This window comes from Netta rufina (assembly GCF_964035555.1).
Source record: "Netta rufina genome assembly, chromosome: 11".
Taxonomy (NCBI): Eukaryota; Metazoa; Chordata; class Aves; order Anseriformes; family Anatidae; genus Netta; species Netta rufina.
Genome location: NC_140134.1, coordinates 20,740,994 through 20,811,684, shown reverse-complemented (window position 1 = coordinate 20,811,684; position 70,691 = coordinate 20,740,994). Strand labels below are relative to the sequence as shown.

Below are 70,691 nucleotides of genomic sequence, written 5' to 3'. Positions count from 1 at the left end.
TCTCGCTGCTCTGCTGGGAGAGGGCTCAGGCAGAGCAGCGCTCGCAGACACCCACCAGCAGCGGATGAGAGCAAAACTCTTCCAGCAGCCTTCCCTGCTAATCAGAAGCAGCCCTATCTGGCTTCAAGACTCAAAACCAGTCCCCAGCATTGCCTAGCTGGGAGAGCGAAACCCTCCAGCAGGTTTAAAGTTAATTTTTTTTGTCTTTCCTATCAGGCTGGATCTAATTAGGAAAGGAACAGCATCACCAGAAAGGCTAAAATTAAACTGTCCCTTCAATTAGCGGAGTGTAGCTGGCAGGAAAGCAGGACCTCATGGCTGGGGGTTGCTGTCTGTGGCTTTGGCTTTGCTCTCCAGGAGCACCAGGCGCTCCCCTGCCTTCAGACCCTGCTGGGCCTTTGGATGCTAATTGAGTGAAATCAGATTTTCAGCAACAAAACGACTTTCTGAAAAATGCATGAGCAGGGACGGGCTGCCCTAAAACTAGAGCTGCTCTTAATCTAAGAGGTGCAGAGGGAAGGCAGCTGGTGCCCCATGAGCATGGGCTTCCAGCAGGTTTGAAGGAGGGAAAAGGGCTAGCCTGGACCCATATCAACCCCTTCTGCCTCACCCCACAAAGCAGCCATGCTGTCAGGCTAAAATCCAGCAAGATTTCACCTGAATGCACCACAACCACTGCGAGACAATTAACAGGTTTAATTACAGACCTGGGACGAGCTCCTGGGGTTGGGCTGTCACTGCCAGCTCCCCAGTGCACCACTGCATCCAGCCAGCTCAGCTGAGTCCACCTCTCACATGCATATGCTCACGAAGATCAAAAGGCTTGGAGATGCTGCTCAGGATCAGGAAAGCAGCTATTCTGATGCAAATAGAGCCAGCCCCATCACCCAGAGCTCAAGAGCAAGGTTCAACCAGAAATGCAGCTTTACAGGCTGAGATCCCTTGCGACAGCCAGTCTTTCCTGCTTCTAACACAGCCCGGAATTGCTCTGAAAGAGCTTTTCTGAAAATACTGCAGAAGACCTGGTTTTGCACTTCACGAATCCACACACCAATGTGCCCACCTCCCCCAGAGGCCATAAGGCAAGAGGAGGGACAGCCACTGACCCCATCCCCAGCACAAGTCACCTCCAGGTATCTCCTGCCTTGTGACAAGGATATCACAAGAGCCACACAGGTCAAAAGTCAGAGTGTCACCCTCCTTTTACAGTCCCTTGCAAAGAGGCAACATGCCTGGAGCCAGAAGTAGGATTGGGAACCACGAACCCCTCGTTCCCAGTTACTCAGCTGGGATGTGCCTGACTCCAGGTTTTCCACTGGAAATAAGCATTTGCAATAAAGCCTCTGCTCAGTGCTCCAAAATGAGGAGTATCTCAATTTTTCAGTGAAAAAAAAATATTCTCCCAAAGGGCTGCGAGACTTATAAAAACGTACCCAAACAATGGTAAGAGAAGAGGTCATTCCTGCGCTCCGTTAATGGGGTGTTAAATTATCCCAATTACATGTGTTGCAATATCACATATTTAGCTCTGTAACAAGCACTAAAATCTTGGCATTGCTTTTGGCCAAAGGCAATTGCTTATCAAACACGGAACGCGGTGCCAAAGAAAAATGATAACTATTTCCTAACGCATTAGAGGAATTCTGCCCTGGATGCAGGGCTTCATTAGCCAGACACAAACGCGTTGTGATCGCGTGGTTTTAATCTCTGTGGGTCTGAGCCAGCGCTGCAGAGCTCGCCGAGGCAGGGAGCTCTGCACAAAGAGCTGGAGAGGGGCTCCCGTGGAAAATGAGATGAGCGGAGCACAGCCAAAGACGCATGCATGGATGCATGGTCGTTCACTTGCATTGCTGTTTATTATTCAGAAAGCTTTCCTGTGATGCTCAGCGAGCTGCAGAGTGACTTAGCAGCACAGAAAGGGGTTGTGAGCATTCCTCACTCTATGGGAAGGGTTTAGGAAGAGCAGCAGCTGAATTGGCAACAGCAGGCTGGGCACCCCCAAACCCTGGCCAGACCCTAGGAGAGCTCAGCAATCCTGCAGCACTGAGCACAGCCCCACACCAAGCACCTTCCCCACCTGTAGGAGATGGAATAACATTTACCAGCTCCCCAAGCGATAACCAGATCTTTGCTGGGTATGTGACACATCCCTGATTTCTTCTCCCTCTTCGGGGAGCCAGCGCCACAAGAGGGGGATTGCTCCTAGTCACATATTGAGGTTACCGGCCTCTTTCAGCCCGGTTTGGAAATCCTGCAGCGACAGCTACAGCCTCCCCCGGCGCTCCAGCAGCTCCGCGGCCAAGCCCTGCTGGAACCTGGATGAGAAGAGCCTGCACAACAGGGAAAAATAACAGGGGGAGGCAGAAAGCTAGCTGAACTTTCTTTAACCCCAGAAAGAGTGCAAAGGGATTTCTTATTTTCTTCCCTCTGGTTTGTCCATCCCTAATTAGTATCTCAGAAAGCCATGTCGGTATTTCGTAACCCTGCTAGGACGGCCAGGCTCAGCCAGGACTGCTTGGTGTTGCAGAAATTTATGCTTTACGCTCTATCCTCCTCGCAGCACTTCTCCCAGGCCAGACCACAGGGTTCTCCGGGGACCATGCTGCCAGACATGAAAGCACAGCTTGGTCCAGAGAATCCTAAAAAGGCGACTGCGGGGGGATCTGCTGGGAGCTGGAGCATCCTGACCCACAGCCAGCACCATGGTGGTGCTGGATCACGCTGACACGGAGGTGTAAGGGCTTCACCATCCACAGGTCACTCCATAAAGGACAAAGCACGCAGCCAGCAGCTCCCAGAGCTGGGGGCAGCCCTCCAAAAATTTCATCCCTTTAAACCCAAAGGTGAAGAGCTGAGCCTGGGAGGTTGCAGCACCTGAGCTGCAGCCCCTGTAGGTGCAGAGGGCTGAGCAGGAAGGATGCAGCCTGCTCCCTGATGGTACCAAACAGTGACCAGAGGTGGGTCTGGGGGAACACAAGTACTTCTGTCAGGAAGCATTGGAGAGCAGGATTTATACCCTGTGGATATTCACAGGTATGTCCCAGGAGCGCTATGGCAGGGAACCATGGACACAGCCTGAAAAGTTCTGGAAAGATTGAGGCAAGTTTAGTTGCATGCAGGCTCTGAGAATTATTTACTGGAAATGGGTACGTGTTAGGGTTATTCACGACGGTCAATTTAAACCCCAAATGTAAGAAACTCTAGACTTACCATTAAATATTCACAAAGGCAGATCTAAGAGCTACGCTAACACAGGCCAGACAAAACCAGAGCTAAATGTTACGCAAACAAGAGAGTTAAATGAAATGCTGTGACTTACTAACAAGTTAAATAGGAGATCGCTGTTCTCTTGGATTGAAGTGTTTGAAAATGTTTCTGCATGAGCAATCTGCTCATGGCAAATCTCAGGAAGAGGAGTCAATTCACAAATTCCTCCCACTCCCGCATTACCAAGACCTGACCAGGACATGCCTTTGTGGATGGCAGGAGATTTTTAGACCAGATGTTGTCAATCAGCATAGCTCCACTGGGTTCATCTTCAGAGCAACTACACGGCTCTACAACCTATAGCATCTGGCTCGTGGGGACTTCCTACTGAACAGAGGGCCATAAGAGGTGTCCTTATTTATAATATATATCACGCACCCACCATGGCAGGGTGCTTGGATGACTCCTCCTAGAGAAACGCAGTCATTAACAGCTAGAGGAGGGGTCTCCATGGGAGGGATTTGCTCCAAAGAAGACACATCCTTCCTGATAATGTGTTCCAGTTTCCTTTTTCCCCCCCATCAACATCTGGGGTGTATTTATAGGTAGCCAATTTAGCTCAGAGATCCCACATATGGCACTGCAGCATCGCTGCATGCACTCGATAAGAGCGGGGAGAAACTCTTCTGGAAACGGGTGGGAAACAACCCCCAGCTCCTTATAAAAGTTGAAGAAGTCACTAACACATGCAGAAACAACAGGAAAAAAGGAATATAACTTAGAATAAAGTGGTGCAACAGCTCTGGAAAAAAAAAAAGTGAAAATTATCCAGTTTGTATAAGATATTCCGAAAGCCAGTGTCAGTCCATCATGTTTTGTATTAAACCCAGATGTATATCATCTTCTCATCAAAGAGAAGTGGCTGTAGTTGTTACAGTCGGCCAGCTGGTTTTAAGCTCCCCTTTTCCCCATAGTGTAATATATCCCAGGCTCATTGGAGCTCACGTCCCATGGAATATCTTTGCAATTTGTAACCAGTGCACAATACGGCTCAGCTGTAATTTCATAAATCACCCCGGAGCCTCCGTTTAATAATAAATCTTCTGATAGCTCCGGATTGCAAGGGACCAAGCAAAGGACTGAAAGAGGATTTTTGCCTTTCAAAGAGGGAAAAATAGATGCAAAGACATTTGCAAAATCCACAAGGGGTCAGTGTCTTGGCAGAAATCCTCCTCCAGCACTGACGAGCACAAGCATGGTTTCAGCTCCAGGATGTTTTTAATACTCCAGGACAAGGGTAGGCTTCATGGGGGCAGGGGGTCGCGTTGGATGTTTCTCTCCCTCCCACTCCTTTTAACGAGGAAAAGAGACAAGCAGCAGTTCTGCTTTTCTGCACTTCCCTGCTCACTTCAGCACAAGAGGCCCCTTAGGAGGGGAGCAGCCGGCCAGAGGCTGTCACCACACCTGGGGACATCAGCCTGGTTATCAGTCAGGATGGGGCAGCACCAGGTCAGGATTGACCCAGATCCACCCAAATTGCAGCCCCGGTTCGAGCAGACCATAGGGCCTGCAGGGCTTGCATAAATGTACCCCCTGCAGCATTGCACAGAGCTTGAAATAAATACCAGCCTCTTGAAGTCTTCCCCTCACTGAGAGTCACCTGAGGGAGACATTGCCAACAGCAGATCTAGAGAAAGAAGGAACAAAGCTTCCCAGCCCATCTCAACACCATAATCCCAGAGGTGCTTTGATATACAGAGTAAGAACAACCTCTCTAACATCCTCACTCATGTTCATTTGCAACCATGTAAGTAGGGTGAGCTTTGAAAGTTTCTGCTACTTCCCCCTATGCTATTTTTCTGCCTGCATAGACTTCTGTGATCATTTTGCAGATGTTTTCCATTGACTCCAGGACCACTGCTCTAAGGGGGTGACACCCAGAAGCTTTACCAACCTTTGCTCTGGTTCCCTCTCTGAGGCATATATATTACTGAAGCCAGCTCAGACACACAGAGGGGTTTTTACAGGACAGCACAGCTGTAGGACGATTTCCCATGGTCTACACAATCTGATCAGCAGCTCTGATCTCCCACCACCCCCATACTCATCCTGAAGGAAACACATTTCACAACATCCCATTAAAAGACAGACTCATGGCTCTCTCCTACATTGATAATCCACAGTTTATGAATGTTAAACTGAGGCACTTGTAATCCTTCTGACAATTTCAGAGTTGGCCTGGTTTTAGAGTGAATTGCTTCTTAGACAACTCCAAAATCAGCACATGGCCCCTTTTCATCTTGCTCGATACCAGCTCATGTACGCTTTTCCCTGGGATGTTTACTAATGCAAGAATTCAAGGACACGGCTATCAAGCCTTGCTAGAAAGGAAAATAAATATTGAGGTCAGTTCCCATCAGGGCACCACACACTTGGAGTCACCTCAGATGTTGTAGTCTCGCTGCCCAAATTACTCCACACACGCTGTGATTTAATAGGTTGCTTACACCGACAGCAGCACAAATCCTGCGTATTTAAGGCCTGCCCACTAAACCCAGTGCAGGGAACAGGCTCGCTGTGGTTGGATTAAGTCAAATTTCAAGGATTGGTAAAACTGGGAAAAAGTCAGTCCCCTGATGTGTTCCCACGGATGGAGGGCTGCCCTCCTGCAGGGAAATTCTCCCTCTGGAGGTTTATGTACAGGTCCCACTGGTGCAGCCCTTGCACTTTGTGCTGCACAACTACAGGGGGTGAGTGCAGGGAGAGGGCACCCACACGGACATGACACCTCGGTCCCCAAATTCCAGGAAAGGAGAATGCTCTCAGGCCCTGGGGGAATTAAGCACAGCTCCAGCAGTGGCTTGTGCCACGTGGAGGACCTGGGTACAAACAGGTCACAGTGTGAAGTTATAACAAGTTACTTCTAAAGCAGGGTTAGCAGGCACTGACTGCCCATAACAGAAACATTTTATTAAATGCATGGCATCCTCTAGAAATAACACTTGCTTTCTGCCATCTCAGTTAACCTGCTTCTTGGGATTTGCAATGACTTCATCTGCAAAACAGGAGGAACTCTAAGGGGCCACTCACAACGCACAGGTCATTCCCAGAGACAAGGGGGAAGAAAATGCAAAAAGCAGAACACTAAAAAAAAATCCCCGTCTGTCTTTTAGGTCAACTGATCATTGTTTTGATTTCGACTCCACAGCCAAGCAAAAAAATTGTGAGAACGCTTTTTGATGAGAAAGTGCTGATCTAATGGAACTGCAGCAATTTGCAAGGCTGCATCTTTGTGCTAAGCTGGAGGTGAGAAACCACAAAATGGGGCATCCTTCAAACTAATCAGCTTCTAAGTTTCTTCGTGATTTTTAAAGCAGGAAATACAAGAAATGCAGTGTTACAAGATGAAGGAATTCTTGGCTCACAAGAGCATTCTGGATGTCTTTTCTCTGGAGAAGCTCTTTGGATGCCTCCGTCCTTCCTCCAGCTCCCCACAAAGCCCTCTAGATGCAGGTCTGGTGGTGCCAGCAGCTTGCTGATCCCACTCATCAGCTCATCACCACACACACCTTGGAGCCTGGGGTCAATCAACCAACAACCAGCACCCCAATCCCAGAAAACAGGTGGATTTTCCTCCTGCTGCTCCCTTCCTCTTGCATTGTCCCAGTGTTCCTAGTGTTCCTGACAAGAAGTCTCACCACCACACCATGGTGATAATTCAAGCACCTGAAAACCTTTCTATATCCCCTTGCTGAGCCCCAAACCATGACAGCAGACTCCAAGCAAAGATTTTTGCAAGGAGCCAGCTCCTTGGCTTGCCCAGAGGCTCCAGGAAGGCACCTGAGCAGTGCCACTGGGACTACGAGGACCCCCGAGGAGGCAGAGCTCTCAGAAGCAACCTAGGACACTAATATCTCCTTCCAGCCACCACCTGGGGCAGAGCACAGGTCCTAGGATTGCTCTGCAAACACTTCACTGAGCAGACAATGGTAAAAATTAGCCCTCGTGAAGCACCAGAAGCAATGACAGCAGGGGAATCCTGTGCAGTTCACTGCGTGCATCAGGAAGGCAGTTCGGTGGGGACTTTCCTCCTGGGACACATTTTGAGCAAAGCAGAAGAGCCTTTTTGACCATCTATGTGCAACTGCTCCTTGAAAAGCTGGAAGTGAAACAGCCGAAAAATCAGATGAGCAGAAGGAGCACGAGGGATACTTCAGAAAGGGGCACGGAGCCCCCGGGGTCAGAATACTGGAGGCATTCCCACAGGATTCAGGGGATCTGTGAAGCATCTGTAGGAAGAAAACCAGATTTTGAAGTTTCCCATGCCAAGGACCCAGCCCCAAAAGTGGTGCTTTGCAGGGAGCCTCCTGTTACACAGCATTGAGGAGGGGGAAGATCTGGGGGTGGCCCTCAGCTCCAAGGGGCAGCTGGATGAGTAGCAGCAGGTCACCACATCTAAACCACTGTATGCTCCAGTTTCCAATTTTATTTGGGAGACTTTGAAAAATTAATTGGTATAAAGGGAGCTGAGCTTCAGAAAGAGATCACAGGAATCCAAAACAGGGACTGTTCAAATTAAACTGTTCAAAACCTTATTCCCCTTAAAGACCCATGCCAGGGACCACTCCCCAGTGGTGTTTTCACCTCCACCAGATTGAGGACTGAAATCCTGTTTGAAGGCAGCTGGGCCCCAACCATGGACCATGGTGTCAGCAGGGTGGGCAGCTCTTGAGGCACCACACCTTCTGTTTCCTCAGGCAGACAGAAGGTTAAGATCCTACAGAGGGAGGACATAGACCACACGTAGCCTGAAGATGACCCAGTAAGATCCTGTAGGACTCAGATTTTTTAACAGGAAGAATATCAAAGAAGTTTCAGCCAAAACCTCCAGCGCGTTTCAACTTTTTCTCTTGGTCTTTCAAGGCCAAAGAGCAACTCCACATAAAAGCAGACCCCTTCCCTGTGAGAACTGCCAGTACGTGAGCTTAAAGACTACACAGACCCCTCAAGAGGTGAGCAGAGAAAATGGCCATTGCAAGGTCCCACCTGTGCCTCCCTCCAGCCAAACAGCACAAAGTGAGCTTCTCCTTGAGATCCAGCACCAGGCAGGTCCAGAAACTCGCATGCTTGGGATGTTTAAGAAATGATTACCATAGACTCAAAGCTATTTTTCTATTTTGAAAGAGCTGATGTGACAGAGCTGAAGCCCTTACACCACCAGCTCCCTTGGACTGATGTGCCTACTCAATCCCCACCATGCAATCCGGACCATCGGCTGGCTCACAAAGTCCTCAGAAGAAAGAAAAACACACTGAATTCCCCAGCATTTGAATCACTCAACCTTTTGCCAAGAATGGGCCTCCCTCATTACAGTTTCATAATTCTTCGGCCCTTTCAGACTCGCTCAGACACCGTTTGGGTAATAATTAACCATTGCGAGCGCTCGGTGCCTGCTCAGTTAAGATCTGCGTGTTCAAGCTTGGCAGACAAGACCTTCAAAACTAAATGCACTGTGAAGCTTATTTCCGTCAAGTATGTTGTTGTGGAATAAGGGGAAGGAAAGCAATGTCCAGAGGGTAGTGGGGGTTTTCTTCTTACCTTGCCCTCAAGCATCCTTTGGGAGCAGGAACACCCCAGCCACCATGAATTTCCCCAGGAATTGGTTGGGGCTGAAGGTTTGCATCCCAACACCAAGCTCAGCAGCATGTCAGATACCCCTGCTGGGTATCGAGGTCAGGGTTTCAGTAGGAGACCATGACCCTTCTCAGACCAGGGCTGAGATGGAGCAGCATTGAGCTTAAAAATAAATAAATAAAAATACAGTTCAGGCTGGAAGATCCTAGAAGCCACAGATACTGGGTGAGCAAGCCATGGACAAGGTGTAGTCAGAACCAGGTCGAGAAGTTTCCTTCCAAAGCATGCAGCCAGACTGCAAAGGAAGCTTTGGGGACCAAGGAAATGCCCAAACCTCCCAGATCATAATCACATCACACAGCAGCACTGGGCTCCTCCGGGAAGCAGGCAACAGGTCAGAGATGTTTATTTGGAAAAAAATAATCTGTAAAAGCGGCCATTCTAGGACTCTTCTAGAGAAGGGATAATCCCATTACCTGCCTGTGTCATGGGCCCACATCCACCCTTCACAGCACCTCTGGGGGATGCAGACAGCCCCACCACACATGGCACAGGGCTGTCACCTAACCTCACACCTTGTGGCACCAGCATGAGATGAGGAACCCCTCAGCAAGCACTTGATGGCAGATACAGAGCAATGGTGAAACCACTGGACCCAGGAATCCCTTCCCAGGGCTGAGAACAGGATGGGGAGATGCTACCAGCCCATGGGCTCTTGCAGCTGGCACTGACACCCCTGAGCACCAGTTCCCACTGCCAGGGCTAACACCCTCCCCCAGATGCAATCATGCCAAACAATCCCTTAAACACATCCAGATGTGATTTGGGAGGCTAAATAATAGTTCTTGATCTTATGACAATAGTGCCCAGAAGGACTTGGAAAACTCTGACAAAAAGCTTTGAAGCTTTGTGCAATGTGCCCAGGACAGTTTATTCCAAGAATTCCACAGTGACAGCTAGAAGTGCTCCCTAAATCCCCACCCGACTGAGCTAACAGCCTGAGCATCCTTCCCATACCCAGAGGTGCTACTGGACCATCCATGCCCTCAACTGAACACAAAAAAAAAACAGAACCAGAGATGAGCAGCCATCCCATACTTGTGTTTTACCAGGATTTAAAGTACAGAGACCGGAAACACACTGAAAAGACCTGCTAGTACATCCAGCTTTTGGCATCCTTTGTTTGTGAGCCATAGGAAACACTACACAGGACTGCTGCCATATAAAACACCATGAACCTAAAGCTTACACAGGTTTTGCACCATGCATTCAGGATTACACACGGCTGGATGCTCCTCTGCTGTTTATCTCAGCCTCACTGGTCTAGAAGTTGCACTGATGTTACCCAAGGAAGACTTCACTTAGGACATTTCCTCTATTTCCTGGTCCAGGCTGAAAATACCATGGAAATATTATTCACAGAAAATATCGGTAGCTCTAATCCCAGCCCAACAGTGAACGGAAAGCAGGAGGCAGGAAAACCAGCAAGCAGCATTTCCCAAAGCTAAGGCATGGCTGATTGGGTTTATTTTTTAACAAAGATTTTAAGGAAACATGGGAGCGAGCCACCCTGCCTGCCCATCCCCGCAGTTTTTGAACCCTTTACTCAATTTCAACAAAATCCACGCAAGGATGAGCAAGCACAGGCTTCTCATGGGGTCTGGCATTGCTGCCTCACACGCACCGAGCTGTCCCTACGCAGGGAAAGCTGTAGCAGAAACTAAATGCTTAAATAAGAACCGACAAGATCCCAGCCTTAAAACCAGAGCCTGCATCTCCTCAGACAGGCAGGAAAACCTAATCCCCAGCACCATGGCAGCTGGAGCACCTCAAGCCACCTCCTCCTCAAGAAACACCTTCATTTCCCCCAAATCTTTGCCTCTGCAAAGGGGTCAACATCCTCCACCCCCCGAGAGCTCCCTGGTGCGCACGCTGCTTTTCATCCCCCTTCCCCGGGCCCTGTCTCCAGCTCTGTGCCCCAAACCAGGGCTGGCTGTGAGAGTCACGTTTTCCCCAGAAATTCCGGGAAACAGGCTCCTGCTTTTAACGAGGAGAAGGTTTTTCTGCTGACTTCCATAGCCAAGCTAATAAAAACGGAAAGCAATAAGAAATTCCAGCAGAAGGGAGGCACGGGGGGGGGATAGGAAAGGGAAGATACCACTCCGCTCATTTGAACCTCTCCTAAATAGGAGAAGATAATTAGCCACATATATCCCAGAAAGAATAGCAACAGTATAAGCAGTTATTGGGAATGCACACTTTAAGAGCATTTGCCAAAAATGCCTGCTTTTATTAAAAAGGAATGGTTTCACAAAGGCCCAACTGTAAGAAAGGTTGTAATTTGCCCAAATAAAACTTAATTTGATCCATGAAATAGCTGTGGTTTATTGTGTAATATATGTGCTATGTGTTTTAATTTAATAGAATCCAATATAATTGTAAGCCAGTGAAGTTTCAGAGCAATTTTGGGTTGTTCCCACAGTGTATATAGTACAGATGCTACTTTGTCCATCGCACCAGCGCTTTCATAAATCAGGAATATAGAGGGGATTACCCACAAAGCAGCAAGCAATGCTTCATCGCACACCAAACGGAACATAAGGCCTTTGAGGGAAGCACAAGGAGTTATTGACAGGAAATAACCCCGGATGCTCCGCAGTCACCCACAGCATCTCGGGCTCTCCTTGACCTGATGTCAGGGCTGTACCTGTTGCAGGCCCGTATTTTTGCCCTCTAGAAGGGCCGTGGTTGAGGCCAGGCATCCGGAGGCAGGAGGGAGAGCAGCAGCCCTGACCACACGACTGCTTCAGCCTCCGTCCTGGTGCCACCAAATGCTTTGGGCAGCAGGTAAAGCTCATCCCCTGCCCCACTGCCAACAACAAGCACAGCTACAGCAGAGGAGCAAACAAAGCCCAAGCCTATTGGGGCCACCGGGGTTTTGGAAGCGTGGGTACGCATCCAAGTCCTTCAGCAACTCTGTTAAAAATATTGGTTTTCAACCCAAACCAAGACCCAGAGCAGTTTAATTCCTTACAGTGACCATGAAGTCAAACAGCATCACCTGGAGCTCATTCCTCTGCATCAACAGCAATTTTTTTCCCCTTGACTGCCCATGCTATAGGGGAATAGTCAGCTTTTAATCGTGCATTGAACACATCCCCCATGTTTCTACTGAGGGATAAAGCCCTGAGAAGGAAGATTACGGTCTAAAGGTTAACAGCCTGTAGAACAGTGGCAAAAACTGCTACAATAGGATTTTAGCCTTTCTTTCCAGTAAGAGCTGAGCATGGTTCCTTTTAGCATTCATTTCTTTCCCATTCTGGCAAGCAAAAGATATTTCACAGTCTTAATAGCACTGAAAGTCAAGGGCAGAGAAGATGAACATCTTCAGGACCTACCAGCAGCAACTGGCTGCTTCCCATCAGCCCAGTGCACAGACAGCTTTAAAGCATGATGTTGCTCAAATTAAGAGGATCTTGTCAAATAAACACACTCCACACACTAAAGCCCACAAGGACTCAGGCCCAATTCTGGGAGAATTATGCTTTTGGGTGCTCTTGGCAATAGGATGTTACCAGGCAGCATTAACACTCCTGGCTGGAGCTGCACCCCACAAACAACCATGGATTCCTCTGTTAGCGCTCTGATGAAGGTGCCCAGCGAGGTTTGCAGCCCAGACACCCCATTAAGACACCTCCCTGTCCCACCACCCCTGGGGACAATCCCTGCAGCAGCCAGCATGACCCAGACCGCTCCTTCCAGGCTCTCCTGCAGGATCAGGCTCTGCACGGACAAGGAAATTGTAGGGCTGAGGGAGCTCCACCAGCCCTGGCATTAAACCCACACCACCCCCAGCCTGCAAGGGCCAACCAAGGCACGCTCTCACCCACCTTTTTCACGGAGAAGCATCAAGTGGTGCAAGCACCTCCGAGCTCTGACACCGAGATGCTGCTGCTCAACGCTGCTTTTCAGCAAACCTCCAGCTCTCCAGCCCAAACTCCAAGCTCACAATGCTGCAAAAGGGAAAAGCGGGGGTTGGTGAGGGGTTTATTACCCCTCCTACAGGGGCTGGGGCTGACGAACAAACACCAGCAGCTGGGGGAGCACAGCTGGGACCCGTTGGGTCCGTAGCAGCGCCCAACGATGCCCAGCTGCTCCTGCAAACCCTGGCAGGGAGAAAAGTTCTTGCAGATAAATGCCTGCTCCTGCCCACCTGGCTTTCTTGGGGGGATTTAAAGTTAGCAGTGGGGGTTGTTGGTTGTAAATGGGAAGGCTTTTAGCAGACAGTGCTGCTTGGAAAGTCCTACAGCTTCTTTAAAGGAGCCAAAGTTCGAACGATTACAGTAAAGCATTAAAGGGGAGAAAAGGGACAGCGAGGAATACTTGATGTCTTATTTCATTGCCTCTCCATAAAATCCTTTTCATTCCCTTTAAAGCCTCGCTGTCAACTGAAATAAAACTCTAGATTTATGCCCGGGGAAGCGCATGAGTAATAAAAAAAGAAAAATGAAGCACCGTCAGTGGGTTGCACAACGGAAACCCCGACCTTAACCCTCCAAGTTTCAGCACAGGGAAAAGCAAAAACCGAGGCAATCCAGGAGCTCGGTGCCACCACGGCAGTGCAAGGAGCAAAGCAAACAGCACCAGGGCATCCTCCCTTGTCCTTCATTGTCCTTCCCTGAGGACGTGTTAGAGGTGGGTGCACTGATTTGGCACTGCCTGGGGCTACGCTGCCACCTCCGCTCGTGTGAGGGTGGAGGAGGAGAGGGCACAAGGGACAGGGCCCCAAAAGATGGTTAAGGATGTCCCACAAAATGACATCCTGACAGGGATGGGTGCTGCAGGGGTGTGAGGCCATCTGGGTGGTGAGGGGGCAGCCAGGAAAGAGGAGGCTGGAAAAGGAAACCGGCAGCAAACATGGAGAAGCAAATCAGCTCTTGGCTGGCTCTTCTGAATTGAAACGAAGGCAGTGTTTGCAAAACCCTCTTTTTGTCAAAAAAAAAAAAATAAATCTTAAAATAAAAATGATCTTTTAACCAAGTGCATGGAAGTGATGCAGCGAGTGATGTAGGTGGTATGGCACAACACACCAAATCTAAGCCAAACGGGATAAAAAAAACCCCGCAAAGCTCTTGAAAGCTGGCTTTAAACGATAGTGACATGTTTTGACACCATCCCCTGACAACAATGGCTGTAACACAAACAAAAATTAATGATGTCATATTAGTACCGATGCTGCGTGAACTCAACCAATGTGGTCCCAATTAAATATCATTTCAAGTATGGTTATAATTTGAAAAATGAGCTGCAGAAATGTCATTGCGACATTCCCTGCTCGCGTCTCTCCCCAACATCCACACCAGGTCTGCGCCTTTCCTGGTGCAGTGAGGTCCCCACCTGCCCCATACCTGCTCATAGCTGCTGTAGAACCCCCCAGGTATTATCAGGAGGGATTTTTAATAGTAAGTCAGTCCCGTTTTAGTCCCTGTCTGGGTTTGGAGCCATTAAGTTCTTGTTGCTTGCTTTTCTCCGCAAATGTGAGGGCTACAAAACCATCCCCTTAACATTGAAAGCTGAGGAGCTCCTTAAAGTCACCAGACTCCAGAGGCAGGGACTTCACAAAAAGCCAACTTACACAGATTTGTAATAAACTCCAAGACTTGGCCACACCAGTCACTGGCAATAAATAACACAGCAAATAACTTTACTGGCAAAGCGAAGCCAAACACCACCCAACCTGCCCGTGCAGGCGCATGGTGCTACAGCAATGAGAGGAACAAAACTGATGGAGAAGTCAGCAAAATTGATTTTATCCAATTTCCAGAATGTACCTATGCCGGGACAAGCTCATTGATCCAGGACTTCTGGCTGCAGCTGCTCCTTTTTAGGAACGATTTGGTATTGCGTTATTGCCTGGCAGAATGGGAGAGCCACGGGACGAACCTGCACAAGCCTCGTTCAACTCACTTCCACCTTATTTCAGGTTTCCAAAATTCAGGCCATGTTACGTTGCCTCCAGCAGAGGAGCCACCCAACTACGAGTTATCCAACAGCACCGTTTGTTTCTCAACCATCAAACGCATCCGGGAGGTACCCGAGGCAGTGCAAGGTCAGTAATGCCAACTGGTCCTACTGGACAATGCAAACTGGTCTTACTGGGTCCTACTGGCCTTTAGGGCCGTGCTCTGTTCTGCTCTTCCCACCAGCACTGCTACCCACTGATTTGCACAAACGGGAACAGGAACATGCATCATCCCCACGTCCCCATCACGCTGTGTGTTACCAGAGAGCAGTGAGCCCTGACCAAGGACAGCTAACAGGAAATTTCCCTCTCACCTTTTGTTTGCTCCCCGCTCTCATGCTGTCCCCATTTCCCCTCCTCTTAGACACTGCTGCAGCCGGCCAGCAACTGACCATTTTTCTAAGGGGCCTGGCTGGGATGGGAGACAGCAGTCACCCCTCTGGACATCCCTCCTGACTGCAGAGCCTGAGCAGATGCTGCTCTGAACTTCAGTCAGGGGGAAAAAAAAAAAAAAAAAGACCAAAAAAAAAAAAAAAGACAATTAAAAAACCCCCCTATAATGCGAATACTTTATTATCAATGAGTGACTGGTATTAGCTTTTTGTCTGGGTATTAATAATATTTTCAAAAAAACCATACATCAAAATTAGGGCTTTCTCCTATTTTTGCTGTATAATTTTTTTTAAAAAAATCTGTATTGAAAGAATTATATAAGCCAAAGTGCATTTTCTGTTTTTTGTCCATATACACATTGCACCATACATAAATAATTACATTGTAAAAATGACTCCATAATTACAAGTATAATATATATTTTCATATAATATATAAAACTTTATATTAAATCTAGGTAGGTGATATTTGGGATAGTCTGTGTCTTTTTTTTTTTTTTTTTTTTTTCATTTTCCTTTCGTCAGAGGCTGACTGTTATCGATTGTTACTGAGCAAAATCTCCAGCCAACACGGACACGACGTGATGAACTGTCTCGAGTAACAGGGCCCCCAGCCCTTGGCGAAGCTGATCCGCACGCTGTTGGGGTCGTAGGGCCCGTCCGCGTAATCCAGCTCAGCGGTGTGCTGCAAGAGGCAGGACTTCTCGTAGTCAAACACCTTGATGGAATAGCCCGGCATCACCTTGCGCACGATCAAAGTCCTACAGTTGGGGATGTCCAGTGTCGGGGAGTTGACAAAGATGGGATGCTCGCTGCGATTGTAAGCCCACACACCGTCCGGTTCCTTGCTAAGTAAAATCCCGTAACCGATTTTACTTCGAGTCCTTCTCACAGTCTCGCTCCTGTTTTCCAGGTTTAGCTGTCCGAGGCAGAAGCCGTTTCCTTGAGGTAGGTCATAAAATATACTGACAGACTGTTCGTACACTGTGTAGAGGCGGCCGACGCGCGTCCGGTGCTCCCAGTAGGCCACGTTGCACCAATGGCTCCTTTTCACGGCATCGGGCGACGTGCTGGCATCTGTGGGGGAAAGCAGAGCAAGAGTCAGGTTTGCTGTGATTGCCTGGGAGAAGACGAGCACTGAGGGCAAACGAATGGCTTTCCCCACCCACCAGCTCTGTTCCTGTGGAAACAAAACTTGGCTTCGACCCAAAGCTCATCTTTAACCCAAAGCTCATCTTCAACCCCAAGCTCATCTTCAACCCCAAGCTCATCTTTCAACCCAACACTCGTCTTCAACCCAACGCTCGTCTTCAACCCAAAGCTTGTTCTCAACCAAGTCTGTCAAATGGCCCCAGGAAAGAAGGCTCAAGCAAGGGCTGGTGCCCCAGTAGGCCACCCTCCATCTCCCACGGAGCCCAACACCCCTTTCTCTCTCCGATTTAAGGCTCAGCTCTGCGTCCGGCAGCCAGGACCCCATGAACTCAAGACATGACCACTTCCAGCAGCCAGATCCCACTGGGACGCTGTACCCCGATACCCCCACCACGGCTTGGCCACCCTTGGATTTTGGCAGCTCCCCAAGCTCCTCCAGCACTGCTGTGGTGCTGCACCCCCACATCCAAAGGCAAACTTGGGTCGAGCTGAAACGCCGAGGATGCCCACGAACTGCTCGGGTGAGGAGCTCTGCTTCGTAATATTCTTCAACAGCAGTGCTGATGTTCCCATGGGGGAACACGAAATCTGAGCAGGCACTTCATGCCAAGGGGGGAGTAGTTTCCCCGAACTATACATGTCCTCCTATAAAGCCATTGGAGTTCTCTCCAGAACAATAAGAAACGCCTTTTCTTTCTAGGAATTACATTCGGGGAAAATGGGAGGGATGCGGACTGCCAGAAATCTGCTCAAAGCTCACTGGAGTTTTTATGATGCCCCCAGAAGGAACATGGGAACCTCAGCCCTACAAGGGCCCCGGAGGGGGCAAATTAACCTCTTGCTAGACATCAGCCCTGCTCCTACCTCCAGTTAAAAGCAAACCGCTCCGGGATTTCAAGCCAGGAGCTCTGCCCTGCTCTGCGGCCGGCATTAAGCTCCCTGACAATATATCACGCGCCCGCGGCCTGCTGACCCCTCCGCCTCCGTGCCATCAAGTCTGATTAACTCGCACGCGGGGTGATGCCATTATTTTGCTTCAGAGACCCCATTGACGCACCGGATTTCAAGCACAGCCCCACAGCCCCGTTTCTTTTCAGGCTCAAATTCCCCCGGAGGGGAATGGGCTCCCCTCCCCATTAACGATCTTTGAATTAAGCGGCTTTGTTAAGACTTTAACTTGAGTTGTAACTGTGCAAATTTAAGGGGAAGGGAGATGGGGGTAATCGGGCAAGCAGGGAGGAGGCAGAGCCGGCGGGATGCCCTTGGCCACGGGCAGTGCTCATCGTCCCCTCCACGTGGTCCAAACCCCCACCAAAACCCCAGATCAGACCCTTTTCCCCCCCATATCTGTTCAAATAATTTATTGGACCCCACACAGATGCCAACGGCCCCATTTTGGTTTGATGTGTGCTGTATCCAGAAGTGGGAAGTTTCTGGTGACCTACCATGGAGGAGCACAACAACAGCTTTGTGCCTCCTAAGACTGGAGCTGATGTCCTGGGCCTCAAAGCCATGGGAAAACGCAGGCCCTGCAGCGTGTGACCCTATAGATGTGGCAATGGCCAGGCTAAACGGGGACACGCTTCAGCTGGGGCTGCTTTTGTCTTCAAACCCCACAGCAAGAGCAGCAGAAAGCCAGGAGAGATGTTGACCAAGCAGCTGCTCTGCGGCCACCGGCCCGTTCCTGGATGGAGCAATTACAAAGAGCCACAGGTCTCCAAAGTGCATTTTGTGCTCCTCTTTGAGCTCCAAGTGCCTCTTTTTGCTCCTTATTTGGGACAGCCCCTGACATGGGCTCTATTTAGACTAAAATCAGCAAACAGAAAGGTTTTTCCCCTTTTTCTTGCTCTTTAGCTGATAACCTGCACTTGCTTTTCCATCTCAAATGACCTCTCATCCCTGAATGCCCAGGAACTGAAGAAACAACCCAATGCACTCCAAAAGGCTGAAGTGCCTGATTGCAGAAACTGTTAACCAACGTGGCATTAACACAAATCTGACCCAAACGCAGTCTGATTGAATCAACCATTCCTGGAGCGAGACTGTCCTCAGCCACATCTGTACAAACCCCGAAATCAAGAGCTTGGCATCAACGAAAATCTTTTGGCCTTCTCCACTAACAACCCTTGGCCTACCACCATGCAGACATCAGAGCGTTTCGCTCTTTGAAAGGCGAGAGATTCCAGATTTTAGGAGATACAATATCACATAGCTCATAAACGATGGAAATACCAAGAAAGGAAAGCCGAGCACCCGAGTTTCACTGCAGGTACACCCCAATTGTCACAACCACCTCTCCCCTGGGACAGCAGACAGCCGAGATGCCCCCAGCACCTTTCCAAAACCCTTCACAAATGCTTAATTTTGCTCCTGTCCCATCCAAGTGCTGCTGGGGGCCACACACGAGCTTGGAGCTTCTCATCTGCCGGGCCCAAAAGTTGGCAGCAGTCATCTGCATGTTTCATCCCTCAACATCCACCAAGTATTTGGGTAGGTAGGTTTGTTACCTCAATTTTTAGAAACTACCACTCAACCCCCAAATTTCCCTTCCTTTAAGAATGGGATAACTTCAAACCTCAGGAGGAAAGCAGCACATGGACCGGTGTGGGTGTCACCACCCTCAGCACCGTGTCTGCTTCCCATTTTGGGGTAAAGACATCAACAACCTACGCATGGGCTGAAAATCAGATTTTTTTTTTCCACCTCATGCTTTGCTGCATCTAGAATCCAAGACGCCTTATGGAAGGTCCGTGGGCACACTAAGACACCTCGAGGAGACACCTGGAGGCTCAGCACCGAGCCTCTGACCCCGAGCCTCCCGCAGGACCCTTCCCGTGCCCCGGCCACGTGGGCTCCTGTGCCTTCTTTTATCTCCCAGCGCTTTCAAACAACCCATGGAAAGATGAACTCATCTTGCAGCCCTGACATAAAGCAAGCACTTCAGCAAGCCCCTAATACAAGGGGGCCTGTGCTGTGTCTTATCCGCTGCCAAGTATTAGTTTCGCCTCCAGCTATTAGCCGCTACCACTCAGCAGACAGCAGGGGCGGCCGGCAGAAAAGCAATTTAAATAAATATTCCATTTTTCCTCCTTTTTTTTCCATGCTGCCCTTTACGCACAGACAACAACACCCACTTTTTTTTTTTTATATACTTTTTTTTTTCCCCTTCTTCTCCTGGAACAGAGGCGTGCTTGTTGCCTTTCTTTTTGAAGAAAAGGAAAATATTTGAGCGCAGCCGTGCCCCCCTCGATGGTATACGCCGCATTTTTAACAACTATCATTGTAGGCAGCTCCAACTTCTAACAGCCACATTTCGGGCTGGCGTCAGGGCTATCTCCTCCATCAGAGCCACCTCCATCGATCAGATGTACGCGCTGAAACCCTGGCCCTTGTTTACTCGGGGGCTCGTTCCTCCCAGTCACCATTTCCTCTGCCGCTGCAGCGCCTTGCAGCAGGCACATCCAAAAGGAAATTCAAACAATTTGAGATTAAAAAAAAAAAAAAAAAAAAACAAGATAGGAAGCGAGATGGAGAATCAAAACCAGAACTTGACGGGAAAATGGTCTTGCACGGCTCGGGCAAGTGGGAGCCGGGTAGGAGAATAAATGCAAAGAGCACACGCTGTAAGCGCTCGCTCCCTGCGGAGCGTGGAGGTAAAGAAAATAACGGGAGGTTTCACGTGATTTGGGATTTGACAGCACTTTATGCCAGCAGAGTTCAAAGCAGTTCATTAGAAGGGGAAAAAGAGAGATGCTTTTTCCAAGCCAGTCCCTGCCTGCTGCTTGGTGTCACACGTAGAGGCAGGATGGGATGGAGGACCCTCGCTGCGGGTCCCCCTACAAAATCAGATCTGGTGATGATGGGGCCCCAGAAATGGTGTGAAAAGGGAGTAGTGCCCCCATTTCTCCCCAAATATCATCCTGTTTTGGCAGCTGCCAGCCCGCAGGAGTGCTCGGTGAGTATTTGAAACAGGATTCTCCATCGCTGTGGTGGAGCCACATGCCCCTCCCAAGTTGCTCCTAACACTCCCATGGCCACTGAGCTCCATCACATCTGTTACTCAAAGGCCAAGCTCTTCCCATTCAGTTTTCCTCCTCCGTAGCCCCAATCTGAGCCTTTTTTCTGCCCTGTGCCGCAGCCCAGGAGCCTGTTTCCTGCACCCAGGGACAGCCACACAGGGACACCAGGAGCGGGCTCCAGATAAAGAGCCCGGCACAAAGAACACACACATTTGCCCCAAAGCTTTTAACAGTTCACCGGGGAACCATCAGCTCAAATCCCTGATTAATGCCCTCAGAAACGAGCTCCGGGGGCAAGGAAGAGGTTAAAACTTTCCACGGCAGAAATGGAATTTTTATGGCCCTGCAAACTAAAAAAAAATAAAAAAATAATAATTGTCAATCTGCCCCAGCAAAGCTCACAACCATTTTCGTTAAGCCAATATACTTAAAATACCTCAGCCTTACAAGTTTCAGCTGGAATGTGCCACTCAGCCCCCTCCGAGAGCCCGCACGCTGCGGCCAGCACCGGAGCAGGATGCGGGCACCGGGGACGTGCCACCCAGCCCCGTCTGCCCTCGCTGGGAGCAGGGGGGGTCCTGAGGGACCTGAGGGACTTTGAGGGGCTGCAGCCACTCTACCAGCTCCAGCACTGGCCCAGGAGTAGTTCACTTTTTGGTCTCCCTGCTGAAGCACGAAGGTCGTGCTGCGGTGGGACCCAGGCTAGGCCGAGGAGAAGGGAGCTGCAGGGAGCGGAGGTTGGACAGCCCCAGGCTTCTTCCTCGGCCTTCTCCTCATGTCTGTGCCTTCCCCGTGCTACAAAGCATCCAGCTCCATGCCAGGCCGAGGCACACGGCTCTGCTCGCCTTGGGCCTGCAGTACAAAGCAGGATTTCACACTGCGACCGGCCTGGTGGCACCACCACATGGCCCATGGGTCCCAGCTCCTCCATCCCCTGCACATGCTCCTGGCACCTTCCTCCTCCTCCTCTTTTTCTTCCACCTTCTCCTCTTCTTCCTCCTCCTCCTCTTCCTTCTCCTCTTCTTCCTCCTCTTCTTCTTCCTCCTCCTCCTCCAGCCCTTACCTCGGACCAAGGCTCTGCCGCTCCCCAGCCTCCTCCATGAGCCGATTTAATTCGTTAACCCAGTAGATGATTAACTCAGAAGAACACTTGCGCTGGGTTAATTAATTGAATTAGTTCAAAAAATAGGGTCTGGCGGGCAACAGAGCCGGTGGAAGAGGCGCGTGGAGAGGCCTGGGGGGAAAGGGGGACATTTCCATGGCAGCCCGAGAAACAAAAGCAACACAGGACAGCGGCCAACGCCAAGAACGAGGACGAAAACAATTTTCTGTGCATAGAAGGAACCACTCCGTAAAATCATCAGCTGGTGCTGATTTCTGATATCCTTCAAAGACAAACACAGGCCGGGTTTCATTCTGCCCTGAAATTCGTAAGCCAGCATCAGCTGGGTTATTTTCAAGCTGAACTCGAGGGGGTTGTTTCCGCTGTACCTCCTCTAGCCATTAAATATGCAGCCCAGACGGTTGGGTAAGGGATTTTAGGACATTTTTTTTCATCTCCCCTGCATGGTTTCCAAAGGTCTTTTCAGCCAAGGGTGAAAAAAGCCCCAAAAGTAAGAAAACTGGAAGAGCATCACTCAGGTATTTTCACTGCTGTTTTTATGCCTTCCTTCCGAGGCCGATGTTTTTGGAGATTTGGGTGATATTTTTTGTAGTCCAACAGTCTCGGTGTAACCTCGGCTTCTCTTGCAGGCGTTGTGCAAGGAACCGCGCTGTGCCTGGCACGTCGGAGCGAGCACAACAATGTAAATACATCTTCAAAAGCAGCCCAGAACGTAATCACCTGCAGTCGCTGCCAATTATGAAAGCACCAGACCTGTCATCAGCCGTAATTTGGCTGAGGTTTCTCCGCTCCTGGAAGCCAGCCCTGGGCACGTCCGAGCCCTGCGAAATCCCGGCTTTGGGGACTGCGCTAACCGATGTGCCATAAAATCGGGGAGTTTTGCTGAAAATCTCCCCAGCGGTGCCTAGCAGGGGTTAGCTTTGTTTGCTGGGCACGGCGCACAAAATACACTAATACCTGGGGAAAGGCCTCATTCCCTGAGTCCATCTGCAGGGAAAGAGTGCAAGACAGCGAGAGGCTGCTGCAAAGAAATGGGAAGACAAAAATACCCTTTTTTTTTTTTTTAATTTTTAGGTCGAGCACTCTTAAGTTTTCAGCTCCTCCAAGTGACCCTGTAAGCAAAATGTGGCAAATCCCATGGGAGCTGCTGAGCTCTGCTCTTGTTTGAAGCTGTCTGTGCCGCTGGCTTTGGAGCTGGCCATGTTGGAGCAGCTCTGGGTGTTCCTTGAGATCCCTGGGGATGCTCTTGGGAAGGAAAATTGTCTGCTCCATGGCCAGAGCTGAAAACACTGCCACAACTCGGAGCATCCCCAGAAGAAACATACTGGAAAAGGGCTTGTAAATAACAACAGTTTTTGATTGAGGAGCAGTTGCAGCAGAGAGCTTCCAAGTGTTTTCAAAGCAAAAACTAATTACTAGGTTCCTCTGAAGAGAAATGGGAATAATTCTCCTCCGCGTCCGGATCCAAGCCCTGCCTGGTGCCCACCAGCACTAAGCTGAGGGTTTTCTGCCCAGGGGGGCTGTGATGCTGAGGTTACGGAGCTGTTTTGGGAAGCCAGACACTGACGTGGTGAGAACGTCGCAGAGACAGTGGCAGAAATGCCTCTGAGGATGCTCAAACCTCCCCGCTCCCCACGCTCGCTAAAATTACAGAAGCATCCACGGCAGCAGGACCACTCAGGACACCACACGCACACCCCTCCACCGACCATGGAAAGAAAACAGCGGATTTTTTTTTTTAAAGGCCCTTTTTAACTCCACTTATTGCACAATTCAGAGCTCTGAGCTCCTCCAAACAGCAGGCGCAGACACCCAGGCATGCAGCAGAAGCCGCGCCACCTCCCCAAGCCCCATCTCCTGCCACCCTGAGCCCCAAATTCCAGCTTGGCTCCATCCTGCCCACCACAAATCAGCCGTGTCCAGGAGATGGAAGCTCAGCACTTCCCAGCAGGGCCCTACCCCTGGCACAAATCCTGCTCCTCCAGCAGTGCTGGGGACTTGGGGCTGCAGCTCTCGCACGGGACCACCAAGCCAGCTGAGAGTGCACCAGCTTCCCCATGTTTTTCTGCATTTTCTAACCAGAAAGTGAGTGGAGATGCTTCCCTGAGAGGAGAATCCAAGCCACACCACCTCAACCACCACCGCCAGCTGTATTTTAAGAGCCTGGGACCACGCTGCAGCCTGAGCCACCTCCTCCAGTGTGTGCACAGGCGCAGCCTCCACCTGCTCTCCTCTCTATCGCTGTGACGCCTGCAAACAAGCAGAGGGGATCTGGAGGGGGCAGGCGACGTGAGAAGAGGGAAAAAAAAACCCAAGGCCACCCTGATCTGGCCGGCTTGAGGCCGCTGTGCAGCCCTGAGCAGCATCTTTGCGACGCTGGGCGCTGCAGACAGATGGCTGTCGGCTGGATGCCAACCCAACGGCGAGTGTCAAGGACTGCGAGAGCTGCAGGAGCTATCACCAACCTGGAAAACAAGCTGCCACGGAGGAGTGCTGGGCTGGGGAGGCTCCCTGGGGGCGATGAGCAAGAGCCTGTCAAGTGTTTTTCTCCAAGGGGGCTGGGAACGAGAAGCTTTGCTCCTCTCTGGCCGCCTGGGTGCGGAGTCCGGCCCTGCACAGCTCCCAGATCCCAGCCTGGGAGCTCTGGGAGAACCAAAACCTTGGATTTTCCCCCCAAACCTTCCCTGATACCCATACTGGCTGCAAGCCCCAGATCCCAACCTGTTCTCAGTCCCCAAAAGGGCTCTGGCTGTCACCTCCCTGCAGGCTTACCAATTCTCCCCAAGCCACCTTGATAAATATATTTATTTTCCAATGCCCTTACATATACAGGAACCAGGCAGGGGCTCCAGGCTCTGTTCTCAATGCCCTAAGCCCAGGACCCTTCTCCAACCAGACCTCACCCCCAGCCCTGCTGCCTGGCCGAGCCCCGGGGCTGCAGCATCGCGGCTGCGCCCGCCTGCGTTCGCCCCAAGTCCTCTCACGGTGGCTTTGCAGAAATTCAGCAGAAATTTACAGACCTTGGGTTTGCAAGGAAACAATCCCGGCTGTGTGCAAGCCACACTGCAGGGCTAAATCTCTATGGGAAGGTCCCAGGGGTGTTACCTGGTGGAGAGCAGTGAAATGCTCTGGGATAGAGGTGGGGTGCTGGGGACGGCTCCTGCCCTCCGGCACCCGCTCGCTCCCGCACGTCTGCACGGCCGCGGCCGGGGCCGAACGTGCAGAGGGCTGCGTGCATGCGTGTGCACCCACACACGCCAGATTTTCCGATAGCTGCTTCATGTATTTATGTGTAAACATCTTCTGGGGCTATTCCAGCCCTTCCCTGCAGCGAGCGGCTTGCTCCACCACCGATTGCTCGTGGCCAACGTCCACGGGCTCTTACTCCTGCTCCGAGCAAAGACTAAACAATGACTTCAGCATCTCCGGATCCAAGCCCCGTAGCCGGTCCCTCATCCTCACCAGCCAAGCAGGGAGGATGCCACGCTGGCCATTTCTGCCTCCTGGGAGGAATGGTGCCACCGCCACGGCCGTGACTGCTGAGCCTCCTATTCTGCAAGGGATAAACGGGAGGGACGAGGGAAAGCAGCGTTTTTGTAACCCCCAGGATGTTTGCAGGCCCCCACGGGACAGCAACGTGGGGTCTCCACGAGTCCCCAAAAGCATCTCCTGAGGATCTCTGAGAGGACAAAGCTCCTCGCCGCGTGTGTGCGCAGGGCGAGTGGAGGTGACTCACGCTCCTCACCCTCCCTGGCCACGGAGCGTTTGTTTTCATTTCTGAAAACCACAGTTTCTTTTAAAAAAAAAAAAAAAAAAAAAAGGAAAATACCAAAATACGCACAGCTCAGTGGGATGCATCGCGTCCTGCTGCACTGACACGAATCCCAGCCACCCCCATCCCCCTGCTTCCCTCTGTGGAAGGGGCTGGATGTGTTACAGCGGGGCCGGGGCTCCAGGGCTCCCATTTCCAGTAACAATCAGCATAATTCAGCCAACAGCACCGGGTGTACCAGCGGGTGTTGGCAAAGAAGGGCCCAGTTGGGGTTAAAAACCCTCCCACCCTCCTTGAACAAGCAATCCTCATTCTTGGGGGCAGCTGAAATTTAAGGCTAAAAATGATCTTTTCCAGGGTGGGTTTGTGCCAGGCTCCTGGCTGCAGCTCCTCCGGGGCCATCCCCGAGATGCTTCGTGCGTCGAGGGGCAGGAGGGAGGCAGAGCAGGTTGGGCTCTTTGTAAAGCAAAGGCAGGGAGATTACCGGAGCACGTGAGCGCTTCGTTACGGCTAACGAGCTCAAGACCGCGTGCCCCAACTCAGCCAAGCGCTAACGGAGAAACGCCGAATTCCTCCTCCCTCCAGGGAAACCCAGCTCAAAAAATAAAGGGAGGCGTATTTGGGGAAATACATGAAAAACACAGCCTGCCAACCACCGGGGAGAGCCTCGTTTCTCTTTCTGTTCTCCTACAGCTCATCCATACAGCAGATACACACAGATGAATATTTTTGTACCCTCTGCTCAAAACCACCTGAAAAATAATAGCGTGCAAGAGCAGTCCGAGATTTTGCAGAAATGCATGCACGGAGCAGCAGAGAGCTTCCAACTCTCGACGCTTTCCTCCTCTGGATTCCTTTTGCTCATTTATTGCAACATTTTGAGCGGTTCTGATGGGGAGGAGCAGCCGCGAGCGACATGGAAAGCCTCAGCCTTCAACCTCAGCCTTTGCACGGGACAAACAAACCACGCTATCGACGTTACAAACTCTGTCGTGTTACTGCACCAGAATCCTGAAATTGTTAAAAATAGGAAAGAAACTGCACAGTTCACATATTTTATAAAGCTGGGTTAAATCAACATCTGCAAAAAATATCCCCGTTAAACGAAATAGCAGGATTTCATTAAGTAAATTGCAAGTTGGCAAAAATTCTGAAAGAAAGGGAAAAAGCCACAGCCAGCCCTGTAATTTAAACCTTATTTTAACTGTGACAGCATGACTGCAAGAGGCTGCATTTCCCAACGAAAAAAAAATAATAAAATCAAGTCGAAAAACAAAGCCCCTGCTCCCCAGCACCGCCCTGGCGCACCGGTGCCTGCAGTCACCGCAGCGTCACCGAGACGGTCCCCAGTGAGATAGGGACAGGCTCCAAAATCACGGTTCTGCCCCAAAATCATGGTTCTTGCACTGCTGCAGCACCCCAGCAGCCAGAGGCTGATGGGTGATGGATTTTTGGGGGCCAGCAGCTGAGGAAGGGCTGGTGGCACCCATCCCATCCTGGGTACCAGCGGGGCGGGGTGTGGGTGCAGGCAGGGTGCAGGCAGGGCATCGCCTGCCCTCCCAGCCGCTTTTCCAAACCTCCCGAGCTTTTCCTTTCCTGCCCGGGCTGACTCACGCGGGCTGGGCTGTGCGGAGGTTGCAGAGCTCTTCCCACAGCCCTGGCCAAAATTCCCTGCAGGGGATTTTGGCCCTGCGGGATCCCAGCCCCGCGGGGACACCCCAGGGAGCACTGCCTCTCCCAACCAACGTCCCTCAGGGTCACCTCGCCTCGGTTACCCCAGCACAGCCCCAGGCACTTTGGGTCCCAGCACTGGGTCCCAAATTGACAACCCGTCGTTCAATTTCCCACCCTAAAGCCGCCCCGTCCGAGGAAGTCACCAGCGAGACCCGGCGCCCGCTGCGTGCTAAATCCCTTCGCTTTGGAAGGAACAGCTCACGGGGTTCAAAACCTCAAAACAAAACCTAAAAACAACGGGCCCGACGTGCAGACTTGGAGCAGCAGAGGAGGACTCTCACAGAAGGAGCAATTCTTTGCTTGCAACGCTTTGGCTCTGCTGTTTTTCCTGGCACCGCGAGGCAGGAGTTATTTTCGAGGGCTGTTTGCTGCACGCGGAGCCGAGAAAACAGCGACCTGATTTCCTTTCGGATCTAAACATCCGTTTGCCGTGCAAGCAGGAGGAAAAAAATAAAACGTGCATCTCGGGAAGCGCACAGGGACGTGCTGGTGGGGAGCCCCGAGAGGGGCTGCTGGCACCAGGGCCCCGTGTGAGCCAGACAATGCTGCACGCTGAAGAGGAGCAGCAGTGCTGGAGCCTTGCAAAATCTGATTTGATGGCAAAAGAAAGTTTTCCACCCCGGGGCAAGGGCAAGGCAAAGCAGGCAGAGCTGTGGCTGCTACCAGAGCCTGCCCTGGGGCACGGCACAGCATTTTTGGAGCCGGCCAGGAGTGGTGAGGGATGCAGGGCTGGACGCACCGGGGATGCTCACGTTGCCCCAAAACCACCGCACCGCGACTGCGCCCTCGATGCCAGAAAAAGCTCCGTGGTCCAAGAGCCCTCTGCAAACCACGATATCAAATCCCAAACCCCTTGATGCTCAGCATCCCGGGGTCACAGCTCTCCCTGCCAAACGGGAACTGGCACGTGTGGGTCCCCACGCACCCCCCGTTCCCTGGGGACAGCCACCCTTGGGTGGCACCGCCGGGACGTGCGCTGCCCTCGCCCACCGTCCCCTCCCAGCCAGGGCCGGGGCCAGCTCGCCTTCATGCCTCTAAATTTCCTGGCGTTTGAGGACACAAGCCAGGCCATTAACATTATTTATAGGTTCCTGTGTATGAATTTCCATTTGTTTGTCTGCTTCAAAACAGTTAGGTGAAAAAAAAAAAAAAAAAAAAAGAAATTCCTGGAGGTCAGACAATTAAAAAAAAAAAAAAAAGACCTCGTTCATGGTCTGCTGGGCCCAAAGGAGCAGCAGCTCCTTCAGAGACATAACAGAGTTTCCTTAAATGCTTATTGTGTAAATATTTAAGCTACTTTAGAAAATTTCTGCAGTGTACTTAGGAAGCGTAAATCTCCACGTCGGAGCACGGCAGGCCATCGGTGCGGCACACGCAGGGACGTTTTTAGGAACACAAATGGAGACGTTTCCAAAGCTAAGCCCAGACCCAATGGGCCAGAAGTGACAGTGGGGAGGCTGAAATGTGGCACAGAGCTCCCAGAGCTCAACGATGGGCTCCATCCTGCCACGTGCTCATGTGCTGGTGCTTTCTTGCACTGGAACAAATGGGAAATAACTACGAAGCTGATCCCCTTCCTTCACCCCAAAATGGAAGGTGTGTGTGCACCAAGCCATAGCAGCAAGTATAATTCCGGTGTCATTGTTTTAAAAAAAATCAATTTAAAGTTGCCACCCAGTGGGCCACACTCTGGACAGAAGCCCTGAGATTCTTCCCTTGGAAATGCAAGCCCTGGATTTTGCATCATACGGCCAACGCTGACGTACATCCAAAATCAGCCTCTGCTAAGCACCCACTTCAAGAATTAAGTGATTTTCTTTCAGAATTAAGTGATTAACCGATTTTCTTCTGAGTGCCATGTGCCAGGGCTGACCCAAACCTGGATTTCTTCGGCTGCCTTCTGCACCCCTGCACCCCAACACGGAGATGTGTTTCCCCTAGGTGGATTTTGGCTTGTGATGGGGAAAAAACATCGTGCTGACAGCTGCATCTGTACCCAGGGCACTTTCCATATGGAAAGCTGCGCAGTTTTATGAGGCTTGCTCGGACACGGGGCCTTCTAGCTCCCATTCTTCAAATAAATGCACATCTCCCTAAGTAAAGCAGGGAACAACTTGTTCAGCAGTTTTCCCCGGAACTGCTCCCTCGCTGTAATTTAGGTGTGTTTGAGGCAACGACAACAAATGGGAACGGGGGACTCGGAGTTTATTCCCTTCGCGAGGCACGGCTTTGTGTTGTGCATGATGAAGTGCAAGGAAAGCCCAGGAAAAAAAAAAACTTGGATGGAAGTTCAAACACTGATGTTTTAAAGATGAAAGCGTGCTTTTCGATTAAATGTTTAAATAAAGTTTTCTCCTACTAAATCATTTAAACATTTTCACATTCCTCACGTTTCTAGAAGTGCCGCTCGCTTCTATTTATTGCCATAACCCAGTGCCCTCCGCAAGCGGCCGCTGCTCTTTGAGGCGACCCCTTTTTCCAAAGCACCAATTCTTTCAGGAAAGCACCACAACACCCAGCCCGCACCGAGCAGCCTCTCACCAACCTATTTTCCTTTTTTCCCCCTTTTTTAAAACCAATTCTTCCCCGATGCATGTGGGGGAAGCCAGGTTCTGCCCCAAATACTGACCAGAAATGCCAAGCAACTCCCCTGACTTCTCTGAGGTTGGATTTAGACAGCTTTAACTCAGAGCTGAGACTGCCCCCGGCACTCAAATTGTCTTTTTCAGAGTATACCGGGCTGTTCGGGCTGCCACCAGCTACAAAGCAAGCCTGGATCATACAAACTGCCATCAGTGGCACAAAACAGCTCCAACACACTTCAAATTCCTGGGTAATTCCTTCTTCTAACGCTGTGGTTGCACCCAGGTCCAGCTGCCCAAGTTTTGCCCATTCCCTGCTTCTCAGTGACCGTGGCTCACAAACACCTCAACACCCACAGGCGATGGCAAAGTTGGGTCGGGGCCCAGCGCCTTCCCCAGCCTGTGCTGTGAAACCTCAGTGACAGAGCAACTAGGAGAGACCCAGGATGAACGGGGAAAAGCCTGCTGTGAGTAAACCTGGAGCAGAAATCCTCTGAAAGGTTTTCTTGGAGGACAACGCAGCAGCAGTGGATGAATGGGAACGTGAAGTTCCTTTAGGGCAGAGCTTGATCGACGTAGTGCAGCCTCCAAGGACAGAAGGCTAAGCAACCCCATGTGCTGCTAGCAGCCCTCCTGTCCTCACCTCCTTGTAAATCCATCCTTCAAGCCCCAGATCCCAACCCCAAGGGGACATTTGTCTCCGCGAGCCCCAAGCCCTGCTCAATGCCAGGTCCCCGGGTGGCTGCGCCCCACTCGCGAGCTGTTCAGTTAGCAAAACTCCCTGCTGATTTGGCATCTCTCATCTCAAAGGCCCTAAAACCCCAACCAAACCCCGCTCCCCTTTCTGCACATCTCCAGCTACTGACGCTGCTCGCCACCAGCTGAGCGAGCCAAGTGGCCGCGCGTTGTGTAACGGGGCTGGAAAAGCAATCAGGAGGGGCCGGGGAGGGCTGGAAGGGGCGGCAGCCCGGGAAAAGGCTGTAAGAAATTCAGCTTTTACTCTGATAACAACAAACACTGTTTTCTGCCCTTGACATCATGCTCCCAACTGCTATGAAACAATGGCCCCCGTCCAGAACCGTGCCATTCATTTCAGGGAGCGCAGGGCCCAGCCAGCACAGCACGTTTCCATCCCTTAAAAATAGTTTGGGTTTCCTGTGTGTGAGTACCTAAATCCCCTCCGCTGGCGTGGCGGGCACAAGGACACATCCCAGCACCCTCCTTCTCCCTGTAGCCTGCAGTGAGAGCTTATAAAAGTGGCTCAGACATGGATTTATGCATTGACCTAATATTAGATTGGATTAATCTCAGTACGAGGACTGCCACCCGGGCAGCCCTGAAGTGGCCCAAAAATCATCACCCCATGACCTACAACCTGTCACTCAGGTACTTTGTCTCTCCATGGATAATGGGTCGTGCTCCTGGGTTACTCTGGGTGTAAAATCAAGCTGGAAAGGGACTGTGAGCATAAACACATCAGTGGATCCTTCCACCTGCAGACACGGAATGAATCTGGTCCCAGATCAATGCGCTCACCTGGGTGCTGAAGAAAAGCTCGTTTTTCTCTGCTAAGCCACAAACCAGCCCAGGTAGGCATGCTCACCCCTCCCTCACGCCGTTTCCTTGATGGCTTCCAAACCCCAAGCTCGGCTCTTCCTTCCTGCAGGTTTTAACCCAGCCGAGGGCCGAGGCTTTTCCAGGCGAGGCAGCGAGTATCAGCACACAAAACACCGAGCACAGGCAGCCTTTGAAGCAGAGCCCTTCAAAGACAGACGCATACCGACTCCACCGAGGCTTTTTACACAAACAAATGCAGTACGGCGAGAGCAAAACTGATTTGCAAAGATCTTTAATGCTCCAAGTCTCGAATGACCGACCCTTTCGAGCACGGCTGGATTCAGGCCAGCTCCCGAGGCCCACAGCAGTGACTCTACGTGGAGAAGAGCAGGGGTGCTTCAAAATACGTGGCCGTGATCATCTGGGCATAAAACACAGCTTCGTTTTTCTGTTTCGGCAGCGAAGAGGCTGCCCGGAGAGCTCTTACTCCAAGCCCAGCGATGCGTGAGTGACGTTTTTTTAAACACACTTTTGCTGACATTTCCCTTTCATTAAAATAGCTCAACAATGGGGGGAAAAGCAACTCGCCGCGCACATAGGATCTTTACCTTACTTTGTACTCGCAGAGGAATTTCCTTGATCTCCTCCGGAGTGGAAGTTTCCACGGATCCCCGGCTCACGTCACAGCCGTTTGCCTCTTTTTACAGAGGACGGCCGTAAAATCTTCCGAGCCCGGGTGTAAATCAGCTTGGCTAAGAGAAGACGGGTGGGATGCATACCCCAGGCCCTGGGGGTGCAAGGAGTTGTGCCCCCAAACCCCGGAGCTGGGCACGGAGCTGCCCTGCAGTGGAGGAGGCCGGGGTGCAAGCAGATGGTGCTGGGGAGGCCCAGCACCGCCTCGCCTGGACACCAGAGCAACACTGTCCCCCCCCGAGGGATAATATCTCTGGTTCAGAATGGTTTGGGTCATAAAGGGTTTTTAAAGACCATCCAGGGACACCTCCTGCCAGTCCAGGCTGTCCCCAGGCCCATCCTGCCCGGCCTGGAGCTGCTTGTTGCCAAAGCTACCTGGTCCTGCAGACAGAGCCCTCCAGTGCTCAGGTCTGCCAGAAGATGAGGCAAATGCATCAGCTGGGCTTGGAAAGCCAGCACCCAGCGCACTACAACTCACCCCTCGTCCCAGGATCACCCATCCCACAAGGCCAAGAGCTCCCGAAGGCCGTGGCACCACAGGGATCCTCTGGTGGGCTCATTCCTAACACATTAACCAACCACCACCGATGGTTACAGACTGCAGCAGGTCAAGAAGTTACCTATCACTGCCATTTGGACCAACCAGCCCATTCCCTTCCCTGCAGGCAGCATTTCAGTAGGTTCCCTGTAGGAAAACCGACCCAACGGGGCAGAAAACACGACACGAGCAGACACATCCAGGGCACCAGCACCAAAACCCAGGCTCCTTGCCCCATGTAAGGCTTTTGCCGTGTGCCACTGAGCTACCCAACACGTTGGCATCCTCCTGCCTCGGCACAGCCACCTGCCCCAGCTCTCCTCTGCTTGCCCTGGATTTGGGGAGCTGACTGAAAGCGCTGTGGATCCGGCACCCAGCCACCAGCGTCCCCACTTACACCGCAGAAACCCAGCAGAAACCCACGTGAGATGATGGAGGAGAAAGCCCCCAGCCAGCTTCTGCAAACTCCGGAGCTGGAGCTGTCACCCTTGCCCAACTCAGGCCCCAACCATAAAACAAGCTCCACAATAGCGTTATTTATTTTTTTTAAGTCACAAATTATTTCCAGCAGCAGGAGGGTGGAAGGATGCAGTGTGCTGGACCCTGCTCGCCGGCACTGAGCCAGTCTCATAAATGGTTGGCAGCCGGCAGAGCAGCAAACCCATTTCTATTGAAATGAGCTTGTTACTACTAATTTTTACTGGCTTCCCAATTGATTCATAAAGTTTTGTTGGTTTCTTTTTTTTTCTTTTTTTTTTTTTTTGGTGGGTTGGTTTTTCTTTGCAGATCTCAGAAAGCACTTCCTGAGACACTTGGGGGAAAACAAGCCCAGGACTCCCCACGAAGGGCTGCCCCCTGTGTTCGTGCCCCTCCAAGCCCTGGCATCCCCCTTCCAGGCCTTCATAAAACCTTTCTATAAGGGGTCCTCCAGCTTTCAATGGGCTTCAATCAAAACCTCATGGATTCAGCTGCACCATTATCAGCCCTGGGGCAGAAATAGCCCGAGACCTGGGTGGAGGCTGCAGACACACACGTCTTCTAGGGCTGGTTTGGGTGCACAACGTTTAACTCTCAGTTTTTGCATCTGCTCGCTCCGTGCACAGCTGGGTGCACCAAGCTGTTGCACTAAATAAACCGAACGGGTTGAAATTTAGAGCAGGAGTTTTTTTGTAATTACCAGCAATTTTTAGCTGAGAGACCTGGGTCAACTTCATCCATGGACCTTTCCTCAAAGCACGAAGAGAGCTCCTCCTTTTCTTGGACAAGCAGGGACAGCCAAAGCCATACTCCCATGAGGCCAACACCAGCAGGACCACACCACTTTCACTCCACCAGGAATCCCAACGCAACCCAACCCAATCCAACCCAACCCAATTCAATACAACCCAACACAACTCAACACCATAAAATGCAACCCAGCAGAATTCAACACAACGCAACACCTGGACACGAGCTGAAAACACCATCAGCCACTTAAGCCCAAGAGGAGGACACTACAGGAGCCAGCCCATTCAACTGCCTGTGGGATATTTCAAAATGCCTTTTAATGCTTTAGTACGACACTCCCCATGTGCTATGCTTACTGCTTTGACTTAATTAGTGGGAAGACCCTTCCCCATCCATTGGTTTCTATTTTGCAAGCATCAGCCTTGCAAAAAAAACGTTAGCACAAGGCAAAACACAGTGCAATTCTCTGGTTCCCTTTTTGCAAAAAAGTTATGCTGTGATTCCCATTCACTTTAAAACAGAAAAAGAAAGCACACAGCGATCTCATTTTCACATGCTGCTCACTTCAAGGCTTAAAGAGCAAAAGGGCACAAGCTGCAGCGCACGAGGAAGATGTGACCGCGCTCGCCCGGCCGCCGCGGGGACACAACGGCATTTGTTCAGAAGGGGCTGAGAGCAGAGCCAGGAGCGTTTACAGCCACCACGGTCAATGTTTGCTTTCTCTGCTGCCCGGGCACGCCGGGGACAGGCAGGCAGGGAGTGCAGTGCCTTGTGGTGGGGGAAGATGGATCAACTGTGCCATTCTTCCAGCGCACAGCCCGGCGCGGCAGCTCACAAGCAGCCGTTGTCTGCGCCGGGCACTCTCCTCTCCACCAGAACCAGCCACGTTTTGTAAAGGCCTGGGGAAAAAACAAGGAAATGAAGGAAAAGCGACGTGCTCTGAGCAGCACATCTGCAGCTCCGCACCCTCCAGAGATAGGGTGAGCATAGAGGAGATGGCACAGCGCTGTCGGCACCCACCGAGCAGATGCCCCAAGTGTTGCAGCTCTTTTCAGGTGGCTGCCAGGCTGGTTTTCAAACCAGGGAATGCATTTTGTTCTTTATTATATCCATATTTTTTTCCCTTTCTTGAATAGACAACAGCGGTTTGCATCACTATGTGTGAAAGAGTAAAGCAGCTGGCTTTTTTTTATTCCTTTAAAAAAGTCTTTAACATTCTTTGGCTCTTTGAGTGGAAAAATCTTAGCAAACGAGACCTTAATAAATGGAAAGAGCTGAAAAATAGCCTTTCTGCTGGCACAGTTCGCTCCTTCTAATGGAATATATAGATAAAACTGACACATCTGGGTCTTGAACCTTCCTCAGCGCTGCTGCGAGGAATCCTTCCCAGGTATCCCCGGCACGGTGCTTGCTGGATCCAGCACCGATTCCTAAAATTGATTCCTAAAATCCTCCGGCCTCTGAAGCCCAGCTGAGGCAGGGAAGGGCAGCCTGATCCTCCCACCTAGGACAAGGACCATCCCCAAACCCCAAAACCTCATCACAGGTGGCGGAAGGGGAGGGAAGCCACCGGCACAGCTCTACAAAACCCAAGCGTGGAGACTGCCCATCTGCCATCAGTCCAGCTGGGACAGCAAATGTGAGACAGGGTACATGCATACATGGCACTTTGGGGAGAGAACGGGGGTTTTGGTGCAGGGTTTGCTCCGGGAATCACGCTCTGAGAGGGAAGGGAAGGAAAAAGAGAAGGGAACAGCTCCCGGTGGAGCTGGCACAGCCCCTGCAGGTGCCAGAAGCCACATTTGGAGGCTTCCCTCCAAATGGAGGCTAACAAAGAAAAGCCACTGGGAAAAACTCAGCATCCTCTGGATGCCTCTTGCTTTCCCAGGGCAGAGGGAAGAGCCTGGCCCCACTTGCAACAGTGAGGCTGCTACAGGACTGAAGGTGATGGAGGGGAGCAGCAGGGATGCTGCAGGGCTGGATCACATCAACCCTGCTGCACAGGGCCCTCTGACTGCCAGGAAAGGCCTCCTGCTCCCCCAGGAATGAAAAACTGCTGAAATGAATCAATGCATACACAGATACGGAAATAATCTCCCCTGCCTCCCTCCTTGTATCACTGGGAAATTGGGAAATTTAGCAGGTTATAACCCGGAACATAAAGCACCGCCCGCATGGAGAAGCATCACAGTGAGGCTGCTCCCAGAGCAAGTCTGTACCCGAAAGGAGAGGCAAGAACGGGTTTTGTGGCGTGGAGGAATTCAGGTCTGGTCATCTTGGCTGAAAACAGGCGGGTGAGCAAGGGCAGCACCCTGAGAGCCCGATACCCCCAGCATGGGGCATCTTCTCCAGGCAGCGGCTTCGCCCCGCGGCGCGATGCGAGCAGGAACAGCCGCGTGCCTAATCCCCAGCACTTCGGGAGGACAAAGAGCCGAGTCTCCTTCGCCAGCAGATTTACCCTGTGGTTCCAGGGACGCGAGGCACTTCAAAGCCGGCAGCAGCCCGGCCAGAGGCAGTAAAGGGATGTACTTTTCAGCTGCTGAGCGGCGAAGTGAAATCCACACAAATAAGCAGTGTTCCAGAGAGGCAGGTTTAACCATCAGCCGCTCCGAGGGACGGGAGATGTTTTTCCTGAAGTCTTTTTTTTTTTTTTTTTTTTTTTCCAGTTTGTCTTGGGGTTTGTTTTTTTTTTCTCTTTCTTACTAAAACACGTCTCGAGCTCCCGCACCGCACACCCCGCTTGGATTTGAGCATCCTCCAGAGGTAAAATGCTGAGTTAGGGACTGGCGTCCAGGAAAGGAGGTGCCTTTGATGAATAGCAAATCGACGGACTTCAATCGTTTCGGTAAGCGCCACAGATTTAATAAGTTATTTCCGTGGAAAACCTTAGTAACTCGGGTATGAATCAAGCCTATAAACACCTCTCACTCATCAAAGTGCCACCAAAAAAAAAAGAAAAAAAATCTATTACTGTAACTCTGAATGCTAGCCTCTCTCTACAGGTCGCTCCAAGAAGCCAAAATTCCCCTTCAAAACATTCACCGTTTTCAAAGGTCAGCAATACACTGTGTCCAGTATTCAGCAAATCCATTTAAGAAGTAAAACACGCACAGAGAGGGAGTTCAAACAAAGCCGTGCCATCAGATGTGCACTGCTTGAAAGACACAACCGGAGTTACATCAAAAGGACTTTTACTACCTAGAAAGCCGTATCCAACTCCTAATAGGGTGCAAGAATGTAGTGTTTTGGCTACAAAGATTAAACTAATTTACTTTTAAGTAACTTGCTTACTTCCTGATGTTTCTTTTTTTTCTTTTTTTTTTTTTTTTTTTTCCTCCAAGTGTGATGCTGAGGTGCTTGGAGAAGTGAGGGATGTGATTGCTCTGTGATTCAAGGCCAAACACCATAACTACTCAATGAACCACAGACAAAAACATATTTTATCTGGGTGTTGTACTTACTCCAAGAACTTCTACGCCGAAAACATCTCGGCTAGCTGCTGAAAGCCAGCGTGGATCCAGGTAAGGAAGGAAGAGGAAAGGCGACTGACTCCTCTACAACACATGCTGCAAAATGCAGCGTCCCCAGCACAACGCTGCTCCCCAAACTCTGCTGCTCCCCAAACGCTGCTCGTGCTGTCCCCACACTGCTCCCCAAAGGCTTTTCATGCTGTCCCCTTGCCCAGCAGTCCCTGCTGCAGAGGGACAGCACCTCTGGGGCTCCGTCCTCCAGGCACCCACCGGGTGCCCCATCCCCAGCCCTGCCATCGCTTCCCTCTGGAACAGGGCGCTGCTCCCCGAGCACCCCAGGCACACACACACACTGCCTTTACAGCATCCTACCGGCTCCACCACGGCCATTTCTCACGTCCCGAGGAGCTCTGTGTACACACACAAATGCAGAGGCATCGTCTGCAAAGCTGCTTTAATCCCTGCAGCAGGCACGGGGCCAAATATCGATGAGCCCAACCTCCTGCCGCTGGCTGTGCAAGTCGCAGGCTTGTGTTGCTGTAGACAAATGATCCCAGGGCTCTGGCAGCCAGCTCCCATTTTTTCTGTCCTTCTGGAGCAGGGACAGCTCTGATTGTCCACATTTTTCTAAGTGCTGCCTGTTAAAGCAGGACCGATGGAAGAGGAAGGATCTCTTATAGGTGGAGGAACGCAGGTGGTGGGTGGTGACGGGGTCGATTCCAGTTCCACTGCCCCGCTGAGCCTGGATGCATCGCTGACACTTCTCCATTTTCCATCCCAGACGACACCTTTCCTCCTGGAGGACAGCATTTTTGGAGGCTGGTGATGTCCTCTCACAACACAGCAGCTGCAAACCCTGAGAACAGCCTTTCCTCCTTTCTATGGATGCCCGCAGAGCCAACTGCCCTCTCCTCGCGCACAAACCTCTCTTCGCATCTCCAGCACATTCCCCAGCAGCCCCTCACCCTTTCTGAAATTCATTTCCCCTCCCCACACTACTAACCTGACCCAGCTCAGAAATCAATTCCAAAACCCAAAAGGCTTGTGTTGCGAGCCCAAAACCCGCAGGATATTTTTACAAACAGGTGGCACTCGCCTTAGAAACCCTTCCACAGCTGCGCAGCCGCCGCCAGAACTTCATCCTCGTGCCGATGGGTTCAGCACCACCTCCCTGCTGCTCCACACAGGGCGTTGGGTGTGCAAGGTGAGACGAAGGTGCACGGGCAGCAAAGTGTGGGCGAGCTCCTGCAGACCCCAAAACGCACCACGGGGCCGGGGACCTGACCTGAGCCACCCACTGCACCGGAGGGAGCTCCGCATGCGGGAACGTCCCTGCAGCCTGGGTCTAAAGGGCTTTTTCCATGCATCAATCTTGCCCCAGAGGGTGTTTGCTGAGTCCTGATGCTCCAGATGAGTTCAGCTGCAGGTCGGTGAGGTCTCTGTGCTGCCCCACCTCCGGGCACCGCTCCTCATTGCCCTCCTGCCCCGCAGGAACCAATGTCTCCATGCCAGGAGCTGCCACCGGAGCCACCGCTGTGGCAAGCCCCAAGGTAATAAATCCAACAAGGACCCTCATGTAGATCTGCAGGCTCTGGAGGACTCATCACCAGCCCAGACGGTTTGAGGACACTTGCTGCACACCTCTGTCTCTAAAAGGGGTGAGTGCTGCAAGCCGGGGGTGCCATCCCCGAGGACTTCCCCACCTTCCCTGGGGGTTCACTCGGCGATTCGGGGCTGCCTTTGATGTCGGGGCCAGGCAGGGCTGGAGGCTTCGCTCCCACAGCGAGGTTTGGTGGTGTGAAGTCCTCGGGAAGGGGAGGGAAAGGAAAGGAAGGGAAAAGGGATGCTATACGGCTGCGCTCTCTGATCCGCGTTCCAGCATCCACGCAGCCCACGGGCCGTGGGGGAAAACCTTCACGCGGCGCGCAGAATTCCTCTCTTGAAGCCCATTGGAAAATAGATGCACTTTATTTCCCGTTGGCAAACTTAAAACTATGGAGGAAAAATGTTTAATATAAAAACATCTGACAAAGCACCTCCAGGATGTATTTTTTTGCATCAAAGAAGTAGCTCTTGGCAAGGCGCGCGCTCCTCCGACGAGAAAACCTTTTAGCCAAACCCTGATTGTTATGGACTGCTCCGAGTCAGACACGCCAGCGAGCTTTAAGTTAAATATGAAAGAAAAAGGAAACCAAAACCATTACTGGCCCAAATAAACATCTGTCTGTGATTAAGCTGGATGCACAGATACGCTCCGCTCGTTTTTTAGGGGGGATGGCTGTTTGCTGGAGCAGGACGGGGGCAGACAGGAGGAGTAGGGTCAGCGATGCTGCCCGCTCCCAACCTCAGCCCCCAGCCCCAAAATGCTCCCAAACCCGCTGCAAACCCCCCTGCCTCATCACCTCCAGCAGAAACTGCCTGCCTAACGAGAAAAATAGCAGGTTTTCTACTAGCAGGTAATTTCCCAGTCTCTCCCCCCGCCTGGAAAGGGCAGTGTTTGCCCAGTTTCCACACACATCCGCCTTACATATTTATAGGCTTTTTTTTTTTTTTTCCTATCCCTAACACAGAGGATCTTCATAAATTTCCTTGTTAGCATAAATCCTCGTGGTCTGTTATTTCTGGGGGGAGAGGAAGGGAGACGCTCACTTTCTCCATGCGGTGCATTTGGAAATCTGCTTCCTGAAGCCTCCCAAGGCTGCCGCGAGCAGAGAAAAAAACCCTGCAGCTCTCCCTTTGTACCAGGGACATCGCTGCAACGGGGCTGAGCCACCCCAAAGCATACAGGGATGCTATCCCTGCATCCCACCAGCACCACAAGCAGATCCTCTGCCATACCAAGACCTGAAAGAAGTGATCTAAATGAGCTCTGGCCCATCCAGTCTCGGTTTCTCCACTCTTAATTCACAATTGTCCTCTGCCAATGTTGGAGTAATGCGGAGCGCATCCTTTGGCAGAGCCCAGCTCTGCACACAAGCTCTTCCTTCTCCAGGTTTCGGATCCATCCATGTGTTTTCACACCGGCTCCATCCTTTCAGACGAGGCTCCCAAATGCCCCAAATTCATCCCAAATTCATCTTTATCAGGGTCCCAGCCACACCTTTCAGATGCTACGAGCGAGCTCACCAGGGCTGAAACTCTCAAAGAGCCCGAGCACAGGGGAAGCGAATTCATCTCTGGAGCAAAGAGCACGCCACTTTTGGAACACCTCAGGCAGCATCTTCCCCGGCACCTCCTGCAAAGCCCCTGGCTGCAGGTACAAGCCCTCGCCAGGACTTGTAGCCAAGGGACCGTGCAGGAGGGAGGCATGGTGAGGAGCAAAGCCCTGCCACACACGAGGCTGGAGCCCCGCAGGCAGCCCGATTCCCAAAGGCCTTTCCCTCGGAACAATGAAACTTTCAATGCAACGGAGCAGGCGTGCGGCGGCACACGAGGCGAGGCGGCGCGACCAGCGGCGCGTTTTGGGGCAGAGCAGCGAGCACAAAGGCTTGGCACCGGCTGCCGCGGGAGCTGCTGCCTGCTCCTACGGCTCAGACCTCCCCATCCTGAGAGCTGCTCAAGGAAAAGAGGTGCCCCACCATGATCCCATGGACCCCAAAAGACAGATAAACCGCTCCCGACAAGCGGCACCGCTGCCCCTGCTCCAGCACAGCCCTTGGAGAGCTCAGTGCCACCAAGACCACAGCACCTCGGGATCGCTGCTCGTGCAAATTTATGGGGTTTTGTCCACCAGGAAGGCAAGGAACGGGGTCTTTTGGGGTGAGGAAGAGCCCTGGGGGAGGCAGGGAACGGCGAAGCCCCCGGGGCCGGGCTGCTTGCTGCACCCCGAACCAGTTTGCAGAGCCGCGCAGCCCTCTGCAAGCCTGGCGAGTCGAACGGGTACAGCAGCTTCTTGGCACTGCTGGAGGAGCCAAGTCTGAGGGGAAGAGGGAAAAAAAAAAAGAGAAATTACTACAAATGTTCCACCAGTTATGAGTCACGGGGCTGAGCTTTGTTTCTGCCTCGCTGGATTTTGCCCTTTCCCTGGTATTTCCCCAGCCCCGTCCCGGCGAGCTGGGCTGGGGACGTCCCCTCCTGGGTGACCGCGGCACAGAGCCACCATCGGCAGCCCCAGGCTGGGGCAGTGACCTGGGTGTCCCCACGTGGCTGCTTGGCCCTGAGAGCCTGCCCACAGAAACCTGCCTGGGCTCCACAGGACCACAAAACCCCAGGTTTTCCTCTTCGGATCCCCCAGAGACCAGCCCCGATGGATCCCCAGGGTCCAGCTGCACCAGTAAATCTCAGGCACACCAGAGGCCACCCCACAAACTCCTGTGTGCCTAAACGTGATGCTGCTTCAACTCCACGGCTGGAAACTTGGGATCAAAGACCTCCAAGTGCCTCCTCCACCACCCCAGACCCTTCCTGACCATTGCGCTTTTCAGAGGAACAAGAAGCGCTCCCAACCTGCTCCCAAAACCCACTCTCCGTGGGCAGACAGCCCCGTGTCATGGCCCAAACCTCAGGCTTCAGCCTTGCAGATGGTAAAGATCATCGTTGTAACCATGAAAAGGCCCAACTTCAAACAGCATTTCCAGTTTCTGTACATATGAAGAGATGATCTTTCTACTTCACGCTAAAGCTTCCCGTTTAGAAGCCCGTCAAGCAAACGAGCGACAGCACAAGAATGGCTCTCTTTGTTACCCCAAACTGAATTCTGTGGTTTTCGGAGGAAAAGCCTTTTTGATGATCAAAGCCGGAGCAATAAATAGTAGCGGCTTGATGCTGGATCCAAAACGTCCTTATTTCTGGAAGGGGAGCTAAAGGCACAGTTCCTTCCTTCGGTACACACAGCGCGGGCAGGGCAGGCCGCGTGCCTCCTGTGTCGTTTGCACAGACCCACTAAACAAGTCAGGATGGAGAATAAACAAACCGAAACGTGGCACAGAGACCACGGCCTAAGTGCTTTTTTTTCTCCTTTTACTCTGCAGCGATGACAAGTATGGGTTAACTTCAGTGAGGCTCTTATCCTCTTTCAGCAATCGGGAGCGCTGGGGAAAAATAAATCACGCAGCCCCAGACTCTTATTAAAAGTTACACCATTTGAAACCACGCAGGGGGAGAGCAGGGATCCGATTTCAGCCCGATCCTGGTCACATGTTATCATTATATTGTTCGAGTAAAAGTTAAAATCTCCCTTCCAGCCCAGAAAACCCACCAGATGTCCCATAAAGAACTCAGCTGTGATAGAAGCTAAACCATTACATCCTCAGGAACCCTGCTTTTAAAACTCCGCCGCTGTAATTAATGGCTATTATCAAGTTACAATAAAAGCCACGGGCACGGGGAGCTTTACGGGGACGGATCCAGCCCAGGAGATGTTTTGCTGGGCGCTGGGAGCACACGTTTATCACGGCACAGTGCTCCTATCAATTGTTCCCCTGCTGCAGCCACTTGGCACGCATACGGTGAGTCCCCAGCACGCACACAGCAAGACCCATGGCCACTGGGGAGCCTCCCAGGGAGACCATCCCCCAAAAATGCCCACGGGGCCACGTGCCATGCGATCACAACACCACCAGGCCATGCTGCTTGAAGGCTTGAGCATCCTCAGGAGTGGGTTTTGCCAAACCAGCCAAGTCACCGCCACCCCGTCTGCTTGCACCGGCCCCAGCGAGCACCAAACCCACCCAGGTGCTCAGCCCCAGATAGCTCGGTGGGTTTGTCCACCCCAAACCTATCTGCCAGGCCCTGCCTCACACCAAGTCCTTCCTGGCATGGAAAAAAGCAGGTCCCTCAGACGGGTCCCTTCTTTCCTCCTCCCCGCTGCACAGCGCTCAGCCCCAGCCGGAGAGGTTCAACCACCAAGCACAGCCCTCGCGCCACGCGGATCCAAGTCCTGATCCTCTGCTCCAAGGCAAAACCGCCTCTGGTGGTGCCTGCGCACCACGAAATGCAAGAAAAGGTGCAGGGGTGGGGCAGAGCAAAGCCAGGGCCTCATTAAGCAAAGCCACGACGGCTCTGCAGCTTGCAGCACAGGGCCTGGCTGCAGCAGGGAGGGCAGGCGGTGCTGCACGGACCCCACGAGCACAGCACGGCAGCACTGCGGGGAAAACAGCCCCACTGCCACCCCGATGGGGACAGCAGGTCCACGGCTACCCCCAGGGACACGCGTGGCCACACAGGGCCACCACCAGCAGCATCTCATCGCAGCCCTCGGAGCCCAGACATCTCCGAGCAGCCACCTCCAAGCAGCCACCCTGAGCGGCTGCCCCTCGTGCTCCCCGTTTGTGCCGAGCGCAGGGAGGGCGCAGCACAACCCCCCCCGCCCCATTCTCCTCCTCCTCCTCCTCCAGTCCCCGAGCTCCCCGGGAGCACGACCGCCTGCCAACCTGAGAACTCTCCGGGTGTGACATTGGGCGAGTTTGTAGCCTCTGTTTCAGTGTAAGACAACGTGGAATCCGATAGATCTGCAAAGAGACAGGAAAAAAAAAAAAGCCCAGTTTTTAATCCTCCTGCGTTTGCAAGCGCTATGTGCGTGCCCGGGGCCTCTCTGCTTCCCATCCTCTGCCCACACCTCCTGACAAACTCTCAGCTGGGCCAGAAAGCAGCATTTAGCTTTGTACCTCCACCGTGCAAAGTCTGGATCGCTTCGACCACAGAAATAACTGCAGCAAAGTCGATCAAACAAGTAGGAACTTGGTGCTTACTGGATAAGGTTACATTAAGCCTCTAAACAATTCATAGTTACTATACTTAATTATCGCCATTAAAATTCTTGAAGCTGTTTATTCTTGCTTCCTTCCTTCCTTCCTCTTTGCTGAAGCGAAGGAAACTTTGTTTTAACAAGTTAAGAGTCTTTGTTATTCTCTCTTGCTTACACCCCTCTAATTAAGTGCTCAACTGTTTGCTCACAGATTAACTATTATTTTTCCAATCAAACAAGCCAATGAAGCAGATTTCAGGCCCTGGCTGTTGTTTTAACCAAGTCACGTGTCACTCCCTACCATCCCTCCCTGCAGCACCAGCAGTTTCTGAAGGGAATTACCCCGCAGTGGGGAGAACAGGGAGGGACGAGGTTGGTTTTTTTTTTTTTTTTCCCCTCTCTTTTTTCCCACACCTAACAAAGAAAAAAAAAAAGGAGAAGGAAAACAAAAGCAACCCATGACCAGCAAAGCTCCTTCGCAGGATGCTCTGCACATGAAGGCTAGGGTGGGCTTTTCCCTTTCCAAACCTTTTCTGATTCGTTAGGAGCAGCAAAATGCCCTTCCAAAATTACAGAGCAGCGACTTTTGGAGAGGCTGCGTCTCGGGTTAATGAGCACAGGAAGGGCAGGAGCCGGCCGGGGCGCAGCCGGGAGCTCCCACGCCCCCCTCGCTCCGGCACCCGCGCGCAGACAAAACACGGCGCCCGGGAACCCTTCATTACGCCCCCATGGGCTTCGGCTCAGTTGGGGAAATCTGCATGTGCCTGCACGGCAATTTGGGATGATAAACCGGCCTTCGTTCACTGCTCGAAGCCCGTCAGCTGATGCTTGCTCAGAAGTAATGAGCAGGCAGAAAATCCCTGCCGCTGCCTGCTGCCCGCTGCGCCACCGCGAGGTGCCGGTAACCGGCACCGGGGCTGCACCACGAGAGCTGCAGGAGATCAGAAGAGGTGAAGGCACCTACCCAGTGGCTTTTGCTCATCATTAGGAGACAGCCGAGAGTAAGGAGGTGGTGGAGACTCTGGAAAAAAGGAAAGTTTGCGTTAGTGTTGTGTTCGGTCTATAAATGAAATCTCTTCTGAGTCAGGAGCGCTTTGAAGGCTGCAAACACAACAGAGGAAAGCCCACTCGCACTGGGAACCCACTAGGAACTCTACACCAAGTCTCATCCATGTCTTTGCAGAACTGGGGTCAGCCCTGACCTCTCAAGGCAGACATTACGGCTGGGAACGTGGCCCTCCTGCCTCCCAGCACGGCCACCCCAACGGCGGCTCCAACCCACGTGCGGGGACCCAGCGAGAGCTCCCCAAACTCGGCATTACAGAGACTAAAAAATGGGATTTTGGGTGATGACGAGAGGCTCCTTTCTTGGCACGGACAGACCGATGCTGAGGGCTGGCTGGCTTCGGCCAAAAAGCCACCGAAGTCACTTTGGTGTGTCCAGCAGCACCTGGCTGCTCGGGGGCTCGGTCATGGGGGCCTCAGTTTGGTCCTCTCCTGGTTCTTCACCCCTCTAAGGTGCCCGGTGCTCAGCAGCAGCACATCCACAGCCACGTGCCCACAGCAAGTCCCCAGAAGTGCCTGGATGAATTGGGTCAGCGATCTGGCTCCTGCTGTGCTCGGAAGCGTAAAGACCACGCGACGAGCTGGGGAAGGTCCTCCATCATTTTCTGGGGTAGAGGTGGGGTTTTCTTCTCAATCACGACCTCCTTCTAGAATTCGGCCTTCCTGCAGCTGGGCTGATGCTGACGCTGGGGAGGCGCCGCACTGGAAATTCGGAGGCAGGACGCTGACCCCAGGCCTCTCCAACAAGCGTGCGCTCCTCGGCTCCCACACTGAGCAGAAGACCAGTCCCTCAGTGTAATGACCGCAGCTCCCTTGGGGTTATTTCATCAAAACCGACGTCAGCATCCCCTCCGTGGTGCTCTGGCGTGGCCTCTGCCCAATTAATACCCCTCAAAAAGGAAAGGTTCCTCATCCTCATCCCGAAACAGGCACAGAAAGGCCCTAACCAAGCACGCTGCCAGCAGCTAGATGCTCTCCTCGAGGGCTCTTAACAGCCTCCAAGAAAAAAAAAAAAAAACAACACACAAGCAGGAAACGGAGCCAACATCCAGCCCTGGAGCAGCAGGTCCCCTGCCAGAGCCGGACCCGGTGCCACGGCGCGGTTCTTCGAAGCACGGCTGAGTTCTTGTGCTGCTCCATCCCATCACCCCCGGGGGATTTTGGGGATGAAGGTGCACCCGTGGCCAGAGCAGGGGGACCATTTGTGGCGGCACCAGGGCCGTGCTGGGCCTCCCGCTGCCTTCCCCCAGTAGAGGCAGAGTTGGAGCTGGGGGGGCCCCCGGCCCAGGGACCCCCTTGCAGAGCAGGAACGCGCCAGAAGCGCCCGGGGCTCGCAGCCACAGAGCACTGGGAAAAAGCCATCGCTGCGGGAAGGCGGCTTGGAAACTTTGGCCGCTTCTAAAATAAACGCCCATCCCCTCCAATCGAAGCAAAAAGCTACTTCCAGCCTCTAGCGATCTTCGGGGGGGGGGAAGCAGCGCGCCGGCGCTGCGTGCCGAGCACAGAAGTTTCTTTCAACCAAGTGATGCAAAGCGAGGCAGGATTCCGGATTGCAAAATAAATAAAATCAAAGCCCTTGCCAAGAAGGGGACCGTGAGCAGGATTCCGATATCCTCCGGGGTTTCTCCATCCGCATCGAAAAAAAAAAAAATAAAATTAAAAAAAAAAATAAAAAATAAAAATAAAGAAGGGGGCAAAGCCAAAAGCCAAGCCCAGGGCTCGGTGGGGCTGTGGCTGCCCCCGCTCCCCCCCCCCGGTCCCGCAGCCCCGCGCGGGGCCCTGCGGCTGGAGGCGCGGCGGTAATTGCCCGGCTCCGCGGCCGCCCCGAGAAGCGGCGAGCCAGGCTGGCGCCAGCAGGATGCAAACTGCACATTATCGCCCCTTCGGCACCTAAATAGCAGGGGGACCTCCGCGGGGGGGGGAGGAAAAAAAAAAAAAGAAAAAAATAGGGGAAAGGGGGTTGCTGCGTGGGTCTCACAAGCGCCGCTGCCTGTCCCATCTTGGCCGGGCGTGGGGTAATTTGGGGTGGGGGGATCCCCAAACTCTGGGACTCCCTCTTAAACCTCGGGATCCTCCTTCCTAAACTCCAGGACCCTGTCTCCAAAGCTCAGGATCCTTCTCCAAAGCTTAGAACATCCTCTCCAAAACTAAAGGACCCCTCTCCAAAGCTCGGGACTCCCTCTCCAAACCTCAGGACCCCTCTCCAAAGCTCAGGACCCCCTCTCCAAACCCCAAGGACTGCTCCCCAAAGCTCAGGCCCCCCTCTCCACAATTCAGGTCCCCATCCCCAAACTCCAGCCCTCCTTCCCCACCACCCCCTTACCCCCCAACTCCACAGCCCCCCCCCCGCCTCCCCGCTTCTCACCTGGCCCACAGAGGCGGCTGAAGTGGTAGGGGTTGCAGCAGACGGTGGGGCCGTCGGCGACGCCGAAGCTCTGGCACTCGCAGAGGGGTTTGAGCTCGGCGGGGTGCTGCAGGTCGGGCCAGCGGAAAAGTTTCCCCAGCAGGAGGTGGGGGGGAGCCGCCTGGCCCCCCAAACGCACCTCGGTGCGGGCCACCAGCACGCAGCCGCTCGGCATCCCCCCGCGGGACTCCACCGCCTCCAGCAGGCTGTCCAGCGAGCGCTCCTTCAGCCGCTTCAGCAGCGAGTAGGTGACGGCCTTCAGCTCCTGCTCCAGCACCAGCAGCCGAGACCGAGCCTCGCGGCCCCTCCGCTCCGGGGAACCGCCGGGGGGGGCCCCGCAGCCGGCTCCGCCGCCGTCGGGGCTCGGGGGGGCGACCCGAGGGGCTCCTCCGGGCTGCCGCTCCCCGAACAGGCAGCAGGTCACCGTGCGCCCCCCGCGCTCCCGGCCGCGTCTCGGGTTCGCTCCCTCGGTGGCGTCCCGGCGGTGCCGACCCCCCCGGCGCTCCGCCATCGGGGGGCCCCCGCGGCTTCCCCCGGCCCCTCCGCAGCTCCCTAGGGCCGGGCGGCTCCGCTCCGGGCTTTTCTCGCCGTTTTCACCTCCGGCTCCGGGCTCGCGGTCGCCGCTCGTGGCGCTGCCATCGCCGCCGTCGCTGTCGCCGTCGGGCACGACGCGGCTCCTCCAGAGGCGCCGCACCAGCCCCGAGCGTTTGGACCTGAACATACGCCGAGGAGCGGGCGGCCGGGGGCCGGCGGCGCCGTTCGCCGCCCCCTGTGGCGCCGGGGCGGAGGGGAGGGGAGGGAGGGGACGGGAGGGGAGGGGAGGGGGGGGGGGGGGCTGGTGGCCGGCCGGCCGCCGCCTCTATCTCATCTCAGCCCCCTCCCGGCCGGGCCCCGCTCCCCGGCTCCTCCGTGCGGCGCCCCGCCACAGCCCTGCGCAGCGACTCGCCCCCGGCCCGCGGCGGGGCTGCACCATGGGGCGGGCGGCGGGGCGGGGGCGCCGGGCGGGCATAGACGGCGCCGCGGGGAAGCTCCCGGAGCCCGGCTCACGGCCGCCCCGCCGGGCCCTCCGCCATCGGCCGCCGCCGCGCCGGGGCCGCGAAGGGAGCGGCGAGAAGGGGGCGGCGGCGGCGGCGGCGAGGCCCGGGGCACGGGACGGGGCCGGGGGGAGGCCGAGCATAAACCGGGGGGAAGGGAGAGGGGGGAGGTGGGGGGGGAGAGAGGAGGCCTGGGGGGGTGTTAGGGAGGAGAAAGGGGGGATGTGGGGGGGGAGAGGGAGGAATGGGGGAAAAAATGGGGGAAAAAATGGGGGGAAAAAGGAAAAAATGGGGAAAAAAGGAAAAAAAAAAAAAAGGAGGGGAAGGGGGAGGAAAGGGGGATTTAGGAGGGAGAAAGGGGGAAGTTAGGGGAAGTTTAGGGGGAAATTAGGGGAAAATTGGGGAAAAATTAGGGGAAAAAGGAGGAAGATTAGGGAAAAAATAGGGGGAAAAGGGGGAAAATCAGGGGAAAAAAAGGGAAAAATTAGGGGGAAAAAATCCCGGAAAAATTAGGGGGGAAAAAAGGAAAACGGTAAAAAAGGTAGGGGAAGAGGAGCAAAAATGGAAAACGTGAAAAAATAAGGAAAAAACTAGGGGAAAAAACGGAAGAAAAAATTAAAAAGCGAAAAAAAAAAAAAAAAAAAAGGCTGGGAACTAGAGACGCCGGCTTCAGGACATGGATGGCAGCGGTGAGGATCCGGGGGGCGGGCGGGGCGCTGCTGGCGCTGGGCGCTGGGTGCTGGGTGCTGGGTCCGGCTGGGCTGGGCTCGGGCCGCCGGGTGCCGGCTGCCGGGGCCGCCGCTGCCGCCGCCGCCGCGCTCCGCCCGCCCTCGCGGAGCTTTTGTGTGGCTCGGGCGCGCACGCGGGGCCCCTGGCGAGCGGCGGCGCGATTGGCTGCGGCCCATCATGTGCCAGTCTAGACACTCCGGCGGCCCCGCGCCGCGCCGCCCGTTGCGCAAACAGCGGCTCGGCCGGCCGCGCTCTTAAAGGGACACGCGCCCTCTTTTTTACCAACACGCTCCCCCCCCCCAACATCCCTCGTCTCCCCCCCCGTAACGCCGCCGCTCGCCGCCTTCCCCTCGCAGCCCCTTTCTCCTCGCAGCTCCTTCTCCTCACAGCACGGAATGGGAATGGGAATATGGGGGGGGGTTCCAGGGGGCTGCCCCGGGGAAAGTAGGTCAAGGCGGCGCTCCGGCAGCGAAAGGGTTAACGCCGCTCCTCCTCACCACCACCCCCCCTCCCTCCCGCCGGAGCCGCGGCGCCGGGCCACGCCCCCGCGCTGCAGCGACTCGTCCGCCGTGGCAAAAGTTCAGGCTCGGAGCGCGCCCATTGGTCAGTCGGAGAGTGACGCGCGGCCTCGCCGCCTCCCATTGGCTGTTCAGCCGAGCCGGCTCCGCCCTCCTCCGCGCGCCGCGGCGTGGCCGTGAATGAAAGGCGCGCCGCGGGGCCCGCGCTGGGTCCTTGTGCCCGCCCGCGGCAGCGCTGGGAGAGGGGCGGGGGGGGGGGCGACGTGCCCCGGGTAGGGCCCGGTGGGGGCACCGGGACGGGTACGGGGGGGGGGGCTGCCCTGCACGAATTTGGCGTTTCAGCACAAAAGAAAGTCAAAGGAAGAAATTAAAGGGATGGAAAAGGGTATGGAAGAAAAGAAAAAAAAATTAAGAATGACATGAAAGAAATAATGAAAGAAAATAATGAAAGAAAGTTAAAATAATAAAAGGAAATAATGAAAGGAGATAGAATAGTAAAAGAAAATCAAATAATGAGAAAATAAATTAAAATAATAAAAGAAAAAAATAATAAAGAAAAAAATAATAAAGAAAATAAAATAATAAAAGAAAATAAAATAATAAAGAAAATAAAATAATAAAAGAAAATAAAAGAAAAATCCTCCCGCACCTTTATGCCGTGGTTTATGGGGATGTCCCGTGGATACCCCGTGATTTACTGGGGATATCGAGCAGTTGGGATGCGGTGATGGCCCCGCAGCAGCCCCAGGAAGGTGCCCCCAAAGGGCAGCGGGCAGTGGGGCACCTTCACATGGCGGCCCGGCCTCACAGCACCCGGATAACTCCAGGAAGCAAAAAAAAAAAAGAAAGAAATGAACAAAATTTGTCAGCTGAGATATTGTAAATCCCGCTTTGGGCAGGTTTCTGAGCAGCATTTTTGGGCAGCTCCTTCAGCACAGGGCTGGCACCTGCTGTGCTCCGGAGCCCCGGCTGCACCCGCACAGCTGAGAGCGAGCTTTGGGTTAATGAATCCAATTTCTTATGGAAACCTTAAAACCTCCTCAGAAATGTCCTGATGGACTTTGTGTGGAGATAAGGTCGCGTGATGGCCCCGCTGGAAGCCCGCGGGTGCCCCAGCGTGCGCCCCACGGCACCGCCTTCGTAGCTCCGTGCAGGAACCTGGCAGCATCCAGCCGGGGCAGCCACGTGCTGGTGGGACAAAGGTAAATGCAGAGGCACGGAAAGGCTGCAGAAAGGGCTCGGCTTCAGGTGTGGAAGCAGAAATTGGGATTTGCCAGCTCTCGGACCCAGCAGGATCCCTGCCTGTCCCCGGGAGACGAACAATGGGGTTTTCACGGCAGGCGCAGGTACGGGATGGAGAAACCCCAATTTCACCAGGAGTGGGCAACAAGGGGGCATTGTTCCACGCCCCAACGTGGGGCAAGAAAAACAGAGCCCTCAATTGTCTTCCCTGTAATGCACACATCATTTATAGTAATGTCGGTTATTAAAGGATTTTTGGTAATTAACAGCGATGTGCTCCCGCACTGCCTCTTTTCCCCCCTCTTTTTTTCTTGGCCTGCCATAATAACAAACATTCCTGCGAGATGCTCTGGAACGCGTCCTATAGGTCTTGGCACAAGAGCTGCAGAGAAGGTTTTGAAAGCCTGCCAGCGTTATCTGACATGCATCTCCCAGGTGCTATATAAAGCCAAATCCTCGTGGGCCCGGAGGACCGTGGGTGGCCCACGAGGGCCCCGGCACTCACCTCCTCCGAGAGCCAAAACGTGGCCGGGATGGGGCGACAGCAGGGAGGGGGCACGGCGAGGAACAGTCGAAGGCAACAGCAGGGCAGAGCATGATGAAAATCTCCAATTTTCGAGCTCCTTGGTCTCCAGTTCGTTTTCTCTGGTCAAAGAGAAAGGCACAAAGGTTAAAACACAAAACTAAAAATTGCCATATAAAAAGCTCTTAGTTCGGTTCTTGGGTCATTCTAACGCCTTGAAAATGGGGTCGAGGTGGGGACCCCATGTGCTGGGTGCTGAAGGTCGGGTGGCCTGAGCAGGGGGCAGCAGAGGCTGGGGACCCCCCATGGCCCCGTCTCACCCCGTGCCCACGGGCACCGAGTGCCTGAACCCGGCCGGAGCAGCCACGGCTCAAGTGTTGCATGTGAGCAGGGGGCTCTGCCAAGAGCTGAAAGGCCTCGTAAAATCAGGCTGGTTTTGCTGGAAGCTGAGTTTGAAAGGAACCAGAGAAAAGAAAAAAATAAAACTCTGACAGCACCAGAAATGTCCCATTTTGTTTGTTTTAATGACATCGCGGCAATTTTCCAGCTCAGGCTGACTTTTGGTGTTATATTCTGCGCCACAACGTACCGTGATAGGACCCTGGACGGTCTTCAGGATGGAAAAAGCTAAAACCAGAGCGAGGCCTTTGGATAAACCCAACCCCAAACCATCTGAAGGCTTCTCCTTCGTGGCGAATTTCACAACCGCTGGGCTCGGTGCTCCCAGGCCTCGGCTTCTGGAGATGCTCCGGGCTGAGGATGTGATCCCAGCCCAGAGGATGGGCATCAAGGGAACGTGGAGGCTGGTGCCCACCACCATGCAAGGGGCTTGGAGCCTGTGTTTGCTATTTTCACCCTTTCCACCCCATTTTGGCTGCAGTGTCCCGTGCATGTCACCACCCGCGGTGGTGGGGAGCTGGCGGGGACGGCGCACACCGATCCGTGCCCGCGTCCCCACGCAGGGGCTGGGCAGAGTAAAGGGGTAAATAAAGGTGGGAGAGCACTGCCCCAGCCTCCTCTTGGCACGAGGAATTATGGAAATCCCTGCACGTGGGTACAGCAGAGAGCAAATTTGCTCGGGCACCTTTCATCCAGGCGGCCCCGTCCCGTGCCGTGGTGGCACCCAGGGGGTGACCCGGGGACGCAGCAGCGAGGCTGCTCGGGGCAGGCTGGAATGGAAGCTGCAAAAAATAAAAATAAAAATAAATGGGGAAAAAATAAATTAAAAAAAAAAAAGATCAAAATTGGACCGAATCAGCCCACCGCTGCCTTTTGCCCGACCTGCAATTAATGAGAACGGGTTAATGGCAGCTCCGCGAGGAGAGCGCTGCGGCTGCCGCCTCTCCGGGCTCCGCAAGGCCCTTCCCACGAGTATCTCCTGTGGGTGGGACGAGCTGACTCACAGTTTCCAGGGCTGTAGTAACATTTCAACACCCCAGCGCTCCAGCCTTGGGGACTGATGGCAAAGAGCACATTCCCAGCAGAGCGGTCGGGAAGCTTTTGACAACATGTTTTCTTCTGTCAGAAAATGTCAGTGTGGCAAAACCGAATTTTTCTTTTTTTCTTTTTTTTTTTTTTTCTTTTTTTGTAGCAACCTATCCGTTTCCACGAAGGGCTGTTTGGGGAGGTTGCCTGGGCTCGAGCCTGGGTTTCTAGTCAAAACCACGGGGTAAAATCTTCTCCCAGCAGGTCCTCACCTGCAGGTGATGGCACCCATCCGCTGGGCTCCTGGCCCCTGGAGAGGTCCCTGGCTGCTAGCAGGGACACAGGGACATTGGGATACAGGGACACAAACTCTCCCATCCCAGGAGAAGCCCAGTCTTTAAATCCCTTCTGTGAACATCTGGGCCAGTTTGTATACACAATTAAGCAGTTATCCATGGAAAGAGAGTCCAATTTCCAGCCTGGAGATGTGAGTGCCCATCTGGGATGTGGGGTCTTGGGTTCGGGTCCCCGGTTTGAGTCGAAGCTCAAGCATTTAACCCACCTGTCAGGCAAGGGCCATGAGTACAGGGCTATCCCCTGTGCTGCTGCTTTCACTTTTTTAGGAAAACAAACTCAAAATGAGCCCGATGCATCCCCCACGTCAGCCGAGAAGTGAGCAGCATCTTCTGCCGGTCCCCCTGGTGCTGCGATCGCCTCTCTCCGAGCACACTCGAGCGGACGGCTCCATAAAACCCAGCACAGCCTCGGCGAGCAGGCAGGTGCTGGGGATGGGGGGAGACCCAGCTCAGCAGCCAGCTCCAGCCACCTCTTCAAAGCCAGCTCCCAACCCTCTGGCCACCTCCTGATGCTCCCCCTCTTGCCCACACGCCAGCACCATTAATTCACCATCACCGTATTTATTCTCCCAACCCTCTAGGGAGGCGAGGGACTACTGCTAACATCCTCGGGTATTCCTGTGTGTCCTGGTTTCAGTTAGCACAGAGTTAATTTTCCTCCTAGCTGCTGTTAAGGTGCTGCCACCGAAGCTTTCAGTGTGTTTCCTGATGCCACTGACAGTGATTTTCAGCGCCCTTTTGAACCCGCAGCCTAATAAAAGGAGGTACATGGATGGAGAGGGGGAGGACATTGCCTCCTGAGCCTTTAGACCAGGAGAGCATCCCACCTGGTGGCCAGCCACCAGCAGCCACCCTTCTGGGGATGCTGCAGCGTGAGCACGGCTTGAAAGCAGCCATCCACCTGCACGAGGGCGGGTTGAGGATTTGGGAGCTCGCAGAAACCCCCTCAGCCTCAGCTCTCACGTCCCCGGTCGCAGGCACTGACCTCCTGTCCCGTGCTGGCTGTAGGAGCCCAGCAATATCTCCCAGCACAGACGCTGTGCTCAGGAGGAAGGGAACTGCAGCCTCCCTCACCCACCAGAGGCTGCGTCTGAAAACCACACCGCCCAGAACAAACACAGGAGTTTGTCCTCTTTATCAGCATTTATTCAGCAGCCTGTGGAGACAGTCTGCCTTGCTGGACTCTTTTCCAGGCAGATAACACCCAGTTCTGAAACTGCCCTTTACTTTTTTTTTTTTTTTTGGTGCATTGCCATTTTCGAGGACGACACCGAGCCCAGCACCTCTGCGGGGTATCTCTGCCCCTATACCCACATCTACCCGCACGATTTGCAAACACAAAACTGGAAGCTCCCCGGGGAGGGCAGCGTTAAAACAAGATTATTCCCTTTGGAGACGGTCCAAAGGCAAAAAAAAAAAATAATAAAAAAATAGGGAGTAGAGGTGGAAGTCCAAAGGGGACGGTAATGGCCCATCAGCTGCGAGGGGCTCGGTGCGCCCGGCGGTGCTCTCCGAGCAGCGGGAGCTCACATCGCGGGGCGGCAGGACGAGGAGGAAGCATAGGTTGACGAAGACATCAAAGCAGAGCTGAGAAAGGTCAGATATAAATGGCAACCTGTCCGTTTGTGCACCAGTTTGCTCTTCTATTTACGACGGCATTTTCTGGGAAGGGCTGGACAGAGCCAACTAGGGCAGGCTTGTAAAAAGATAATTTTTCTCCCTTAGAAAACACAACGACAGACAGGCTGGGCTGCTGGCTTTTCTCCCTCGCCGAGATCTGCTGCCCTGGGCAATTTGTCCTGTTGCAGCAGCTCTTTGCTGGAGTGCCTGGCGTCTGGGCTGCTCCAGAGCAGACGCCAGTCACTGGAGCAGGGAGCTGCCTACCACGGCGCGGGGAAATATTTTCTGCAGCGGTGCAGGAGCGGCTTAAAGAGCAGCACTGTTATTTCGCAGTCATCTCCAATAATAACTCGGAGACAGCAGCCGCAAGACACATTAGCAAAAGCTGCTGCCACCGACCAAAACTTCAGAGGAGGAGGAACAGAAGTGGGAATAGAAATAGAAATGGGGGCTGAGTCACGGGCTGGGCAGGAGGCAGGCTTCCAGAGGGGTCCTGGGATGGGGCTGTGGGACCGGCACGCTCTGCTCGGGTCCTTCCCCGGATTTCTTGCAACCTCGAAATGGGGATGTGAAGATCATTAAGGCAGAGGAGAAGAGTGTCTTCTCTGTTTTGAGGCTGGACCGGAGGTAGCCAGGGGCAGTCGTTACTGAAATACCAGGGCGACTTCTCTTTTTGTGTTCAAGCTGTGTTTTGAGTGTCTCCGTTGGCGGCGGGCTGCAGGATCTCCAGGGCTTGCTCACGCAGAAGAATGCGAAAATGGAAAGCGGGATTAGGGAGGAAAGGAGCTCGCCCTGAAGTCATTGGCACCGCTGGCTGTAACACAGGCAGCCAGCCTAAAACCCACACCAGGACCCAGGAGCAGCGGCTCCTCCGCTCCCGTGTCGGTGCCCTAACTACAGCTAATGAGAAGAAGCATTTGGGAGGAGAGAAAATGAATTGTGTTGCATAAAGAAATAAATTCCCAGAGCCAGGTTGTCCCCTAGCAGCTCCCGCATCACCCCGCCTGCCCATACACCAGGAGGACCAGCCCCAGCACCCTCGCCCCAAAGATGCGTGCTCAGGAACGACACCAACCACCCCGACACGAGCTATTAAATATCGTCGTGAGCCAAACAACAAACGTTTCTCCCAAAGCCGTAAAGCAAGGGTGGCATTTTTATTAGCTGAGGTTTCCTCCTTTTTTTTTTCTTTTTTTTTTTTTCTTTTTTTTTTTTTTTTTTTATGGCCTTATCCACAAATGCTGGGAGCCAGAGGGAATTATTTGTTACTTACATTAAAGCAAGAAGCCTTCAGACCACAGCGCTGCAACCACTCCCCGTATCATTATTTTCTTCTTCTGGATTTATACGGAGCTCATTATTAAGCCTTAGCTAACGCAGACATCCTAACAATGCACTGAGTGCTAATAACTGCTAAGCAGCATTATTAATTATTGTAATTACGGCGTTTAAAATACATTTTGATTATATTAAAGAGAATACTTTCCTACTTTTCCGACCAAAAAAATCCACAAATGTAGCTTATTAACACTAATTCTATTCTTATTGGTGAGACTATTGTTAGATTTCAAAGGCAGCCAGTCTGGGCCCGAAACCCAGCCCGGGCTGCGATGGTTGCCCTGGGGGCCAGAAGGATCCTGGTGAAATCCATCAGTGGGGACCCCAATTTGGGGTGCAGTCAGGGTCAGAGGACCCCGACTTTAGGAGAGGCATCAGCACATGTGGACCCCACAGCAGGCTGACGTGTGGCTGGCTGCAGAGCTCCTTGTAGGTACAGGATAGAGGGATGTAGCTACAATCTGTGTAGCTACAATATGTGTAGGTACAATCTGTGTAGTTACAATCTGTGTAGGTACAATCTGTGTAGGTACAACCTGTGTAGGTACAACCTGTGTAGGTACAACGTGGGGTCGCAGCCGCGCTCAGGCTGTTAACCCTTGCTGCCAGAGCTCGCTGGAATTCTTCACGCCCGAGCCAGACAGGCAAATAGGCAGGCAGACACCCAGCTGCGCTTTTAATTAGAGCGCTGCGGAGATAAAAAGCTTCGGAAAACAATTTTCAACAATTAAAAATAATATTCCCGGTGCTTGGCTGCCCCAGCCCCGTGTGTCCTGGGCGGCTGGGAGAGGCCGGCCAGCCGCCCCCCGGCGTGCCAGGTTGTGACTGCCAGGCGAGGGCTTGCTGCCCTTCCCCTCTGCCCACCCAACGAGGGCTTTCTGCCCTTCCCCTCCGCTTGGCCGAGAGCTTTCTGCCCTTCCCCTCTGCTTCCTGGACTTTTCTTTGCTACAAAGAGTTAAGATTTCACTTGTCGGGCTGTTTGTGTTTCTATTCACATGTCAGTGCCTGTCATTTATTTAGTCAATGGGACATGTCCAAGGGATGGAGACAGGCCGGGTTAGTCATTCTGACCGTGGGTCGCCAGGCTGCTGCAAACCGCCTGAGGTCATTTCCAAAGGCACCACTAACAATGAGAGGGAAGCTGGGCCCAGGAGACCTGCAGGAAACGGCGCGGAGATTAAAGACGGAGATAGTCCTCGGCAAAAGTACACTGCAGGAATGTTCCCTATGTTCTGTCAACAGAGTTTCTTCCTCGCCGAAGACTGTCTATTTTAAGGCCGAGCTCGCACCAAAAATGGAAATCCTTGCTCGATGGCTATCAGCGGATCTTCGCTTCCCGGGGCTGCGGCAGAGCTGTGGCCGAGGAAGCCAAGCCTCCAGCTCGCCCCGCGCTGCCCGCTCCGCTTTCGGCTCCGGCTGCGCCTCCCTGGCGCTCTCCTGCTTCCAGGAAGGGGACGGAGGAGAAACCCTGAACACCCCGCTGCAGATTTGTGGCAGGCTCAGGCTCTGAAATGAAGCCCCCGCTGGCACATCTGGGGAACGGGCGATTCCCCAAGGCGGGGCAGGAGCAGAAGGGCAGTTCTGGGTGCAGAGATGCACGTTTTGCCTCTCAAGCGAAATGCCGCTGCCTGCTCGTACTTAACACATCGAGTACCTCTGGGTGTTTTGGAAACCATTAATAGCAACCACATGACTGGTGTAAAACACTGATTTTTCCATCCAGACACACTATTGTTTTCAGATAAATACATTCCATCGAGCTTTTTTGTATCTGAACTTTCTACATGTGGCTTCTGGGGCTCGGGCAGATGGGGCTCGGGGCTCGACAACAATAGCGGTGGCCCAGGAGGGGCCCCCGGAGCCCGCTGCTCGGGAAAACTGGTGACACGGGCTAAATCCTGCCCTCTGGTGCTGCTGCGATGCTGGTGACACGGGGCAGGGGCTGGAGGTACCCAGGGGACGGGCAAAGGAGCTGCACAGGAGGTTAGAGCTGCTCCAGAGAGATAGGGAAAGGCAGCAAACGCATTTCTCAGAACGCAAACATCCATCACCGACACACACGAGAGTCTCCAAATTCCTCAGTGTTATATTTATGAAGCCATTCGGAGACATGATACAGGCCAGTTCCTGTAGATTTTTCCATGTGCTGTTAAAGATTCAAATTACAGAGCAATTTTCCGCCTTTGAAGACGTCGGGCTTCGCGCTGCAGAGCCCGGGGCTGCTGCAGGCTGGGTCTGTCTCGCTGCAGCCCGGAGATAACGCAGAGCCACCGCCAGCGCTCGGCCGCGCCGGAGTCAGGAGCGGGCCAGGAATGACAGCACCGGGGGGAATTTACTCCGCTGGCAGATAAGGAAAGCATCCTGCTCGAAGCACGGGGTAAACAACTCGTAATGCCAGCGATCTGCAGAGTCCCACGTGGCCCCGGTGGCACATCTGCCCCGCACGGAGCAGGGATGGAGCCAGCCCGGCACCGGGGTGCTCTGGGGACCCCCACGGGGCCGGGTGCTCGCTGGGGACACGGCTCCTCTAGTTCGCTCTGCTTGATGCAAAAGGAAATAGAAATGGGTGAGTTTGTCACCCGGAGGAGAACTGGGGCACCCAGAGCACTGGTGGCCACTGGTGGCATTGGTTGCGCACGTAGGGCTTGGGCCACCCAGATTAGGAATCACAAAAGAGTTGGGCAAAATCAGAAGGACGTTAAAAATAGATGGAAAATCTCTTTTTTCAGCACACAACCCCTGACACCAATCGTTCCTGCTAGTAATCTCACAGAACACCCTACCAAACTAAATTCAGGTGTGTTTTCATCGATAAGGGCACGGAGACACAAGCTGGGAGCAGAAGTCGAGGCACGCCAGCTCCATGGGACAACATCTGGGGCTCTCCCTGGTGCTCGCCGGGTAGCTGCAGGGCTCACCCCTCGCTGCACAACCGGGGCCTGAAATCCATCCCTTAGCATGAGAGAATCACTGCCTGCCTGCGCTGCTCCTGAGCCATCCCTGGGGCAGCTGCCGTGTTCCTGTGCCCCTCCACTCGCAGCAGGGCTGGAGGACGCGGATCAGAGCCGCCCTTCCAATCAAACATCGGGGCTGAAACTCGCAGAGGCAGACCCCAGAACATATGGGACAGTGAGGATGGCAACAGGAACAAATCTGTGAAAACCTGCCCAAAGATCACCAATGTCTGGATGCCATCGAGCCCCATCCTGAATGCTCTCCCCGGGCACTCAGGGGAAGGCGCACGAGGAGCAGCCCTTTGCCTCGTCGTGGGGGCACGGCGGAGCCAGGAGAGGAGCCGGAGGAGCAGAGCGAGCAGCTCGTGAGTTCAGAGACTGATTTACAGCCCAGGCCCCGGGCAGATCACTGGCTGGGTTTGTGGTTTCATTTCCTCATCTCCAGAATCGCTGCCGATGTGCGAGAGGGAATTAACATTCAAACTTTGCTTTCAATAAATGCTTGAAGATTCATTTGGTGTTTTATGAAGCTTTTGGAAAGATTTTGGAAACCTTCTGCCCTTGCATGAGGGTCGCTCAGCGCCAGCCCTTTCTTTGGAGCTCCTCTCCCTGCTGTGCCTTTAGCATGGGCAGCTACAGGGTTTTCCTTTCATTGAGTAAAAATCGAGCTGCCTCAAAAGTAAAGGCACCTGAAGGAAGATTCTGCCAGTTCCCCGCAGCCCTGGACACCAGCGGGACATTTGGAGCACGACAATTCCTCCATAAACCAAAGCAGGTCCAGACCAAGCGGATGGGCTGTGGGTCAGCAGGCTCTGAGTGACCCTAAAAAACTCCACAATTCTTCATCTGCGAGCGCAGCTTCAGTACAAACCCTGTTTTCTACCATCCCTGCAGGATCTGGAAGTGAAAGCGTGGCCTTCCAGCTCCTCTGTGCTGAGGCCAGTGGAAATTTGGTGCGGGTTTCACCCGAGGACTGCGCACACTTCGGGCTCGGCCTGTTTATTGTTAACCTCATAAAAAACATCAGGGTTTTTTGCAACTTGAAAGTCTTTCTAACTTCATAAAATATGTGAATGCTTAAGAAAGAATCTGGGCCCAACTGCAGAAGTGATGACTAACAAGGAGGAATCTCGTGGTGTTCAAAGGGAGCAAAATGAGCTGGCGAGCCGTGGCATAATGAGTTAATTTGCCTCGCAGCCTACCTGGTGCCCAGCGCCAGCTCTCGCTCCCGCAGACGTCGCTGGTGATGGGTCATAGGCTCCTCCACCCAGATGAGTGATTTTAAGCTAAAGATCCAAAATTAGCTGTCTCAGACATGCACCAGCCCGAGGTCGGTCACTTCCTCGTAATATGGATGCTGCATTTCTATTAGAAGAGAATCCGAGTGTTTCGAAATGACGCGTTTTGGTACTTTGAGGTGAAATAATCTCCATTTCTAAATGATATTTCTTTCTATTTTTAAAAGGCTGCGAAGTTTAGAGAGCAAATCCAACCATGCATTCAACCAAAACAACATTTTTGTTCAAAGCCTCAGTTCCCAGAAAAGTTGTAAACCACTTTTTTTTTTTTTTTTTAATTCAGAACTAGAACAAACCTTTTCCCCAAGACTTTGGAGCTGCCAATAATCCATTCTTATCCCAGATTTGATGTTTTCATAAAACTGCTGGATCTTGAAGATGCCATTAGGTGGATGCCTTGCTAAGGTCTGTGCCATTTTGTAACTCCCCAAACTCATCTCAGACTTCAGCACCCCTGTCCGAGGGATGTTTACAGCTTTTTCTTTTTCCTCCATAGGCAAAATTAAGCAAAAAGCTAAAACTGATGAAAGGCACATTGCTGTCTGCCATAAGGGGCATATGTTGAAATATGGCAGTGAAAAAAGCCAGCTCTGCTCAAACCACTGCAGAACCCCAGCGGAACGAGGCACGTGAAGAATATTTTATATTTAGTCAGAGGAGGGGAGAGGCAGGAGCCGGACAATGGTGGTTTTTTTTGGGGGATGAAGAACATTTCTAGGGAAATCTCCCTGCCATGGGAATAGCTCCACGCTTTATTTTTATAATGAACAACCCTCTCTGGCGTTTCACAGCTCCAGGTTACTTTGGAGAGCTGCAGCCATCCCACTTTCTCTGTTTATCATATCTTTATCAGCCGGGACGGGAAGAAGACATGTAAGTCATAATCACCACTCACGAAAACACAACACCAGTGGTGAAAAGAAACAACATCCCACTGCCCGGGCAACCCTGGCTGAGAGGTCAATTCCCACGCTCCCTGGAAGGAACAGAACCTGCCTGCCTGGTGCTCGGCCGGGGTCTTCACCTGGCTCTTCTCTATCTCCTCTGCTGTCCTGCTGCACTTCCCTGCTGTGCTGCTGCCCTTCTCCTCTGTCCCGCTGCCCTCCTCCTCTGCTGTCCTGCTGAAGTCTTTCCCGGTGTCTGTCAGTAGCTGGCCACCAGCTGTGAGTAAGGCAAGGGAATGGAGCTGTGCTGATTACGGATGGAAACCAAGGGCAGAGGGCAAAGAAGGAGTGAACAGGTTCTCGAACAGAGGAGCCACACAAAAACTCGGGTTTAAGTGGTGCTTAAAAGCTGCAGGGCACTTCTGTGGGGGGAACGAGTTTCCCTGCCTGGCACCCACCTCGTGAACAAGGTGCTGCCCATGGGGTTCACCCTCAATTCTTTTGCTGAATGCGTAAACCAGTGCCTTGGCCTCGCTTTGTGAAGAAGGAGCCACATTTCGCTCCTGAACCCTCTCCTCTCTGTGTGTCTCCTGCTGCAGAGCATCCCCGAGGAGGCCACGTCGCTCTCCTCCAGCAGCGGATGCTCCAAGCCAAATGCTGGCCTTAGCAGGGAAGAAAAATGCAGCACCCAACCTACAGACAGCACCACAGCTCCAGAGGAAGCAGAAAAGGACGAAGGCTGCCTGCCAGATCCTGCTCCAAGTGACACCTGAAGCCACTGAGTTCTCTGGAGCTGTGCTACAGAGGCTGAGGCCGGAGTCTAGAAACAATTCTGGAATGGGACGCATGCAAAAATGACGCACAGCGGTGAGACCAACAGAGAAGGCTGAACACCGAGTACAGGTACCGTTCTCAAATGGATTTCTGAAAGATCAGAGGGGCTTAGTCCTTTTCCTTTTTACAGTTTATAAAATTAAGAGATGTCTTGGTGAAACAAGAAACAGAACAAGCCAGATGTTCAACTCCCAGCACTCACAAACCAGAAAGTAGCACCTGCCCTTCTCCCCACTTCTCAAAATAGAACCGAGACTAAAAATCAGCCATTTTTAAAACGACACATTTCTTCCACTCAAAATCCCCCAATAGCTACCCGTTTCATTTTCTGCTAGCATCCCCTTCAACACGAAGGCACAGCAGTGTCATTTCGACATAGCAGCTGCCTTTGGATGGCGTTAGGAAACGCCACGGCTGCCCCTGTGGTGGGTCACCTCTACCTGCTGCTCTTTTCTTAAGTGGTTGCTTGACCGATGCCTTCCCTATCATCGTTTCTCCTTGCCTTTGGCCTTCAAAGCGTGTTGTTTGTGGATTTCAGCTGATAGACTGGGAAAGCACTCGCCGTCCCTCCCCGCGGAGCCGGGCTTTGCCTCTTCCCCCAGCTTCATGTGACTGCTTTGTAGGAACTTGCTTTGGCACCATCAGATTAGTCGCTGTTAACATCACTGATCCCGCGGAAGGTTCTTCCCAGTGAGCAATGAAACGTACCTAATCCCGGCAGATTAAAGAGGAACACGTTTCATCATCCCTCCCTCGGCTCCAGCCGCGGCGTTAGGAGGCTGGCACGGTGGCGAGAGGCTTTGCCCTTGTGCGCTGCTCGTAGCTCCATCGCATTGCAGCAAGGGCTGGCATCCACGACACAGACTGATTTCAGATATATGGGGATGCTGAGGGGTGAAAACAATTTCCATGGTGTTTTTTCTTGAAGCTGTTGCAGGGGCTTTGTACCTGGTGGCAGCACCCAGCTTTTGGGGCACGCTTCCCATGTCCTTGCCCCTCCGCCAGCTCAGCCAGCCCCACTGCTGCTGCTCCCGCGTGCCCTCCTTCAGCCTCACTTCAGGAGATCACTCTTCACTTGGCCTTCTCCAGCATCCATCTGCTGTGTTTTAACCTGGTCTTCGAAGAAAAGCTCTTGCTTCCATAGCAGGAGCTGCAAAAAGCGGAGCTCAGCAGCTGTCTCTCTAGCAGCGGGGCAGCAGGCACGGGGCAGCGCGTGTGGCAGGCTCTGTGACAGCCACTGAGCACCAAGGGAAAAGCCAAAGTGCAAGCTCAAAAGAGACAACACCAAAGGATCAGTGGGCAGGATGGAAATATCATGTCAGAAAAAGCTTGAACTGGAGGCTGTGCTTTTTGTTACCAGGAATCCAATCGCGAGGCAAAAATCTGGAGGAACCCAGATTGTTCCTAACCATGTGCTCCTGGTGGAGCAAATTATTTTTATTGCCACAATAAATGGAAAAGGTTCTACCTCCAGAGCTGTGGGGGAGTACCAAGGGCTTTCCCTCTGGAAAAGGCAGAGACCAAGGGCTGCATGAAACAACTCCCTCGAGCCTCGGTCTCTCCCCAGCGCCTCACATCCCTTATTTCACCTGACTCAAGGGCTGCGTGCTCCTGGAGCAGAGGCTCTCCTGTGCCTGCCCATGGCACCACCAGCTCCTGCTCTCCAGGCAGACCCTGGCAGAACCAGAACGTAACCCACAAAGGCTCCCAGCGAGGTCCCTGCTGTTCTGAGACGTGGCTGGCCCCAGGGAAGCCAGAGCAGAGTCAGCACGGGCTGGCTGCAGCCTCCAGCATAGGGCAGAGCCCGGATGGGACAGCGTGAACCAGTTCAGATTCAAACCAAGCTTCTCACTCGCCACCAAAACAAGCATGCTGCGGACTTGCTATCCTCCCCAAACCACAGTGTTGTTCTAATGACCTTCCATTTAGGCATTAAGGAGTGAAATGCCTAATCCTGTTGAGCGTGTAGGCAGGTGACTCACTGCCGTGGCGCTGGGAACTACCTCCCTCCTGGCAGCTGCTCCGTGCGCAGCCTTCAAAATGGCAGGGCTTGAATCTGCTAAGTGAAAATGATAAATAAAGGCTAACTGCAGGTACTGTCACCTGTGTGTGTGCAATAATATTGTTCGAGTTGCCAAGCAACTAACGGGAGGTGGGGTGAAAGGAAGAGATAAAACCTCCTGAGCACAGGTATGCGCTGCGGCCGCTGCACGGGGACTCTGCTGGTGCTGGCTGTATCAGAGCCTCCCCAGAGGTTTCCATCACGATTTCTTCTGGAGGAATAAAAAGGAAAAGGTGCCCAATGACTTACAGCAACCCAGGGCATACAAGTCCCTGAGAGTCCTGCCCCTGGAAGCGCTGAGCTTTCAGCCAGGCTGGAAATGAGTGGTGTGGTGGGACAAAAGTAACGCCGGCTCTCCTCATCTCCCACGGGGATGGGGTCCTCTGCTGCACGCCGTGGTGGTCTCGAAGGCAGCTCCTCGAACCCTTCCCGTGATATAAGCAGCAGGCAAACAAGCAGAAACAACCCGTGGCTGCACACCTAAGGTGTGTGTTTAACTGCAGCTGTTGTTCATGTAACCACTTGTTTGTGCACATCTGTGCACGTTGCAAGGTGCTACTTGGGCAATTAATGGGGTGAGCTAGCCCCTAATGGGTTTTCATAAGCAGAGCCCAAACCACGCAGCCCTCTCTTGCAATTCCCCAAACAACAAGCTGCCGCCTTCCAGCTGAAAAAGGATAATTGCATTATCAGGAAGGACTTGAGAGCTCTCAAGATCTCCCAGGAGATGTTCTGGAGCTAGCAGGATCAGGTCCTAGGCACGCGTGATTCACTGACATAAACAGTGGTCTGCGTGTTTAAACTTGGCTTTCGGATTTGCTCCCAGGAGCAAATGGCCCACGCTGCCTGCAGCAGCATCGGATGGGATGCCCAGGACATACAGGCGGCTGTGACACCCCTCGAGACAGCTTCCTGCAGCAGGCACGTGCCACCCCGCTTCTTTTGAGTGTGAAACTGGACATTTCTACATTCTAGAGCTGCTTCTGAAACCTGGCCCACCCCATGCAGAAATAAGGCTCCTTGTGACCAGCAGGGCACGGAACCTGCTGCAGAGCTCGTGCAGAGCTGCAGCCAGAGGCTGCCACCCAGCAGGCGTGCCAGAAGGGGATCTTTTCCTCTTTCTTCCTCTCTGGACACCCTTTTGGCTGCTCTCCTCTGGCTGGAGGAGGTGATGCTCCAGACCCAGAGAGCCGTGAGCTGGGAGACAGCAGGATGTGAGAGCTCGTGCCGCCCATCAGTTCCCCCAGATGTTACTCGTTTCTAGTTTGCATTAAGCAATGCATTGCACATGGGTTGTGCATTTTAAGAAACCGCTCCGACTTATCTCTGGCTTCACACGGCTTGTTAAATTGGCAAGCTGAAAGGAATCGGACACAAACTCAATGTGACATCTCCCTCATCTCCCTGCTAAACTACTGGCGTACAGTTCCTCCATGCAAAGCACAAAGAAAACAAGTACAAGATTTTTTTTTTTTTTTTTTTTTTAAAAGAGCAGAAGAAAAGCACCCAGCAAGAGAAGAGCAAAACAAGCCCCAAATAAATGCAACACAATGAGCCCGGGCGCGTTAGATACCCAGTGCAATGTTTGCTGCAAATGCCACCCCTATTTTTGCTTCTATTTTTCTGCTTGCAGATCTGTTGGGCTGCACAGCAAGGCAGACGTGCTGCGGGTGACACCCAGCTGTGCCACCTGCCCGGCCACCTCCTCGTGGCGATGGCACGGAGCAGGAGCCACCAGCAGCAAGCAGCCACCAGCCAGGGCCCGGCTCCTGGGTTTGGGGGCTGAAGGTTAAGGATTCTCAGTAGGAGGCTCTTTTGTGCCGACAGTTATGAGTCTCGGAGGCTCTGCAGACGTCTCTATCAGTCCTGGCCATCGCTCAAATCCTTGCAAACAATGACTAACAGGAGCCCACACAGAGCTCTGATGGAGCGCACCACCGCCGGCTGCCCTGCCAGCTGGGCCACGCCGCCTTGGCCATGGGGGCTTCCTGGTGGGCAGCAGACGATTTGTGCCAAAGGGTGGCACACACGTGCTCGCTTTAAACCCGAGAAACCCATATTCCAGCCCCAGGAATGGCCAGGTACCAGCATGGAAGCCCACTCTGCTGGGAAACCACCGGTCGGGGCACCCATGAGACAACCGGAGAAATTTGGGATCAGCGTCCACATGCTGCGGTCACACCTCTGGTGGCAGCTCCGGCAGAGCGCCTGAGTCACCAGGAAAAGATTAGAGGAAAGTTCCCTTCTGTTTTAATGAATGAATAAGCTCGCAGGTTTTCCTAGGGTGTGGAAAAAGATAAGGCTCGAGAAGGAAATGCGACGCCTGAGGAGCGGTCAGGTCTACCCAGCGCTCCTAGAAGCAGCTGGCATTTGGTGGTACGACCTATGGGTGGCTTCATATCCCCTGCTGGCCTATCTGAGCCACACCTGAGATCCTAAATGCCATATATTTCACTTGGGTGGGTCTGCAGACTCTACCTTCATGCCCCATCCAGGCCCTAGTGGCCGCATGGATCAGCCTTTAGGATTGTTCACCGGAGCTGCCTGCATACCAAAGGGACGCAGTACATCTCTGGCACCAGGAGCATCTCCTCCAGGGTTTTGATGCCCCAGTGAAGGGCAGGGGCAGGCTGTGACCCTTCCTTGAGCTCCCAGACAGCAGCAGGAACCAGAAGTGGCCGTGCAGGCTGCAGCAACACATTTCCCTGGTTCACAGCTCCAGAGGTTTTGGGGGGGTTTTCATGCAAGACGTGCCGTGGCAGGGTGGGCTTGGAGCCTGGCATTCCAGCACCACCCGAGGGGCATTTCTGCTGCTGGCACCCCGTCGCCTTGCTGAAGGGAAGGGCAGACAGCGGTGAGCCGTGTGTGGCTGGGATGGGATCTCTTAGGCTGAACTTTTGGACTCCGTACAGCACGAAACCAGAGATCACCCCCCCACCGGCTCCGCGAGATGTCTGCGAAAGATGCAGCCAGCAATGCTCAAGTTCACCCACTGGGGAAACGTCGTGTGACGTGAAGCTCGCGGCCCTCTCCCCTTATCTGCGAGGCAGCTGATGAAGGGCCTGGCGTCAGTCTGGCAACGCTGATGGCTCCCATTTCGCACCAGCGAGGGCCGCCTATCAGCAGCACGCCGGGGCAGATAGCGGCCGGGCCTATCTAATCACATACCTTTTGCATTAGTGCTGCCATACAGCCCTTCCATTTACAAGCGGGAGACCGGACCGCGCTGAATTTTCACAGGAATGAACTGTCAACAACCCCATCCTTCCCAAGGCCTAAAAATGGGTGCTTTATCACAGCGGCCAGTAGACTTCTTTTCTTAGACTTCCAGGCAATGGCCGGAGCAGACTTGGAGCCCCCACGAGCGAGACATGAAGGAGACCTTTTTGAGATAACAGCAGTTCACTTGGCTCTCTCAAGAATGCCTTATGGCTGTTCCTTTTCAAAGCCGAAGTAAGGAAACCAGCTCAATTAGAGCATATCAAGAAACTTTGTGTCTCCTGGTTTGTTTACCTTTTATCAGCGCTCTTAATACACTTTCCTGCTTCTCCGAGAGGAGGAGGAGGGCTCTGCTTTGTGCGATCGCACTAGAAAAATCAAACGGGTAAGAGGCAGCTTTTTAAAGCAACACACCAGGGTTAATAACAGGACAGCAAACAACTGCTACCAGCCTCTCGCCAGCCTGGTGTTTCACCACTTCTCAGTGCATCGATTTGGCCACACACTTACATTTCACTGAAATATTGCAGAAATACATAGTTTTATTTAACACACATTGCCAACCTATAATCTCTCGTTGTGTTTAAATACTCTGTGTAATAGTCAGGTCTTTCTTGAGCCAAGCACCCATTAGGATATGTCCCAAATAAAGAGCCCACGGAAACATCTCCCCTAAGGATGGCATCTCGAAACAGCCTTCGAAGCCAAGCCCTGACCCTGCAGCAGACTCAAGTTCATCAGCTCTTGGAGCCTACGTCAGGCCATTAACTGCAGGCATAATTAATGATGCCCAAATCTCAAAAAAGTGCCAAATTAGATTTCACTTGAGACAAGCAGATGTATTTTGGATGCCTGGATAAGGCCTGATCCTGCCTGCCACAAAAGCCCAGAAGCCTGCTCACAGAAGGAGCATCCAGCCTCATCCCATCCCTCGGAAAAACTAATTTTACTCATTTCCCACCGGGAGATAAAACTCAGGTCTGCTCCCATTGCAGGGCCCTTTGGCTGGGACACAAATAGCTTTGGAAACGCTCTTATCTATGCACAAATGTCCTTCCAGAAAACAGAGCAGGCCGCAGGAGGCTGCCTTGGTACCACCGAGCCTCTTCACGAGGAGCACACGAGCTCAGCCCACGGGCAGGGTTTTTTGAGATCTGCTTTCCTCGTGACACCCCCATCCCACGAGAGGGACATCCTTCCTGCTTTCAGAGAAGCCCTTCACGACTTGTGCCCGCCAGGAAAGAGAATTTTGGGGAAATCCCAAGAGGTTGCCTCCAAGGGCCGGGCCCTGTCCCTTTGGTGCCCGAAGCGCAGCCCTTGCGGCTCTCTGCAGGCCCCATTTATCTCCTGCCGGGGTGCCTGGAGTGCTCCTCTTATCTGAGCCAGCTCCTCCGGGATCCCGTTTTACACATGCTTCACATTTTTGTACAGTTCCTCTTCAAACCTAGGCGTAGCCTCAGCTAAGGAACAGGCTTGTGTCGATCGCTGAGAGCAGAAACGGTTCGGAAACGTAGGCAAGTTGAAACCCAGTCTTGAGCAGCTCGGGGCTGGCCCACACGTCCTCGGCTTCCAGCCCCGGTGCTCTGCAGGTTTCCTGAACCTGACCTCATCCTCCCGCCGGTGACACTCGGTTCACGTGGGTTTGGATTTCACAACAAAAGTGCTGGCACCGCTCCCGTCAGGGTGCCAGCAAGTAACAAGCGATCGCTAACTACCGACACATCTGCTGCCCGAGGACATTCAAACCCTGCCTGCCTAAACCATTAGATAAATTTCTGAGCAGAACAAAAAGCTCTCGGCCTTGTGTGTTGGTAAAAGCAGAAGCCCTGAACACCTCCCCTGCCCTGCACGGCTGCAGCGGGGCACCGGGGCCTGGTGCCGATGGGGCCGGCTGCTGGGGGCAGCGTGTCAGGCCGGGCCTGGTGGCGTGTCAGGAGCTGCTGCCCTGCCTTTGGAGCCCATTTCGGTCTCCTGTCTCAGCAACCATCAGGATTCCCTCTCCTGGTACTGGCGGAGATGGAGCAATGGGAGCAGAGGGGGTGGGCAGAGGCACTGCACCAGGAGAAGTTTGGGGTTATTTTGACAGGGACCTCTTGCAAACCCTCACTGTACAGCCCCATCCTATAAAAGGTGCCTCCTCACATGATTATGCCCCAATAAAGTCTGAATTGAATCTCTCCCTGCCTGCCACGGAAGACCCTCGTTTCATTGACTTAATGGAACACATTTTTACAGAGCCTTCGCCCTGTCGTTGAAGCTGCAGGCAGCTTTTTCTTGGCCATCTTCTCCCCGCGCGCTGCTGCCTTATCACGCCATGTAATTTGCAGACAAATGAAAATCTGGGCTTTGACTCGCACAAACACTTGGACATAAAAACCTTGCTATTGCCAGCTTGTACGGCTGTATCCTCATATTTGATGGGTTTTGTAAAGCCTCAGTCCTGGGAGAGCTGTGAATACACCAAAATCTCCACTTTCATTTTTTTTTCTGAAGTTTTTTCTTCATGGTTATAGAAGCAGAAAACCTAGGAAAACCAACAATGCAACAGGGAGAAGGCAGAGGAGGAGAACTGCCTCGCTGTGATGTAAAAGGACAAGCATTTGGTGGGGCTGAGCAGTGGGAGCCCAGCCCAGGACCCCGCTGCAGCGCCCGCTCCCCGCTGCGGGCTCCCACCCAGCCGCCTCCAGCAGGGTCTCCCCATCCTCGCTTCCAGGCCGGTTTTCAACTTGTTACAAAAACTGAAGTTGCATTGTATGTATTGCACCACCTCTGCCAAGGTAAATAAACTCAGAGATGACTTTTTTTTCCAGGCATTCACAGTCAAATGAAGGTGAATATTAACAGCCACTGCATTAGACCCAAACTCGGGTGAGATGATAAAAGGTGCTGCTGTAACCCCGCGGCTTCAATCACGCCTGTAATGTGCCCCTGTCCATCTGCTGCTTCTCATCCAAAGGCACGGGTAATTAATAGATAAGTGATATGACAGAAAGTACTAATTCCAGGAAGTGGAACAATTCATTTTTATGAACGACTGCGGCACCGTTTGCTCTCCCCAGAGGGATCTGGTAGTGGAGAGCTCCTTGCAGGCGCTGGTGGGGCTTGGAGATGGGGGGGGTCTCGCATGCAGACCCATCCCAGCAAGGGACGTGGGAGCCTGAATGCCTGTCCCCCATCCTGTTCATGCTGGGCACACCAGCACCACGCTGCGGGGGGCTCGAGAAAATGATGGGCTTATCCCTGGGACCACCAAATTAACCAGTACAGCACAGGGAAGGCAGAGGAGGATGCGCATCCAGCTCTACACAAACCTAACCCAGCTTTTCTTCAAGGCAAAGCCATGAAGATCGGAGCACGGGGGCTCAGCACATACATATTT

At 53.1% G+C, this 70,691-nt stretch overlaps 1 protein-coding gene across 1 annotated transcript; it reads right to left on the bottom strand.

Moving 5' to 3' along the window:
- Positions 1-15,456: 15,456 nt before the first annotated feature.
- SMAD6 (SMAD family member 6) lies at positions 15,457-48,429 on the bottom strand. The gene is made up of 4 exons (XM_084293570.1): positions 47,238-48,429; positions 44,772-44,828; positions 43,494-43,571; positions 15,457-16,332 (listed from the first exon to the last, which is right to left on the bottom strand). Exons 1-4 carry the CDS (start codon positions 47,995-47,997, stop codon positions 15,791-15,793), a joined length of 1,437 nt encoding a protein of 478 aa, XP_084149696.1. The 5' UTR covers positions 47,998-48,429; the 3' UTR covers positions 15,457-15,790.
- Between the last annotated feature and the right edge of the window lie 22,262 nt (positions 48,430-70,691).

Coding starts and splice junctions, on each gene's coding strand:
- SMAD6 (XM_084293570.1), bottom strand. CDS start 47,997: ATGTTCAGGTCCAAACGCTCGGGGCTGGTGCGGCGCCTCTGGAGGAGC. Junction 43,572..44,771: donor TGATGAGCAAAAGCCACTGG/GTAGGTGCCTTC, acceptor GTCTCTTTGCAG/ATCTATCGGATTCCACGTTG. Junction 16,333..43,493: donor CACACCCGGAGAGTTCTCAG/GTTGGCAGGCGG, acceptor TTTCCCCCACAG/ATGCCAGCACGTCGCCCGAT.